Below are 72,089 nucleotides of genomic sequence, written 5' to 3' on the forward strand. Positions count from 1 at the left end.
TGCGTGGGCAAATATGATGGGAGATTCAGTAGGGTCAGTGGGTGTAGGAAGTGAGACAAATGGCTCTCCACACCCAGGGAGGGCTCCTGCTCTCACTTGCCCTCTTACTGATCATTTGTTGAGTGCTTGGTGTGTGTCAGGGGAAAGCAAAGATTATCCCCAATCAGGACCCCCATCCCTTGTCCTTATAGGACTTACCCATCTTGTGCTTGCCTTCAAAGAAATGGATCTGAGAATGCCTGGGAAGAAGAAACTGATCTAGGTTTAAAGGTCATTGGTGAGGAGGTGATCTTTCCAAAATAAATAACATGTTTCCATGCAGAAATCAGAACAGTGCAACCCTTGAGGACCATAAACGTTAAAGGATCCAGAACATCCCAAAAACAGAAGTTCCAGATGGCTGGTGCAAGATTATTGATGTGCAGGAGACGAGAGTGGAGGGAAGAGTTGAGACCTGAATAGAGTTTGTGGTGTCCCTAATCCATCTGGCTTTTATCACATGTGGATGGAATAACATTTACCTCATATAGTCACATGATCCACCTGCCTCTTAGGTAGTTCTGGTCTTGCTGTGAAGGGTTAACTAAGTATCAAGAGTCTCCTGTGTAGAAGGACGGAGAGAGATTAGTTATCACTATGCTAGTGACTATGAGGCTGGACTGTGCTGACTGGATGGATAAATCAGAGGCAGGTTTGCCCTGGTACCACTGATGGTTTATAAAAATCAACACAGGAGCAGTCATGAGTGAGGGACGTTGGTGTCCTATGCTTTCTGTGTATTAAGAATTGTACCCCCTGATTAACCAGACAGACAGTTGTTTTGTATATACTCCTTGAAGGTGACCTGCAAGGTCTTATTAGTGATTGCTGGGGAGCTGCATGCTGGTCTGAGAGACCCTCTTCTCTTGCAGACATTGCCTGAAGATGTATCTGGTTGCTGGATAGAATGTGCCTCTTTCAGAGTCTCTCCTTAATATGATGAAATCCCCAAGCTCTAGGGGGAAAGTGGGCCATTCCGTGCAGAAACGATTATAAAAATTGACTTTTAAGTTGCTTGTAGATTCTATAACGTGCCTCCCAGCCCACAGTGTATGAAAAGAGAAAGTGTGGCAGGTCTCGCCTGGAAGGCAAAGGCTCATCACTTGCTGGCAATCTGGTGCTCTGCCTAAAGATGTCCTCCGGAAACATGGAGCTGAAGGACATCGGGGCTGGCTCTTTCCTCCCTCCTCTGAAACCTGCTATCCAACAGTTCAGTTTTAGCTCCTTTAAGTGGCTCTCTGATTCTATATCATTAAGTGAGAAACTGTTTTTGCAAAGGTCTCTAGATTTTGCAGCTGGGTTTTGGGAGGCCACAGAGAAGGAGTCCCATAAACTCCCTCCTAACCTACAAACACTCATTAAACAGCTCTGCCTGCACCTGGAATGGCAGAAATTGCTTGAAAATCTTCAGTCTGTAGCTGTAATTGCCAGATCAGAGGTAGAAATGTGAAATTTGGGAGTCATTGTGGATGGTTGTGAAAGGGCCCCTTTATTGCCCTTTCTTTTGCTAGAACATTCCTTGGGTAGAGTCATTTTCAACTCATTGGCTATAGCTGTATAGTGTCAAGGTGATCAATTAATGGGGACACATCTCAACATTTTATTGTTTGTGCTGAAAAAATAGAAAGGTAAAATAACAGAAAATGAATCTGGGAGTGTGGTATAAGTTTGGGGAGGGCTGGAGGGGGCTGTCTACATCATCCTGAACATTTCCATGTATCGGAAACTTCTTACTGTTGGTTAGGCAGACAACTCTTTTGAGTGTCTCTTAAATCTATTTTCATGAAAATTCAGCCCTTTCTAGACAGAGTGGGTTTTTTAGCTTTTCCAGCTAGGGCAGAGGGCTGGGGTTCTGATAGTACTGTATTGGCCACAAAATTTATTCATTGATCAATAAGGAAATAAAGACGCTATTTTGAGTTAAATTCCAAAAGGAAGGTCAAATGGATGTTGCCAAGAGTATTAGATACTTTTTCTTGTTGTTATGATCCAACAAGTAGCAACTTAAGGAAATAAGACTTTATTTTGATTTATAGTTCAACTATCTTGTCCATCATAGTCGGTGTCAGAAGTGGGAGGTTGTTTTAAGTTCATATTCAAGAGCAGAGAATAAGCAGGTTATACAAACACAAGGCTACCTTCTCCAGCAAGGTTCTACCTCTTAAAGGTTCCACAGTCTTCCCAAACAGTACAAACAGCTAGTGACCGGGTGTCCAAACACAGAAGCCTTCAGGGGACATCTCCCGCTCAAACCAGAGCAGCAAGTGATATAGGGAAGTGACTTCAGACTGTGCCATTTCTCTACCATGCATACTCAGAAGTGTTCCCTATCCCTCCTTTGTCTATGGCCAGACAGTCTATCTGGAACTAACATCCTACCCAGTCTTTATTGTATACCAGCTACTGTTCTATTTTTATTATCTGACTCAGTCCTCAAGGTAGATAGTGTTAGATCCATTTTTCAGGCAAAAACAAACAGACAAACAAAAAAGACTTCAGAGGATACCACGACAGTCTCAGGAACATACAGCTTTCTGTGTGTTAGCATCACATTATGAAGCAGGTTATACATGCAAGTGTCCCCCATTAAACTGGCCATTGTCTCTTGAAGCCTCTTCGAATGGCCCACCACAACACAGCCTGTTTAGACTCGCTATGTATCCAATGATGACATTAAACTTCTAAGACTCCTGTTCCCCATCCAGGTGTTGAAATTAACAGCATACACCACCACGCCTGGTTTCCTTGGTGCTGGGTATCAAACCAGGGCAATGTGCGTGCTAGGCAAGCATCCTATGAACTGAGCTGCATCCTGAGCCCACATCATAAACTTTTAACAGATTTTCTTTTATTATCTTGAATTCCCATTTAATTCATGTGATTCGTGAATTTTCTTCTCAAATATATTTTAGCCTGGTTAAAGTACAGGCTTTGAACACTTGTGCTATATCTTACTGGAAATTCAGGTGGGGGGGAGAGGAGAGAGAGAGAGAGAGAGAGAGAGAGAGAGAGAGAGAGAGAGAGAGAGAGAGAGGTGACACAGAGGAGGCAGGCCTTTCTGGTCACAGGGAAGCTGAACTCCTTCTGAGTCTCTCTGTCTCTCTGTCTCTGCCCCTCACTTTGTCTCTCTGTGTCTCTCTCTGCATGTCTATTTCTCTGTCTCTCCATCTGTCTCTGTTTCTCTCTCTGCCCTCCCTCTGTGTGTGTGTCTGTCAGTCCCTGTCTCTCTGTCTCTCTGTCTCTCTGTGAGTCTGTGTCTGTCTCTCTGTCTCTCTGTCTCTCTGTCTCTCTCTGTCTCCTTTCTCTCTCTCTCTCTCTCTCTCTCTCTCTCTCTCTCTCTCTCTCTCTCTCTCTCTCTCTCTCTCCAGTAAGCACTGGGGTGAGTCTGTTCTGACACACAGGAGGCTCTGACTGAGAACAGCATCCACCTACCTCTTAGCAGTACCTGGAAAACAGTGGCATTTTCTGTGGCTTGAATTGTGTAAGACCCTTCACTGCTGAATGCAAGGTCTTCAGAAACGGGGAGATGGTGTAGATGAACAGAAGAGTTTTTCCCCCCTTTCCGGAGATTACACAGAAAAATGAAGGCAGAACTTGCAAAGTGGCTTCTGTGTTCCTGGAGTTGTCATTTTTATCACTCTGTTTGGCTGTGAAGCTGATTTTCACACAGGCCTGGTGGTTGTGAAAGTAAACACAAGTATAGCATTAATACCCTGCATATATTTCCGTGGAACTGACACCCAGTTGAAGTCAAGATGTGGTTTGCTTACTCACTGTTCTTGGAAGCTGTACACACTGACTTCATACTTATGCTTCCTCAGAGACTTTCCAACTAACAGTCTCTTCTCCTCAACTTCTACAGGCTTTAAAAAAAAAAAAACAAATGTAAGCACATAAAATATGCTCAAAATATCAAGTGAGTAATTTGCAGTCTCTTTACTTTGAGAATCTGCCAGGCCCACTCACAGCAGCCTTCTAAAATATTTTGTGCTTGCAGATTTGGGGGAATTCATTCAGCCCTTTGGGTTTGTAGGTCATGGACTGAACAAAGCTGCCGGGTATTTCTTCGCACTAGTTGCCCCGTTTTGTGAGAAGCCTCAGCTGAGTGAGTGACTGAGGTGACCTAGGCTCTCTGTCAACCAGTCTCGGATGTTTTAGGAATGGGGCAGGGGTGTCTCAGCCAACGCACGCATCTATGGCTGCTTGGGCTGACAGGTGCTCACGCCAGTGCTGAGCATGCAGATGTCACTCTGTTTTGGTAACACCCAAATTTAACTTCCTCAACACTGAGTAATGACCTAATGATAGCTTTGGAGTCATTGCCTCTGTGGACGGCTAGTGCAGACTTGATATTTGATTGAAAGACACAAAAACCTAATCCTTTACTTTGCAGCCTACTTGGGAGGAAACAATGAAAGATCCAACAAAACACATTAAAAATTCAGATTTGGTTATGGAGAGGGTTACGAGGACAGCTCAGTTGGCAAACTGTTTTCTTTGTAATCACAAGGACATGGATTCGATCTTAAAAACCCATGTTTTTTTTTTAAAGTGTATTAACACATGCTTGGGTTGCCATGCTAGACATTCAGAGTCGGGGGCATCCTAGTTAGCCTGACCTGCTTGGTGAGCTTCAGGCTAGTGAGAGAAAAAAAGGTAGACAACTCCTGGGACTTCTGACCTCTACATGCTAGGGTATACACATACATACATGCAATCATACCAGCACTCACTTATAGACAAACACAGAGAGAAAGGCGCGCGCGCACACACACACACACACACACACACACACACACACACACACACATCAGCTTTTAAAAAAATCCCTCAGATTGCACAGTGATTATAAACTGTGTATAATTATAGACACTAAAGAGGGGGTTATCTGGTGTGAGTGGCCTGCATATGTGGTGTCTTCTCCATGCCAATCTCCAAGCTGGTTATTCTCTCCTAGCTCATGTTTCAACAGAGTTCAAATCTTTACACTGCAAAGGGATTGCTAATGTTTTTATTGTGATCGCATTAAGGTCTATAGGACATATTTCTCAAAGGGCTTTATCAGCCCATCCATCTTTCTGCTCACTTCACTCAGCTTTCCTACCTGCCAAAGCATATTGCTTTCCCCCACGTGTGTCATAGCACTCAAATGGCTGCTTGCAGATATGTTCTATGTTCACAGCTATTAAAGATGAATAAATTTTCCTGAGTGGTGGGTAAAAGCTATTTGTATATCAGTCTTGTATTTGACCCCTATCCTGAACTCTGTTTCTGTTCTTCTGATGACTGTTCGTCTCCACAAAGTTGACGACATATGCATTTGCTTTTTTTTCCCAAGTGTGTTTTCTCTCTCTCTCTCTCTCTCTCTCTCTCTCTCTCTCTCTCTCTCTCTCTCTCTCTCTGTGTGTGTGTGTGTGTGTGTGTGCATGTGAGTGTGTGCAAGCATGCATCCATGCAATCTCACATGCAAATATGTTGACCTACAGAGCCGAGAAGGGAGTATCAATTCTCATGGAGCTGGAGTTACAGATATTTGGGTGCCTCCTGACATGGGTGCTGTTATCTTAACTATGATACTCTGAGATATTTGGGTGCCTCCTGACATGGGTGCTGTTATCTTAACTATGATACTCTGATAGATCAGTAAGTTTTCTACTATGAAGCTATTTCTCGAGCTCCTCAAACACTGTTCTGAATTGTTGAATAATATATTTCCAATCTCAGGGAACTGTGTCTGTATTAGGGTGTTGCCTATTGGCTTACCACTTGCATTCTAAACCAACTAGCTGTGGAATACTACATGAGTAAATTGTTAAAATGCACCCTGATCTGGGTGACTGGGTATTGGTGAACCAGGGTGAAAGTCTAGCATCCTTTCAGTTTCACTCACTTGTATGTTGATACAGAATCAGCAGTTGAGAACGCAGTGTGCCATTTGACACTCGGATGCAGATGTAATCAAAACATTAGTTCCTTCCACCAGTTTAATATAATGAGACTTAAGGGTTTCTGGAAGAAGAGCCAGCTTTCATGTGTTTCAAAAGATGAATAGAAAATTCTAGAAAGATGGGAAATGACTCAGAGGCTCAGAGGTCTGAAACAAGGTGTTCTGAAAGAATTAGAAGTGACTGCAGTGCATGACGAGGACAGTAAGTGTAGAAAATCCTGCAAAAGACGCTGGAGCAGCTGAGACCAACAGACAGCAACCCTTAGCAACTGGATGGATGCTGAGGGCAGCCAGATGCTCTAACGCAGCTATAGCTACCAGCACCACCCAGACTCCAGGAGCTGTCAAATTGCCAAGTCTTCTTAAAATTTTTATATTAGATACCCTTTCAATTCTGATTTTCACGAACTTTGAGTTAGTGGGGAATTATTTGCTGCCTAGCTGGCAATAATTGGTTGGCAAGTTATTTTGGGTTCCCCTAGACACAACCCTAAGACGAGAATTTGAGCACAAGTAGTTTAATTGTGGGGCAATCCCAGGAGAAGGTGAGTAGAGAAAAGAGAGAAGGCAAAGCAGCCAGTGGCATTGCTGTGTGGTAACAGAGTCTTAGACTCAGCTGGAGACTGTGGAACAGGAATGTGGTCCGAAGATTCTTCTACCTGAGGACTGGGGAGGTGACTTATACATCAACACCTGCTGGTCATATGTGACAGAGTGCTGGAATTCAGAAGCTGGTCAGTCCTTTGCATGTGTGACCTGCTCTGTGTATAGGTAGAGGGGACGCTGGAGTTCAGAGTTCTTATAGAAAGAGATAGATGTAGAATCTTGGGAGGTAAGGCAGTCTATAGAGTGCCTGCCATGTAAGTAGGAACACCTGACTTCAAACCCCAGAACTCACCTTAAAAATATTCTTGGTGTGGTAGAGTCCTTGTAATCCCAGTTCTTGGGACATGAAGACAGGTAGACCTCTGGTGTTCTTTAACCAATCAGCCTATTCTGCTTGGTGAGTTCTAAGTCAAGAGAAACCCTCTCTCAAAAAAGCAAAGCAGACAGTGTCTGAGGAATGGCACTCAAGGTTGTCCTCTGGCCTTCACTTGTATGTCTGCATGTGCGCACATGCGCACACACACACGTTTCTGTACACAACTCTCTACACATCTGCAGATGGAAGTCTGGCCAACAGGCACTAAAAAGGACAAGGCTACCAGCAGCCTTTGCTATTGACTGATGTTTGTACCCTGGACAATCTTGTACTTGTAAGGCTTTGCCTGTGTAAGTCTTCATTGTATCCCACAAGTACACAGAACGTTAAGACTATAAAGTATGACTGCCTATCTTGTTCAAAGCTCTTGATTTCATGCTTACAAATGTCACCCCCACCTTCTTTTAACACCTAGCGACTTGCCATTCCCTCCTTTCTTTTAAGGACACCAATCGCTTCTCTGGATGGCTGATTTAAAATGGATCTGTTGAGAGTCTACAGAGATTTGCTTCTGTCCATTGGCTTTGGCTGCCTGCTTACAGCTCCCGGATTCTCATTTCCATGGGTTTCCAATATGTGTGTCAGAATTACCAAAGGGACCTTTAAAGTATAAGTATTATACCAGGGCTTGCTTGGGACAAGAGTCAAGACTGGAAAACCATCTCAGGGTTTTCTTATCTGACTGGTCCAGCTCGGGTCTGTGGGGTAGTTTGGGACCGGTGTTCTGTTTGGCATCCTTTAGCCAAAGCCAAATGTAGGCAGCCCTGACATCCGTTCTGTGAACCCCCTATCCCCAGAGCCCCCCTCTGCATGGGCAAGCTTCCCAGTCCCTGCAAACAGCGCCAAATAGTGGATCTGGGTCCCTTCAGCATTCCCTTCTCTCTTCTAAATATAGGTGCGTCTATTTTCACATGGAAATGTAGCACCAAGAACCAAACTGAATTATGATCTGAAAGTGTGGAGCACAGGAAAGTGATCTGCTCTTACTTTCCAAATGCTGTAATTTAGTTAGTGCAATGTCAGGTCATGTGACCGGGTGTGAGGCCAGTTGGATTCCTAATGAACTAACCAGTGACAGTAGCTTCAAATCTCCCTGTCCTTATTCTGGAAGTTGGATTTTTACTTTGACTCCTCTTTGACGTAAGGATTGACTGCACTACATCGTTTACTGGTTTCCTCATTAGTCTGTACGGTCACTGCAACACCTACCATAGGACAAATGTTTAGAGGGTTGGAGTTGATAAAATTAGATAAATTGCTATGATTAACATGCAAATTAATGTAGCTTGTAAAGCCTTGTGATTCTCATGGTCTATTAGGGGGATAGCTCAGTGGGTAAAGCATGAGCTTGAAGACCAGAGTTCAAATCCCTGCAACCTATGCAAATCTAAGTGTGGGAGTAACCTACCTGGTTTTTGTAGGTGGTAGAAGTGGCTTTTGGTTTACCGTTTCGTGAGAGCATCTTTGCATTATGTAGTTCTGGCTATCCTGGAACTCAAGACCAGGTTGGACCTGAAGCTCACAGAGATCCACCCATTTCCACTGGGGATAAAGGTGTACAATATCACACTCTGGAGACTCCCTGCTTTTAATTACTATTTTCTTTTGTTGAGGTGGATGACAGACACATGGGAGTTCTAGGAAGCTTGAAAGCCTGGCTTATGGTGCAAGATATGACCTTTCCTCAAACAAGGTAGGGTAGGTAAGTACCATTGCCCAAGGTTGTTTGCTAACCTTCACATGAGCTCTGTGGACACATCCACCCCCTTCCATACTCCCCCACACAAACACACACACACACACACACACACACACACACACACACACACACACACAGAAGCACAGAAGGTAAAGAAGTCAGGTGTGCAGTAAGGTGACAGCTTCAGTTTTGCCTCTGGAGACAGTGGGCAGATCTGTTTAGCGGGCAAGCATGGAGCTCAGAAAGCACACTAGAGACACACGTAGGGTTGGAGTCCAGTGGCTTCTAGTTAAAGGCTGTAGAGCTGTTTTTCCTAGGTCAGGTTATTATTCACGGATTGTATCAGTGTGTTGTAGTTACAGGACAGTCATTTGGGGAAACAACAAGCACAATATCAACTGTGCTTGGCTCTGAAGACTGGCCCTGCAGGTTACCCAGAGACTGTTCTGGGTATATACATCCATTCAGAGAGTCCTGACAGATTTCAAGATGAAGTTCAGATATGTTGCTTTTGTCTTGTTTTCCTGATGTCACAGATTAATGATGAGGTAAAAGGCATAAGGTCTAGTATCAGAAACAAGCCATTAGCAAATTATATTTCTGTTTATAATTCTAGTCATCAAATTATTTGGTTGGCCTCGTGCCATTTAGTTCCATCAGAAGTTTTGACTTACTGGCTTCATTTAAGTTTTTATAAATTATTTGAAGATGTGGGTAAATCAACATAGTTTAGGTTAATGATGGAGGCTCTACCTCTGGGTAGAAACTTATAGGGAACACACATGCACACAGAGTTCTTTAATTCAGAAAATAAAAGTAAGGGGCTCACTGGGCTGGAGAGCTGCTCAGTCACTAAGAGCACTTTTTGCTCTTACAGAGGATGAGCGTTTAGTTCCCAGCACCCATGCAGTGGCACACAAAGATCTGAAACTCCAGGTCCAGGGAATGCAATGCCCTCTTCTGACCTCCATGGGAATCAGAGGTGCATATAGTGCCTATAAATGCATGTAGGTTAAGCACTTAGACACATAAAGCAAATACAATTTTGGTTTCAAAAGTGATAAGCTGGGGAGATGGCTTGACAGTTAAGAATGGATACTGCTTCTTTGGAGGAGTGGCATTCACTTTCCAGCACCACACTGGGGAGCCCATAACTACCTGTAACTTCAGCTGCCGGGTTTCTGACTTCTTCCCCTGGATTCCTCAGGCAGGAAATTCCACTTAGGGGCCCATATCTCCCCCAGGTCTCCACATGTATACATACACATAATTAAACATAACAAGGAATATGATGGTGGAGGGTAGGTCCCACTGGAGAAGTCACTCCTGGGATTAAGTTATCCCTTGACACAGCTTTCAAACTGAGCTGAGTAAGTCTGGGGTTCTCCAGGCTTTGGGTATGTATCTGATCTTTAATATGACCCGCTTTTAAATTATTTCTCCCACTCATGTTTCATCTCATTATTCTTTGAGCATAAATCTCATCCTCAAATAACTTATGCATAAAGGAATCTGATGGAGGAACAGCACAGACTCACCAAGTGTCTTCTCATCATTACGAGTAAATAAATAAACAGAGAAACTAAATAATTCTATCTATCGAAAGAATACGGTGGGGTCTTTTTCCCCAGATGACTCAAATAATTACTGAGGGGTTAGGGGAGTCTTGATATTTGAAACATACAAAACTCAGTACAAATATCTAGGCATGGTGTCATTATTTCCTACCATATAAAGCCTCTTCAAGTTCCATCCCAAGGAAGTGGAATTGGGAGTGGATTTGTCCTGCTGGGATAGTGTGGTCACTATTTTATCTTAAGATGTGATTTAGAGTCCTGATATAATTTTTTCCTAAGAGTACTGGTAGTACATGCTCCCCTACAGTTCATGATGAACTGGGGAAAATGACCCTCAGTGGCTAACACTGATGTTCTAGGACAGCTTTTGACCTGATTAGCACAGCACATAGTTGATGACTTTCTTCTATCAAGCATTAAAAATCAAATGCCTGATTTGTTGTCTCATTGGACTCCCACACATAGATTGCTCAGTCAGTGTCTCTCAGATGGTAAGAAGTGATAGATCCTGATTCCCCCTTTGGCATCGGGGGCTCATTCTAGACAGTGTGTTACGGAGGGTGGAGGAGGAAGCTGGATTGCTTCCCAGTGCCGCAGGTGCTGATGAGATGCTAAATATATATGAATCATGTCTGAAGTTGAGAACTGTTTGGCAGTGGTTATACCCCTAGAACCCTCTACAAAAATAAAGGACACCCCTCCTGATGCTGTGAGTGCTCCTAACAGGTGTCCTCAGCTGTCAGCCTTCTGGGGGTTGACGAAAGCTGCTGAAGATCACGCCTCTTTGTACAGGAAGTCTTTGGCAAATGACTGGTTGAGCCAATGATTTGAAGTGCTATGGCCCCTCCTGAACTCAAGACAATACTAGAAGGCCATCCTGAAACCCACACTCTTCTGAGGTCCTAGAAGACTTTTTCTGGGATTCCATCACAGCTCAGCCATCTCCCTCTTTGCAATTTTGATTCTTTCCTCTCCTGTAGCTGTCAGCGCCAAGAACTATCTATGACCCAAACCTGTATGCTAGAATTGGAAAGATGACTCAGTAAGAGAAGTGTGTGCTGTGTAAGTACAAGCACACAAATTCAATTCTCAGAATCCACTGGGATGGGTTGAAGAGAAAGATAGCTCAGTGACTAAGAGCACTTGCTGCTCTCCCCTGAGAGACTGGACTTGGCTTCCAGTACACACATTGGACAGCCATAACCTTCTGTAGCTCCAGATTCAGAGGGTCCAATGCCGCCTTCTAGCCTCTATGGCCACATACAGGTACACACACTAATTAAAGCTGTCTTCTGGCTTCCACATGTGTGTGTATACAAGTATATGAATATCCTATGTGTTAGAGAATTTTATGTCATCTTAACACAAGCTATGACTCAGAGAGGAGAGAGTCTCCATTGAGAAAATGCTTCCACAAGATTGGGCTATATGCAAGCATGTAGGATGTTTTATTAATTGGTGATTTCTATGGAAAGGTCCAGCACATTGTGGGTAATGTCAGACCTGGTCTAGTGTCCTGGGGTCTATAAAAAAAAACAGACTGAGCAAGCCATGAGGAATAAGCATCTCTCCTTTATGGATTCAGCATCAGCTCCTGTCTCCAGGTTCCTGCTCTGTTTGGAAGAATACAGTTCCTGTCCTGTATTCCTCTAATAATGAACAGTGATATGGAATTTATAAGCCAAAGAAACTTTTTTATCCCCAATTTGCTTTGGGGCATGGTGTTTCATCACAGCCATAGTAACCCTAAGTAAGATACTTTACATACATGAAAATACAAAGCCTGTATGCTAACCTCCATCTCAGAGCCAGCTAGTCAACTGCCTGGGGAAGCCACACTTTGGTGCAAGTAGTCATCTTGACTTTATGTTATTGTATTGATTATAGTTCTACTCAGCTTTCTCCACTTTCCCCACAAAATAAGGATGAAGTCAAAATAAACATCTTATTGTCTTCAGATGCCACTCTGAGAACAGGACATTTGACTCATACTTTATGTGGCTTTTTCTATCATATGAATGATAGAGAAAGATTTTCCCATAAATGTACCCATGCTCTCTTCAATGGGATTCTGGAGTCCTAGGACCCCCATTTGTTTGACATCCCCATGTCCCAGTCTTCTGAATGGCAGTTCCACAGGAAATTCACAGCCCTGAACTATCTTGACATACTGACTCACTACAGAGAGCCTGGGGCTTCAACCCTCCCCCAAACTGACTCCCCCGTGGCTGTGACAGGAAATGTGACAATATTAATAAGTTCAAAATGGTCCACTTGTATTTCTTCTTGGCTCCTAGAGAAATGTGTCTCTGGGAATGGTTCCAGGGCGTTGTTAGTTCTGTCCTCTGGCGGATCCACAGGTCCAGCCAATGAGCGTATGTGCTCCAGACCTGAATGTTCTAACAGCCACAACTCTGTTCTGGACATGGAGGACAAGCTGAGTCCTTCAGCCTCCACTGAGGTCACAGAGCTCAAAGCTGTGGGTCCAGCTTTGCCAGAGACTGTGTTCAATGATACAGCATCTGTATATAAACTCTTACACTGAGGTCTTTCCCAACCTCCCTATCAAGATGCACTCGTAAGTCAGCTGGACACAGTACTAGATCTTAATGGCAGTTTCTTCTAATTCAGGCTTATCTTTTTTGGTAATGATCACTAAGATGGTCAGCTGTGTCAAACGTTCACATCTTAGTTCTTCTGGATGTGCTCTTGATGTGATGTCTTTCAGGGCTTATCTATCATCTGGGATAGAACATTCTCAACTGAAGAATACCCTGTCATAGTTACTTTACTTTTGCTGTGATAAAATAGCCTGACAAAGTCAACTTATAGAACAAGGGGTTTATTTCTGCTTATAGTTAAAGGATACAGTGTGTTGTGAAGATGCCATAGCTACGGTTGCTTCTTCAGACAATTGAGTCCAGGAATCAGAGTGAACAGGAAGTAGAGCTGTACTCTAGAACCGTGAAGCCTATCCCCAGTGACCCACATCCTCCAAGGAGCCTCCACTTCTTAAAGGTTCCACAACACCCCCAAACATGCAACCAGATGGGAACCAAGTGTTCAAAACCAGGAACCTTTAAGGGACATTTCTCACCCAAATTATAATTGTTCCACCCTCTATTACCACCCAACACCATCTCTTTACCTCGTGCTCATCTAAAAAAAAAAGTCTTGAATGAATTATTTCCCAGAGTCATCAAATCCATTTGAGGTCAAAATGTTAGTAGTGACATTCCTGTCACTATGACAGGACATGTCTTTGAATAATACACTATGACTTTCCATCTCTTCTGATATCACCAAAAAAGATACTGCCTCCTAAAGTCCAACTCTGAAGCTGCCCCAAAGAGAGCAAGTGAGTATGGAGGGGCTTAAATTGTTCTGGCCACATAATCATCCAGCAAGCAGTCACTACACTGGCAGTTGAGCTAGGACCCAGCTGCATTTCTCTGATATCTTTTGCTGCCTTTGTGTCTAGGATAAGCCTTCCCAGTCAGGCATCCCCGGCCACTGACTGAGTGTGGCAGCAGTGCCAAGACAGGCCCATTCCCAGGAGACACAGGACTCCAGTGACAGCTGACTTGGCTAGAGAATTCTGCGGTGTCCTTGCCTAACCTTTTGTGTCCCGTATGGCAACCTGAGGGTTTCCATCTGACTCCTTCTCTCTCCCTCTTCTGCCCATGGAGATCCAGCTCCCAGGGCAGTATGACTGCTGTCCAACCTCTCTCTGCTCTGCCCCATTTTTGCTCTCACAGGAAGTCCCTTTGATAAATCCTAGAGCAGCAAATCCCTTCTTGGTTTCTGCTTTACAGAACCCAGAATCATAGACTATGCGAGGGTACGGTTTTTAGGATTTGAATGGGAAATGCCCCTAAAAGCTCATTTTTAAAACCATCTTAACGGCCAGCATTTTTTGTTTGCTAATTCCTTGTATCACTGATTCCCATCTCAGATGAGTTAGACACGGTGCTCTCATAACAGGGGAGACGGCTCAGTCTATACAGTCAGTGCTTGCACTGTGAGCATGAGGACCTGAGTTTAATTCTCAGAACCCAAGTAAAAATGTTGGGCATGTTAGAATGCTCTTATAATCCCAGTCCCTGGGTCTCACTGACCAGCTAGCCTAGCTTCATTAGTGGATTCTAAGACAGAGAGAAAAGGGATATCTTAAAAATCAGAGTGGATGGTGCCTGAGAAACAGTGCTCAAGGTTGACCTCTGTCTCTCCCAGGTAAGCACACACACACATTCACATGCATCTGCATAAACAATCACACCCATAAGAACCTCTAAGCCCACACATGCATACACACACAAGAATATTTTTTTAAAAGGCAAATGCCAAATAATAGTAATAAAATGGTAAGTCTAATAGATTAAACACTAGACAGAAGATTCCTCTATCTTCTCAGTTTTCCTGCCTGCTCCATAAGACGGGAGCTAAGAAAAGAACAAAATGGCGCATGAGGAGAGGAACCTAGCACATGTCGTGTGTCTTCTGCAAATAACTTCCACAAGAGCATCAAAACACATAGACAGGTGAGAAACATGAGGTGTGGGAAGGGAATATCATTAATCTAAGGTTACACTGTGCTCTAGAGATGAGTCAGCACACAGAGCTAGGACCTCAAAATCTATACCCTGTGCCCTTGGAAATGAACTGAGAATTGCTCCATCTACCTTTTGACCAAGGGATGAGGATATAGGCATTGGACTATGACCTTGTTGTGACAATCAGCCAGGGGTGAGCCCTTTCTACCCTTGTGAACGGCTCATCACCAGACAACTGCAAAGATTGGTCTCTAAACCAGAGGAGTGGCTTGGTCTACCTGTAGAAGGATTTCCAGGAAGATAGTAATATCATTTACAACAGGAGAGCTTGGCCAGGCAGGGGCTGGTTCATGTATTTATGATAAAAAGACGAAGAAACAGACAGTAAAGCCTTCATCTGGAAGTCATAGCTATGTACTTTCTAGTCACTGGAACACCCTTTCACAATCCCCCAGCTCCTCCCCTTCTGTGGTTTACTTGGTCCCAATGTCATCATCAGACAGACATGAGTGTGGTTGAATAGATTTGGATTTGGGGAACTTGTGGGTAGCATGCCAGAATGAAGTGCAGTTTTCTAGAGAAACAGGCTGTAAGAGATAGGGATGAAGCCGATGTATTGTCAATCAACTGAATCAAATCCAGGTACTGAAGGGACTGTAATACAACCAGCCATTGGATTCAAAAGCTATTCAAAGCCAACAGGAGCAATCAGGACGCAGAGGTTCTTGAAAAGGTTTTATATCTTCTGCTATCACAGAAGAACATTATGTCAATATCTTTCTCCTTTGTTCCTTCCAAGTCTCCACCTCTTATATGAAATCCGTTTTGAAAGTGAAGTTTCACATGCTTTGAAAGAGTATTTCTCAATAAGAAACAAATTGAGAACCCCGGTTTTATTTCTTCTGAGAATACTTATTTATAACTTACATAAATGAGTACTTACCACTTGATAATATTTAAAAGCATATGGGTATTTACATCATGTTTTTCTTTTTCTCCTCTTTGAAATGGGCTCATTCTCATATCCCCCATCTACAGTTTATGGAGTGCTGGGGATTGAACCCAGGGCTTCAGGCACTTAAGGCAAACACCCCACCAACTAACTATATTTCTGTTCCTTGCACCAGATTTTATATAGAAGGTGTGACTCTATGTTGATAGAAATTTTTTAATCTGGTCTTATCAAAAACTTTGCCTAGTCTCAAAGTAGCAGCTTCCCAGCATTTTCTTAATTCCCTTTGTATACATATCACTAGTACACGTCATCTTCGGTGAAACAGTTGCTAAAAGGTCTCTTGTTTGCCTGTCTACTCGGTGGTGAAAGGAGGAGAAAGAGGAAGAGGAAAAGAAAACAGAAGAAACAAAAGGAGAAAAAGGGGGGGAAAAAGAAGAAAGGAAGATGAGGAAGAGAAAGAAGGAGGAGGAGGAAGAGGAGGAGGAAGGGAAGGAGGAAGAAGAAGAGGAGGAGGAGAGAGGAGGAGGAGGAGGAGGAGGAGGAGGAGGAGGAGGAGGAGGAGGAGGAGAGAGCCTCTGACAGTTTCCATTCTACATATTTACTTGAAACTAATTTTTACTTGAAGCACAGAGTCTGGCTTCCTCTAGAACAGAGAACAGTGTCCTTTGCCATTCGATATGATAAAGATGATGTCATCCCCTGGAGCTCCAGTTGGCTGGGCTTTCTCATAGGACCATTATAAAAGATTTGGCTTTCACTCACTCGGGGTTTCTAAGCCACAACACAATCAGTGCAAGGCCAGTCTCCTGTGTTCCTGCAGTGGTTCTGTGATCTCAGGAACAAGGTAGCTGGACACATGAGGTTCTTGCTGCTTGCAGCATGTCATTAGACGTTTTGTCTCTGTCCCAGGGGTCTTTTGTCCTTTGCCAGTGTCTGTGTGTGGTTTGTCAAGTTGTCTTTGTCACAAGGAAACAATATGAGGCCCTGTATGATATTTGAAAGTATCATTTACACATTCTTTTGAAGTGGAGTATAAAGCTCCCCTAGGCATGTGGGTACTTTGTTTAGTTTGGTTTGAACAGCATGACGCTGTCCCCTTCATCCAAGTGTACATACTCACTAATTTGTCTCAACACGCTGACATATAACCTGGGCAAGGACTTGCTGGGCATGGCTTTATTGTCAGGAGCAGAGTCTTGCCCAAAGATGACTTGCTTGGGTCTTGGGTCCCTCAGATAACCTGACATACACCAAGGGATGCCATGACATAATCTAGAGTCCACTTTCTTCTTATTTCTTTTCTTATACAGGGATTCATGTAGCCCAAGCAGGTCTCTTTGAAATCATTATCATTATGTAGCCAAGGATGAGGTTGAACTTCTGATCCCCCTTCTTCTACCTCTCCAATGCCGGGATTACAGGCATCCATCCCTACGCCTAATGCATGTGATGCTGAGGGTTGAGCTCAAGGCTTCTTGTGTGCTAAGCAAATTCTCTTCCAGTGGAGCTATATCCCCACCCGCGATGAAGCTAATTTCTCGTGATGGGTGACCTTGGGATACTTTTGGATCCCCCTGATCTCAGTTCTATATGCTTGCAATATATGTTTGGAGTCTATTGCATGCTTAGAATGACATGTCACCCAACTCCCTTAAAATGATGTCTTTATTGCCTCACACTACGTGTGAGCTTCTTCATTCTGCTTTGCATTGGAGTTAACTGTGTCCTATATGGATTTGGTACATGTTCACATACCCCTGTTATAAAAAAAGTGAGCCTTCCCATCTAAACAGGGTCTCCCTTCCATGACCACTTCTCTGCTGTATAGATGTCAAGACAGAAGTTGGGGTGACAGATGCTCTGTGCCCCTTCTGTTGCTAACTCCTAGGGAAAGTAATACCTTCCTTGATGAGGGAACTTAAACTAAGCCCCTTAGATTTTATTATGACTTCAGGTTTGAAAGTGAAATTGAATTTCTTTTTAATGAATGCTGCCTTGTTTTGAAATAATATTAGTAAAATTTTAAATATAGGTTTTGTGTTTTGACTATGGAATTGAATTTTGAATTCTGGATTTGTGAAGAGAGGAGATGGGTAGTTTTGGGGTCAGGGAGGGACTTTAGAAAACAAAAGGCAAAGAAAGCCAGCCAGATGGCTCTGTCCCACTCAGGGGCATACCCATGTACAGTCAAGTATATAGGGATGTGCAGATTAAACCATCAATCTCACTGTTTCCATGGTTAAGATGTGACACACAGTCTCTGAAGGGCCAGGTAAGTCAGACTGGAGCCCTTAAGTAAGGCCACACTTGGTGCCTGCCAGTCTGGAGAGAAGCTCATTACCGTGACATACTCTGAGATGTCACTGCTATGTTCCCTGTCTGTCTGTCTCAAAGCCAGCAACATTGCACCATAAAAGAACCCAAGTCTGAAGTCTTAGAGGGCAACCATCTACCCTTGCAGAGGTAGAAAGAGGACCCTTGTTTATGTGCATGAGGAAAGGAAATGTGAAGGGGGAGAGAGAGAGAGAGAGAGAGAGAGAGAGAGAGAGAGAGAGAGAGAGAGGGAGGGAGAGAGAGGGAGGGAGGGAGGGAGAGAGAGAGAGAGAGAGAGAGAGAGAGAGAGAGAGAGAGAGAGGAAGATGAGGGGACATGCCCAGCCAGAAGAGGGGGTAGGGCATGATTACAGATAGTAAATCACTCAGGCCCAGTTAGATGCGCCACTTGTGTTCCATGGTCAAGCCCTATATGGACATAGCTCTGAGAACTACTAGATGCATATTTACTGGAGGCTGCAGAGATCCATGATAGGCAGATTCCTGAATACAAAATGCATGGTGTGAGGGACAGAGGGCAGTCAGACAGTGGCTATAGTTTGTGAGTCTTCTATTACTTTTGCAGTGTGAGGAAGTCCGGAGACCTGTTGTTCACTGTTTCTTCTTGTCTTTAAAATTCCAGGAATGACCCTGTCTGTTGGTTATAACTAGTTGATAATGTGTTATAATATATTGCCCACCTACCTTCAGAACTTTGTCCTTCAGGAGACCAGATATGTATTTCCAGAGTGTTTGTGGAGAAGGACACAGATTTCAAGGGAGCATGCTGACGGGATGTAACTCAATGTGTAGAGTGCTTGCCTAGCATACATGAAGCCATGGGTTCCATCCCCAGCACAGCATAATCCAGGCATGGGAATGCAGGCTTGTAATCTCAGCATTAGGAAGGTGGAAGTTGGAGGATCAGAAATTCAAGGTTATCCTTGGCTATAGAGTTCAAAGTCAGTCAGGGCGATATGAGACTTTGTCTAAAATAGAGATAAAAACCAACTGAAATGCATAAATCAACACATTTGTCCTTTGAAACATGGGGACTATGTTTTTTTGAGAATTGACTAGGACATTTTGAGACTAGGGAGCAAGGACTAATAACTAGAAATAATGAAATTCCTTATTAACAGAGCAAGAAGCAATGAAATTGAGTATGTTAGCATCTCTCTGGGTTTAAAATAAAGCCCAGTTTGTCCTGAATTATATATTAAACTTTTCAAGCTACAAATTAGAAACAAGTATAATGAGATCATAGAATTGGCTTCTGGCCCAACCCCTTATTTTCTAGAAGAGGAAAGTCAGTCTTAGAGATATGAAAAGACTCATCTGAGATCACAAAGCACTTTAGAGCCAAAACCAGGTCTAGAACTTGGGATCCAGAGATGTCAGGCATTGGGTTTTTGCTTTTATTTTGTTTGTTTGTTTGTTTGTTTAATGTAGATATTTTCTTGAAGAATCAGAAAGTAGTCCCCAATGTCTCCCTCCACAGATGTTCTTCTCCCTCGGGGAGGGGGAAGGTGGAAGGTGGGATTGTGTGGGTGCTGGGAGACAGAGGACACAGAAAACTGCTTCTACAAACCTGAAAGCACACTTGTTTAATATTATCCAGAATCATGCCCCTGCCCCTCATAAAGTAATGGTCCTTAGCTCTGCCATTCTCATTCCCATGGCTTCCCTACCATTTGTGGAGAAAATCAAAATCCCTAAGTTCAGCATGCCCAGTCTCTCATCTGTGACTGCCCCAGCCTGAATTAGGCACATGCTTTGTACTAAGTACATGAACATATTGGCAATGAACCAACAAGATCCTGCGGCAGAAGGTGGCTCCCAGTAGCAATAGGTCCTAACCACTTTCTCTGGAAGTGACCTCTGAGCTGAGATCTAAAGCTATCTATGAGCCAGACCCAGAAAGCGATAAAAGATTTCTAGACACAGGGAACTGAAGTTCACTGGTGGAGAGCTAGCTGGGTTTTGCTTGCCTGCATGTCTCTGTAAATGTCATTTCCTCCAAGGAGGTACATGTGTCTCATTCCCCAGGCCATTAGCAGCCAGTCCAGCGGGACCACATGGTGGTAACAAGTATAGAGTGAGCAGGCATGAGCTTAGCATCTCTACCACCTGGAATCTAGGCAGTCCTCAGGGACTTATCCCACCTCTCTGAGGCTCTGCTCCCTTTGGGGGTTGCTTTGAAAATTAAGTGAAATGTTTCTTGTAAGACACTTAGTAACATGTAGATAAAAGTCAATGTACATTGGTAATTGTATACTCAAGATCCCCACCCCGCTCCCCGAATAACCTACGCTGTGAATGTCCTGGACAGCTCCAGCCCCAAGCTGACCAGTTTAACTGGACTTTAGGATTCTGGACTTAAATCCTCCTAAGCCAGTCCGTTCTTTGTCGGTCAGTATTTCTTGTGGAACCTTTTGTGTATCCCTCTCTCCCAACAGACTGTAACTCCCTCCCACCGTCACTCAGACTGGCTTTGTGTGTTGCCAGCATGAACCTTGGTGGCCATAAAGAAAGGAAATGGAGGAAGCTAAGGTATGCTTGCTACGGACTCATGACCGCCATCACCTACAGGGCCAGATGCTGAGACACCTCTGGTGGTTGGCTCTCTGAATAACTCATAGCCTGAGCATGTCTCTTGCCTTCAGTACAGGTAGGAAGGGCCTGAGACTTGTCTCACTGGTACAGAGTACAAAGCTTGTGAGGCCATTTTCAGGGTCAGGGTGTGACTGTGACTTTACACACTCCAACCCTGACTAAGGAAGTGGCCATGGATTGGATATGACTGTGGCTGCTGCCCTATCTGGCCTTAGAGAAGGCATGGTCTTGGCTGACACCATCTCTGCAGCCTTGAGAGGACTTTGGGACACAGGGGTGCACGCCCCACCCTGCCCCCTCTTCCCCCTTCTCTTTCCCTCCCTCCATTCCCTTCTCCACTCTTCCCTTCTACTGCCTTCCCCCTTTCCTCATTTCCCCTCCCTCTTCTTCTCCTCTCCCCTCACCTCCCCCTTACCTCTTCTCTCCACTTTGCCTTCCCTTTCTCGTCTTCCTTTCCCCCTCCTCCTATTCCCTTCCTTCTTTCTCCCCTCTCTTCTCCTTTCTTTTACTTTCATCACCCTCCCTTCCTCCATCCATCTCCCCTTCCCTCCCTCCCCTCCCTCTTTATCGACCTACCTTCCTGCCTCCCATTCTTCCTTACACAATAGTCTCATTTGAACCCAGAGCCCTGCACGTGCTAAGCACACATTTTACCATTGGAGTGCAGCTCCAGTTCTATATCTATACATCTGACCCTCAAAAACTGGGGTAATAATCATGATGCTGGGCTGATAGCTGGGATTTGCAATCTGTGGGTAGTAAGTTGTTGTGCCCAAAGTTGGCAAACAGATTCGCTGAGCAACCTCAGGAAGGCAACTTGTCCTCTGAATGACAGTCCCCTGGCTGAGGACCTTCTTCGTGCTGCTCCCTGGGGTAAGTACAATACCCTTAATAGTGAACAAGGGAGACAGATAGGCAGCTTCCTGCCCTCGGGGTGCCTCTTGTCCAGCACCAGTGCGTGTGTGATGTTACCATTACCCTGCTGGCTGTACAGAGAACTTAAGAGAGAGTCTAGGCCTTTCTTTTAAGTGGTCCGTGAAAGCACCAGGGAGAGACAAAACCCAGAGCCTTCCTAGAAGCTTTTAGCAAGGCAAAGCAGACCAGACTGAGGGGGACTTTCAACTCAAGCAGATGCACTTAGCCTTTCGGTTTTACTTTGTAAATGACTCTGCTTTTAAAATCAAGGCAAATGTGGAGCTCCTTCTATGAAATGAATCTCTGACCTGGAAAGGCATCTGCAACCAAGCCACAAGCTGCTGCTGCCTAGCTCTAGCCAGAAGCCCTTCTGTGTTTTCAAGAGAGAAACATTGACAATGTAGCAGTGATGGGGATACCATTAGCTCTGGACCATAAAACAGGTACTGTTATGATTGCCTTCTCCCTTCACAGCAGTCTGGAAGACTGAGACCACTGTCTGGAGTAAGTCCCAGCATCTTACTCTGGGTCCCTTATATACCTTGTAGCTCTTCACTTCCCACCATCTCTAGGCAAACCCCCTTCCCTATGAGCACACCCATAGAAGCACCATCTTTCTCTTGTCTCTTTCATCCATACTCATGGCCATATGGAAGCAGAGAGCGTCTTTAAGAACTGCACGCCAAGGGCTGCAGAGATGGTTCAGCTCTGAAAGGCAAGACTCACAACCAAAAAGGCAGACATTCCAACTCGATACCATCTTCCAGGACCAAGTACAGGCCTTAAGGATACAGGCTCCCCGCCATTCCTGGCAGCAGATATGGCAAGGGTAATGTTGAGTGATGAATATGCCAGGACCCATCCCCTACTCTGGTCATTGAACATTAATGCATGTATTGAAATGGCATACAATGGATTCAGTAAAGATAACTACATGCCAATTTAAACACATGCATAGATTATCTTCTCTCTCTTTCCACATAAACATATGTAGCTTTAAGGAGCATGTGCATGTTTAAACACACACATGTTTACACACACACACACACACACACAGAGAGAGAGAGAGACAGAGAGAGAGAGAGAGAGACAGAGAGACAGAGAGACAGAGAGACAGAGAGACAGAGAAAAGGACAGAGGCACAGAGATTTATACCCATTTATTGCATTTATATTTCTAGCATAGAGACTTAGAGCTGTGTCACTTTGGCTAACCTAGTCTCATTGGCCTTTGTGACAGCACCATGTCACAGAGATGGTGTAAAGGATTGGGTGATGCCTGGGACCCAGCAAACACTTGCCAGTGCTACTACTGTTAATGTCGTAAAGAGAAAAAAAATGTTGCTCCCAATATATATTTAGTTTGAAGAGGATGTGGGAGGAGAAACAAGGCTAGCTTCCTCCCTTCCTCGTGGCTTCAGACAGAAGCATACAGTTTGTCCTTCAGTCTTTCTTTTGCGTCCTGCCTTCACTCCTGTCATGAAAACTCCCATTCCTCTGTTTCCCCTCTTGGCCAAAGACCCTTGTGGCAATGTCTCCCCTGATACCCCTTCCCAATGGCTTGGATTTCACTGTCCCACTTCCCCATCCCATCTCTCCTCTCCCATGTCCTTGTCCCTAAGGCTTTTGCTAGCATCTGATCAGTTAATTTGTGCCAAAATGTTAATCATTCTTGGTTTAAATCAATCATCTTCCATCTTTAATATATCCTCACATCATGTTATGGAATACATGATAATCCCCATTAGCAGCACTGTCCTTCACTACCCTATAGACGAAGCTTCCTGTAGGAAGGGGGTGATCTAACCTGGCAGAGCACCTACTTGACTTCAGGAGGATTCTTACCCCACTACCTCGAGCCACTGAGGCTCTTAGCAGGTATGGTTCCCGGAACCCATAGCTTTACAAATGAAATGTCAGGCAGGCTCTGGATGAGATTGTTCGATGGTGGGCTGGGGGACAGATATATCAGGGGTCACTTACACATGTCATCTGTCTTACACTCATCCGCCTCCAAAAAGCAAACTAGCTACAGCCTCATACTCATTTCTCTCTGGCTCTGAAATATAATCTTGTATTAAGCCAGATTCAAGGCCACTGTCAGCTGAAGTTTTCAGAACTGGCCTTGGGACGAGCATGTGCCTTCGTGTATAAGGAGGAAGGATGTAGCATTTCTGCTGTCGGCTTTTTCCAGGCCATGCGTTGATAGCTAAGGGGAATCTCCTTGGTGGAGAGGCTCTGGCTATAAACCTGGACTAGGAAACTGGCAAAAAAGCCCGGGTGGGCTGTCTGCTTATTTTTACTCATCAGCCAGAGCAAAGTACTCCCCCACCTCCCCACCCCACCCCCAACACTGTTGTTTATCCCCTCTCCTAGGATGTCCTTCTTTGGATGATCCCAATAGGCAAAAACTGTTTATGTTGTTTTATATGCAACCTGCCAGTGTGCACATATAGGTACACACTTGCCAGTGTGCACTAACCTACTCACACTCGAGTGAGTAGCCTTGAGTAGTAGCCTCAGGGGACTTTCCACTGTTTTCTTTAAGATGGGGTTCCCTCCTTGGCTGGAAACTTCACCATGTAAGCCAGCCTGGCTGACCAGAGCTTCCATAGATCCTCTGTCTCTGCCTCCTGTCTCTGATCCTGTCTAGGATCAGAGATGTGTTCCACTAGACAGGCTTTTCATATAGATCCTTGTGATACAAACTCAGGTCCTTTCAAAGCAAGTGCTTTTCCCAACTAAACTATCTATCTCTCCAGTCCTCCGGTGCTTCCAGTCCTTGGAGGGCTTAATTCTGTCTCTGTAAGACTATTTTAGCATAAGAACAAATCTCTTCTGTTCAATATTGGGTGGGTGGCTGCATGAGTGTTGCTTTAAGATAACCTGTTAATAATACAATTAATTGTGTGTACGTGTATATTTAATGGCTTCTACATAGGAGGTTCTCCAGTCAATTAAACTGTGTTTCTGTAAGTGATATTTTTAATTCTATCTGATTGCAGTGTGCTGTCAATTTGAGAATTGCTTTCTAGAAGAGTAAGATTTGTTTGAACAAACCAAAACTAAAAACAAGACAAAGCAGGATTTCGGTCTCAGTGAAGACATATTTCAAAGGTCTGTGAGCTCTAAGGTTCTATGATTAAATAAATATCTGTTTGCTGTACAGGAAGAAAAAGGTACACTGTTCAGACAGCCTCTTGTATCTGGTATGCATATATACATATACATATACATCATATACATATACATATACATATACATATATAATCATATATTCTGAAAATAACTTTGATTCAGAAAATATAACCCCTAGAGTGGTGACCTTGAGGTTTACTACAGACAAATTCTCCTTGGAGCTGGTCCTTGTCTAGGAGCATACAAACATTTTAGAAATAAGTTGCTCTAACATGGGGAAGCAGAGACTCAGAGTTTCCAAATTCAGGTGGAAACTATAAGACTACAGTGGTAGAACCCAGTCTCTGCTAACTCAACACCAGCAGCAGCAGCCCCTCTCCTCCCTGTAGATACTGCCAGGCTCCTATTGTGAGTCTCCAGCTAACAGAATTCCAGTCTCAGGATCCATTGTTCACCTAGGAAGGGAGAAATGGCAAAGTGTTTGTAGGTGGCTAAACATCCTGCTTGCAACCTCCTGTAGACTGGTGCTGGGAAACCACGCCCATCCTCAGAAAGGTATAGAAACCCCATTTCTGCCATATGGACTATTTCTCTTAATGGCACTAATGATTTTTCTAGTAAATTATTTATGTATTCCCCAGTGATCTGTGTCAGTGTCCTCTTGAACCCAGTTCCTCTCATCATCCAAAACCTTTAGAAAACTAAACCTCCCGGCTCTTCACTGAGGCTTGCCCATGGTGCTCTCATGGGTTAGAGCTCCCCAGCATTCAGCCTTGTCTGCCTGAGACTTCATTAATTTTGTTTAAGTGAAATGTCCTTGGAGTGGGTGATGCCATTGACACCCTTTTCAGAAACATGTGCGGTTGCATGTGTGTTTTTTTTCCCAAGGATACAGTTAAAGCAGTTGGGAGGCTTTTCGTCTCAGCTGAGCCCTTATCAAGTCTCCTCACGTCTCCAAGTACCTGTGGTGGCCCTGTTCCCTCTTAATTCATTCTTTGGGCTGTGTTCAAGAGTATTTGGAATCTCCACAAGAACAAATAAACCCCTGACTTCTGATACACATGTAATCGGCAGAGGTCCACTCCTCAACTCCAGACTGTCCCCAAACGCCACTGAGACGACATCAGAGGCCATCAGCCTTTCCTGTAATCCATTTGCCAAAGACTTTGTACCAGACACTGCATTTCCTACCTCAGCAGTAGCTGGAATTACTTTCCTTCCGGTAACCAGTGGTCATAGGTCAAGGGAGACTCTGCGGGCAAGCGACAGATCTGCTCGGTCCCCTCAGCTCCAGGGTCCAGAGCTGATTCTTGCCTTATCCGCCTTTTCTTGTCTCCCCTTCACTTTCTTTGCCTGCACTGAACGGCTAGGAGATGAAAGGCTTATCTGGGGATGGTGGCAAAACCGAATATTCTTTAATCAGCTGTGAGACCTGGAGTCTCAGTACCTCCCTCTGTAAAACAGATACGTCCTCTCTAAATGCCACTATTCTAATCAACATACGAGGGAAAAATAGGTTATTTTTTTTTTATCAACACAGCAGGCACCCTTTTTGCTCAACTCCATTTTGATAGTAGCCCTAATAACCTACAAATAGCTTTCCTAGCTTGAAGGTGGTCTGGGAAGATCAAGAACATTCAAGAAAAGAGCACAAATCACTCTTCCCACTTCCTCTGCAAAGCCCCGGGAGCCAGAAGCGCTGGGGATGCTGATTCCTCCCATAATTACTTGGGAAGCAATGTTATAGCCTCAAGCACAATTAACAGCATTTTAATTCATTCTCTCTTTTGAGGCTGTTCAGATTCTTGCTTTTGCAAGAAGAACGAGTACAGTATTCTGGCCTATTACCTTTGGAAAATGAGGACAAAGATGCTCAACTCTGACCGTCCCCATGTGGAACCTGGAGCTCAGTGGAAGCCCAGGTCCTGGGGAGCACGCTGAGGTTCTGGTGAAGTGCAGCAGGTCCAAGATGAGCCTGTGCTCCCAAAGGACATACGAATAGCATTTAGTTATGTTTACCCAGAGAATTGCCCACTCATTATCTGGCCAGCAGGGAAAGATTCCAACAATAAACCACCCACTGATAAAGATATACAGTTACCCAGGGGACGTGGTGAAGGCAGGAATGTAGGCCTGTCCTCTTCCAGTGCAACCTGCTTTACTGCAGGCGCATCTTAACTCTCATTAACTTCCGTGACATCCATGCTCAGCCTCTCTGGAGCGTTTTATAATTAACTTGTTATTTATATATTTACAACATATATTAATTTGCATGTGTGTACGCCTGCACACATGTCTGTACAACATGTGTTTACGATACCCACAGAGGCCAGAAAAGGGTGTCAGATCCCGTGTAGCTGGAGTTACAGGAGGTTGTGAGCCACAATATGAGTGCTAGGAATCAGACCCTGAACCTCTGGAGGAATAGCTTGTATTCCTAATGGCTTAGCCATGTCTTGAGCAGCTCTGGAGCAGTTTCTAATGATGCAGAAAAGCAATGTTCCCAGAAATGGGGAGATGTGGTTCAGGTGATAATCTGCACACTGTGCAACCATAAGGACCCAAGTTCAAATCTTCAGCACTCACATAAAAAGGCAGATGTGGTTGTAAACTTCCATAATCTCAGTGCTGGGAAGGAAGAATCAGAAGATACAAGAACGCTGCCAAGGGACTAGTTTGTAGCCAAGTCCTTGAGTGTCAGCTTCAGTGAGATGCTGTCTCAAGATCAAAGTGGAGAGTGACTGATGAAGACACTTGATATTGCCTTCTGATTTTCATGCGGGTATATCCTGCACATGCACGTGCAGGGGTAGGGGGTTTCAAATGATACTGCATGTTCACCCATAAACTAGAATGCATCAAACTCTTTCACTGAAATGTTTTCAATCCATTCTGTATCTTTTCTTTACTTATAACCATGTGCACACACACACACACACACACACACACACACGACATTACAGAAGTCACTAGTATTGTCTTTTAATCTCATCCTTGATGCAAACGAGAAATTTGAAAAAGAAGCAGTAAAATATGAAGCTGACAGTGGATGAAATTTAGGGCATCTCACTTCCCTATACATTATTCCTAGCTCCTAAAATATTCATAACCATTTAAAGGTGATCTATAGATATATAGAACTCTGTCCTGATAATGAGTGCTTTATGCATTTGTATTCCTCACAATATGAGATGCTGTTGGAAGCTATAAGTACAGTAAAATCCTTACGACATACATGTTAATTCTGTAAATTAACATACATATACATATTTACCTGTTCTATATACAGACATATATATGTATACCATATGTTGGCCAAAGTCCTACAATGAGAGATACCATGTTACAAAGCAGAAACCTGTCAGGAATCTATGAATATAAATAGTTTTTAGCAACAGCATATTATCAAGGCATTCTTAACTACATTTGGCATTTTTGGAGCAAGAAAAATGCTGGGGTTTCATTAAGCTGCAGCACAAAGGAAATGCAGAATTTGGGCCCTATATGGAAAATGTCCTTGAAATGAATACATTGCCCAGAAGTGCTGAAAGGTATGTTTATGCAAAATTGACCCCTTTCCAAATTATTTTTAATACCTATTTTTAAGTGCCCACAAATTAACAGAAAGAAATGCAGTAAATAATTAAGAGTGTGCTTAAATGTCAAATATAACATTATTCATGATGAAAGTGAAGTTCATAAAAGATTCATTTGTTTTCTTCTTCGTGTAAAATAACAAGATCAAATAGAGTGAGACCAATGTCTTTGTGATTTGTCTCAATTGTGCGCTCTCCTAACTGATTCTTACTGTTTGCTGTGAGGAAAAATATATTTTCTCTCCCGATGTAAAAGTTGCTAAGGATATATGAAAAATTAAAGTTATAAATGTTTTTTTTAACTGTGAAATATCCAGGCTATATTTTCTGCTATCTTTCCAGGTGCTGTGAGAGCCACACCCCAGGTACCTCATGTGAGCCAACTGGTCTTTGCCGGTCTCAGCAGAGAAGGGGGCATTGCTGGGAAACTGGCCATTGGAAATTCCAAAGGTCACTCTCCCCCTTTTAGGCCATGATGCCAGTGGCTAAGGGGTTTTTGACCAGCCAGAGGACACAGCGCATTCTCTGCTTTGCTATGGGATCAAGGATCAACTTTAAGATGCTCATTGTCCTGAAAAGGGAGTGTTTTGCAAGTTTCTCCAGCTTGGCAGACAGAATGAAGAATCCATATTGCTTGGGATTTTTTTCTTTGCCCCAGGGAAGGTACTGGAACAGTAGAGTGAGGGGGCACTCACTCTCAAGATGCGCACACTTGAAAGAATGTGAAATGTGTCTGCTTGTAAGGAAGGTTAGGTGAAGAATTTTTAAAGATATGGGCAAAGAAGCAGCACTGCTGTGGCGTGTGTGTGTGTGTGTGTGTGTGTGTGTGTGTGTGTGTGTGTAGTTTGTATGTGTTAATGTGCGTATGTAGTATGTATGTTAGTGTTTGTATGAGTATGTATGTATGTCTGCGTGAGGGGTGTGTATGGGTGTGTAAATGGTATGTATGTGAGTGAATGTGTCTGTGTGGTTTGTATTAATGTGTGTAGATAGTAAGTATGTTAGTGTGTGTATGAGTATGTATGTCTGTGTGAGGTGTGTGTGTGGGTGTATATATGGTGTATGTGTGAGTGACTGGGTATGTGTGTGAATAATGAGTGTGTACATTTGTATGTATGTGTGCATGTAAGGTGTGTTTATGTGGATGTGTGTACTGTGCGTGTGTGTGTGTGTGCGCGCACGCGTGTGCGTGTGCATGCATGTGCTCACATGTGTGTATGTTTAGCTATGCTGGCCTTGTACCTGCTGTGTAACCAAGCTTGGGTTTCTAGTCCTCCTGCTTACACCTCCCAAATGCTGGGAGTATGGGAGCAGCCACCACACCTGGATTTATGTGGCATTTGGAACTGAACGAGGGCTTTATACAGTCTAGGAAAGCACTCTATAGCTGAGCCACACTCCCAGCCCTTCCGGTGGTGTTTTTAACATGCATCTTCTTTACCTTCCATATGAAGACTTTCCCTGTCATGGGAAGTATCCTGGGCTGTGTCCAGAGTCTCTGAGGACGGGCTCAAAAGTCACTTTTAGGTAGGATCTCCTCAGCTTCAATATTGGCGGTATATTGGATTTAGTGGGGAACAAACTGGCCATTCAGCCCCATGGCACTCCGTGGTAAGCTGCTGGAAATAAGTCTGGACTACTTGAGCCATCTTGAATTCACAAAACCTAGCTGACATTTGTGAACTATTTTCCCAAACCCTTTGGAACATAGCGTATAACACCTTTCCATCTATAACTGAATGGTTCTAGCAAGATAATCACTTAGACAAACTCACGGGCAAACGGCGGAGGAAAGCGCTGGGGACTGGGGTCTGCTACCTGGGTAACAGGTACCCACTTCCTGCTTGCTAACTCTATCTAACCTTCTTGTCCATTGCTGCTAGCACTTTTCCTCCCTGTAATAATTCTCCTTGCCTCCTGTACCCCTCTTTTTTGTCTTTCATGTATACATGGTATATGTGTACATAGGTATGAATGCTTGCATGTATGTGGGTATGCATGTATGGGAGTATATGTGCATATGTGCACTTGTGCTTGAGGAGACCCTGGGTTGATGTTCAGAATCATCCTCTCACACCCTTCTACCTTATTCACGGACACGGGTCTCTCAATGAAACCCAGAGCTCACAGTATTGCTAATCTCACTGGCCAGAGCTCACAGTATTGCTAATATCACTGGCCAGGTTGTCCTGGGCCTCTTCTGTCTTTACCTTCTAACACTGAAATTTCAAGTGGGCTATTATGTCCACTGGCATTTGAGTAAGTTCAAGAAATCTGAACTCCAGTCCTCATGGTTGCTTGGTAAGCACTTTAACCACTGAGCTATTCCTCATGCCTGTCTGGGATCCTTCTTCCTTTATAAAATAACACAATTTTATCATTATAAGTACTTATCTATTATGAGTTTATTATATGCCAGACAACATATATGAACTATCAGTAATACTTACACATGTCATTCAAGGGAGACAAAACTCTCCTCTTTATACTGAGAAGAAGATATATAAAAGGAAGTAAAGTATCCTCCCCAGGACCACAAAAACATATTCCAGCCACAACAGTGGCATATGTGAGACATTCTAGTAGCAGCAAACAAATACCCCCTCCTCACATCCATTCTGAGACCACAGATTTATATCTATCTGATGCCACAGTTATACGATGGCCACTCCAAGTAATAATTACTCAAAAAGTAAGAGTGTACTCAAGAGGTTTAGTCTCCCACAAAGAGACTAAATATAAAAATATAAAATTATATTAACCATGTTTAATTGATTTTTATGTTGAAATGGTAACAGTTTAATTATACTGGACCACATCCATTGTTGGAATGACTATCGCCTTTGCCTTTCTTTGGCCTTTTAACTGAGACTCCTTTCTGCTGAGCTTCAAGTCTTCTGGCATCCTCGGAGAAGGATGGAGAAGGACGGAGAAGGACGTGGTGAAAAACTCTGAGAAACTTACTCTTTCTGGTCCACACTCCCATGCCCTCAAGGGATATGCCACCAGTTAATTGTCTCCCATAAACAAAAACAGAGAGAGCTACAAACATCCTGGAATCCCAAGGCTAACAGGAAGCTTGCAATTGCCTGACTAAAGTCACCCCACTAGCATGTCATGACCCTTTTTATCACATGGTCATTGTGGTAGCATAGGTCACAGGCTTCCTTGCCCCGGAGGTGTGACGTGGGCATACGGTTAATGGCCATTCCCGGGGACAGACTCTGTGTCCTACTTTTTAACTCAGGACAGGCCATGGGTTAGTTTTGGCCCACGGAGTATGTACAGAAATATCACTCTGAGTACTCTATGTGTCTACGCCTGAAGTAGGGGGGATAGCAAGGCAATAAAGCACCTGTCCACTAAGCATAAAGACTTGAGTTTGGTCACCAGAACCCACAGAAGGAATCTGGATGTGGTGGTACACACATAGTTCCGGCACTGGAGATGCAGAAGCAGGTGCCTCACTGATGCTCACTGGCCAACCACCTTAGCATAGATGGAAAGTTCCAGGCCAAGTGAGACTGTTTCAAAACAAACACCAAAAATGTAAAAGACAAGGTGGATATCACCTGAAGAATAACAGTAGAGTTGATTTCTGCCACCTATGTGTATGTGCCCATACATTCCTGTGTACCTGTACTGTATGTGGACCTGTATACACACATAGACCTACAGATATAAATACCCATGAATACACACATGTGCATATGATTCTACCCACTGCTAAGTTTTAAGGCCCCTCCTTTTGCCTGGATGTGAGACTCAAGTGTACTTACGGTCTAGGGCTGCTTCTGTCTACCTGGGCCTCTTGGCAAGACACTGAGGAAGAGGAATGGAGTGTCGACCACATTTGTGTTACCTGGCTAGCAGATAAACAGCAAATGCTGCAAGCCACTGAGTTTCTGGCAGCTTCTGGTGCTGTAGCATTGCTTAGACACAGAACTGTCTCAGCTCTATCATTGCACAATTATATTCGAATCCCTTCAGTGACTATAATTATTTACTATTGCCTGAGGCAAAATATCCCATTGTTCACTGGCCTTACATTGAAGCTCTTCCCAACACTGTGTCAAGGTCTTCTCCTGGATCAAACTCTTATACCCTGAGCCATCTCCCCAGCCCCTTCCCTTGGTATTTTTTATTTATTTATTTTGAGACATTATTTTGTCTTTATAACTATTATTGTTGTTGTTGGGTTTTGTTGATGTTGTCATCTCCCCAGCCACTTCCCTTGGTATTTTTTATTTATTTATTTTAAGGCATTATTTTGTCTTTATAACTATTATTGTTGCTGTTGGGTTTTGTTGATGTTGTTGTTTTGACATGGGCTCTGGGGCTACTCAGGTCCTTGTGCTTATGTACTGTGTACCTTCCTGACTGAGCTGACTTCCGTTTGTCCCTGCTGTTGTAAAGGACAAATGCACCAGTATAGAGTATCTTCCACTGGACCTACCCTTCAACCAATGCTACTTACACATTTTCCTCGGACAAAACCAAAAAGGCAAATAAGAAAGAAAAAGGCACAAACCCCAAGGGCACCTGCTCTGGGTCTCAGGACTCCGTTAGGCTCTTGTATTGTGTTGGGTAAAAACTTTGGTCTTGAAATTTTAGAACAGAATGATCTGTTTCTGAAATTCTGCCACAGGATCACTTTGAAGAATCATCTGTGTGATTCAGAAGAGGGCTCTATTGTGTTTTTCTACCCGTGTCCTGGCTCCTTGTTGTTTTCCTTATTGAATTTCTCTTTAATTTCCTATTGAAGGCAATGCGGAGAATCGCCACTTAGGAGATCATGGCAAGGAAGACGAGAATTCCAGAGCCAATTCCATATAAATATAGAAAAGCATAAAAAGTGAGAAGGGAGGAGATCACCATTGACCTATACAGTCATAAAGCAGCAGACTCTCTGTGACAAAGAGGGCTCAGCTGTGTGGGTGCCTTCCCAACACCCAAGGCTGTCCTTCCCCAAATCACCTTGGATTGCCTCAGACAAGTTGGTGTTCTTTAACATCCTCATAGGTCCACAGCATCGTACAAAGTATAGAGGAAGATTTGGTTACAAGAAGAGATATTGAGGGCCTGGCGCTGGGGCTCAGTTGATAGAGAACTTGCCTCGGGTGCACAAAGTCCCAGGTTCCACCAGCCCTTAACACTGTGTGAACAAAATATGGTGGCACATACCTTTATGTGGTTCTGTTTTTTCCACTTCTTCCCTTGGGGGTGTCCAGGAGCTGCTGTACACCAGGCAGGGAGGGCAGAGCAGAGCTGAGTTCAACTGTCAGCTTCTTCCCTTGAGGTATTGGGACCTGGATGCACACCAGGCAAGAGAGAATGACCCACAGTGTGGAAAGGGTGGGCCAGCAGGGTACTGGTCTGGCAGTGGAGGTCTCCTTGGAAGATTTCCATGTTACAGTTTTTAGAAAACAGCTCTCTTAGATGAATAGTCAGTGAATAGTTCGTGGTCTTTACTCAGGGTGAACATGAACTATAAGAACATTGGAAAGTGGGAAGAGCCTTAGGGTGAAGATTCATTGGCTGAGGTTTAAGGCTGGGGATACTTCATCCGCATGAAGAGGCATTCCAGGAAGTTGAACCTGTAATTCCACTAAAGATTGTGTGACATTCCTCAGGTAGAGTGTGGGGGTTGGGCTTCCCAGAAAAGGTAGAGAAGAGGAAGCCCTGCTGGGAAAAGGTGTCCTCCATTTTGCAGGGAGCTCAGGGGCACTATTCAACCTTAAGTAGCAGGTTTTCCCAACACCTTCAATCCTAGAGTTTGGGAGAAGGACACAGGATGATAAAGAGGTCAAGGTCATCATTGGCCGTATAGTGAGTTCAAGGCTAGCCTGGGCTATGTGAGTCTCTGCCTCAAAAGAATATAAACAAGCAAACTTCTGGGCAGTGTGTGGAAAGGGAGGAGGAAGTGGAGGAGAGACAGTATCTGTTGTAATTCTCGAAGTTACTATGTGAGGGACTGGAGAGACAGCTCTTGCACAGAACCCCAGTTCTGTTCCCAGGACACACATTGGGGGCCTACAGTTCCCTGTAACTCCAGCTCCAGGGGCTCTGACCCCATCTTCTGGCCTCCTCAGGCCCTGTACACACATGGAATATTTATAAAAACTTACCACTATGTATTCTTTAAGCTTAGCCCCCTTTGCATGGGATCTACTCCAGTCCCCCAGTCCCCTGAGCCAGTGCATTGCTGACATTGTCCCTCGGTCACTTCGGGCATCCATTCTAACCTTTGCCAAAGTACCTATGTTTTCCTGAGGACAGTGACCAGCTCTGCCCTGGAGGAAGAGACCCAGGGAGGCTTGAGTTTCTTCCTTGCTGACAGTACCTGGAGCCACACGTCCTTCCGGAGTCTAGTGTATTCCACACTGTATGTACATTATACCTGCATTAGCATGGTATAGATGTAAATAGGGCAAGAGTAGGTCCTGCACTCTGTGACTAAACCGAGGATCTTGTGTTTACACAATTCATTTTGCAGTGCATTTCCGGATTTCTAACCCAATTTCAAGTACCTCGGCTCTCACCATTTGTTAGCAGAAGTTATTCCCCAATTACATTCCGCTTACCTTCAGGGGGTACAATGAAATAAAGGGCCTGCATTTTTGTAAAATTAGGGTTTTTAATTCCCTCGTACCATCTTCAATTAGCCCATTTTCTGTCTGTATTCATTACAGACCTCTCCACTCTGATCCATGGATATCTGAGTGGAAGGAGTTTGAAAACGTGCTTAGGACTCTGTATTCCTGAACCATCATAGTGGTGAATTGGGATGTGCACAGTAAGCCGGCTCTAAGTGTCCCAGTGACAGACTCTCAAAATGCACATGCAGATAGAAACCTGTGACAGAGTCATCAACTAAATTAGCCATGGCTGGAAAATTGACATTAACTGAATCACTGATTGTGGTATTACCTGTCTCCTACCTATACCCCATGCTTGGAATCACAGCTCCACCCATGCTGGGAAGAAAGCTATCTATATTTATGTGCAATGTTCTGGTGTGTAGAGAGCATTGTTTCGCCCAGGAAAATAGGACGATGCATCCCAATTAAACACTGACATCCAAGCCCCATTCAGCCCTACCTATCCCCCCCAGTGATTTTCTTTAAAAAAAAATCATGCATTTGGCCACTGTATTTCAGAACTCTCATTATGCCACAAGCAATAGCTTTATACTTGTCCATGGGAAAAATCTCACAGAGAGGGGGAAAAAAAAACAGATTTATGAACGGCGGGTATTGTTTCGAACTGTGACTGATTCTTCAAGTCGTGTCATAAAGGCAAATATCAGACCAGACTGAGGCTCAACCGAACACCCTTGGATAGAAAAAGGCTGTCAGTGGGGGAGCCGAGCACAGGAACTGCCTATCAAAATGATGTAAGAAGTGGGAGACGCTGGCACCCAGCTGGATGGCCAGAGGTCGAAGGGTGCCCCTGCTTCTTCTGTTGCTGAGACGCTAGCTCTGGGGGAACTTTTTTCTGTCTTTAAGGATGAATAAACAACAGAGAAAGGAAGGAAGAAAGGGAGGGAGTCTGGAAGGCAGTGCATAGATACCATAGCATGAATATGCAAAGAGCTCTATATGTACAAAGCTATGTTTAACAGAGAGAGGGAAACGTGAAACAGGGGTACCTAACCTTTCTGATTTCTCTGGGCCATATTGAATAAAAAAAAGAATTGTCGTGGGCCATGTATTAAAGGACTGCATTGTCTGTAAGCTTAAGGGAAGAAGTTAACCTTAAAGATGGTTTCCTGAAATTGAAATTCAAATCTTACAATGCAGATCTCCCTTGTTTCCACCCCCCCCAAAAGGAACTCAAGACTTCTAGGAATCAAGAGCGGGTTACCATAAAGGAAAACAGGAAGACATAACAAATATATCCACAGGCAGCAAAGGAGAGGGCTCAGTGGGTAAGAGTTCTTGCTGTATCAGAATGAGGATCCAAACTTAAAACCCTAGCGCCCACATAAGGAGCTGGGTGTGGTAGTGCGTGGACCTGTAACCCCAAAGCTAGGGCAGGGCAGGCAGGAGAATCACTGGTGTGTCTACTACTGATCACCAGCCTGGCTCCAGGTTCAAAGAGCCTTCTCAAGGGACAAGGAAGAGAGGAGCAGAACAGAACACACCGCTTTAGAGAGTCTCCTGACTCTGCCTCCTGTCTCGCTGTAGGAGAGCTGGGATGATAGACGTGAGCTCTAGCAGCCAGCTTTACCCAGCTTCTTGATCTAAAGTTGGGTCTTCATGATTTACCCACGGAGACATCGTCCAACCCAACAGTAACATTACTTAAATTTGCCTCTTGGGTCGACAAGAAGGCGAAATTGTGTGCTTTTGGCTATTTTATTTTTTGTCTCTTTTGTAAATTATTCATTCATGGTTTTTGATAACATTTCTATTTAAGCCTATGGCAATGTGTTTCTTAGTACTTGGAAAATTTGCATTACACCTAAGAATCTAAATAGTGATCATCAGAGTTGCAGAAGTGGAGCACACTACATTTACTCTTGCACAGGCTTAAAATGCCTTTCCCTTCCCATTTGTAACTGTATTTTTTAATCATTCTAGATCCTGTGGGCTCATATAAAATTATAAAATTTTTACCTGGCATTCATACATGAAGGAAAGCATACACCCTGTGGAATAGAGAAAAGCAGCACCCATAGGAAAATTACCAAATACCTAAACAAATTCTAAAGTAATTAGAAAAAAATGCTCATCAAGCACACATGGCTTTTTTCCTACCATTCCATATTGAGAAAGCATTGAATCACCAGTCAATCACAGAAGGGGACATTGGAATCCTTGTGAGGCCACGATTGTTACCCGTTGCTTATGCAATTTTGAGAACACTCTCTTCGGGGACTTAGAGGGCAATTGTGATCCTTTCCCATTTGATGTCTCCTTTGTGTTTGTGTTTACCAAAACCCTTCCAGCCAAAGGTCATTTTAAAAATTGATCTCTACTTCCGGTAGCTTCCCAGGGTGAATTTTCACCTTTTAGCCAGGATTCCATCTTTGAAGTGGTTCACTTTCAACCTTTCAATTTTCAGGGAGTTTCCATAGAACCGTAGGGATGATTTATCTTACTGGTTTTTTTTTTAATTTTTATTATTTTTATTTCATTTATAAGAGCATTTTGCCTGCCCATATGTATGTGCAGCATGTGCATGCAGTACACCTGTGGGGGCCATAAGAGTGCGTCAGATTCCTCTAGAACTGAAGTTAAAGATGGTTGTTAGCCGTGGTATGGTTAGTAAGACCTGAACCCTGGTCCTGTGCAAGAGCAACAAATACACTTAAGCACCGAGCCATCTCTCCAACCCCTTGAGGAATTAGACTTGACACAGTATTGAGTCTCCTGAGATTAAACCAGTTAATCTGCAAGATATGAATTTGATTTTTTATATAAATACTTTATTTTGAACACTCTGGGGTTTATTTTGTTGGCGTTTTTTCTTTTTTTCTTTCCTTTTCTTGGATATTTTCTTTATTTACATTTCAAGTGTTATCCCCTTTCCCAGTTTCTCCTCCCCTTGCTTTTATGATAATGCTCCCCTCCCCACCCACCTACTTCCTCCTGCCTTCCTGCCCTGGCATTCCCATACACTGGGGCATTGAGTCTTCACAGGACCAAGGGCCTCTCTTCCCACTGATGCTCAACATGAGACCATCCTCTGCTACATATGCAGCTGGAGCCATGGGTCGCTTCATGTCCACTCTTTGGTTTGTGGTTTAGTCCCTGGGAGCTCTGGGGAGTCTGGTTCATTGATATTGTTGTTCTTCCTATGGAGTTGTAAACCCTTCAGCTCCTTCAGTCCTTTCTGTAACTCCTCCATTGGGGACCCTGTTCTCAGACCAGTAATTGGCTTTGAGCATCTGCCTCTGTATTTGTCAGGCTCTGAAAGAGCTTTTCAGGAGACAGCTATATCAGGCTCCTGTCAGCATGCACTTCCTGGCATCCCCGATAGTGTCTGGGTTTGGTGACTGTATATGGGATGGATCCCCAGGTGGGGCTGTCTCTTGATGGGTTTTCATTCAGTCTCTGCTCCACACTTTGTCTTCATATTTCCTTCTGCGAGTATTTTGTTCCCCCTTCTAAGGACTGAAGCATCACACGTTGGTCATCCTTCTTGAGCTTCACATGGTCTGTGAATTGTATCTTGGGTGTTCTGAGCCTTTGGGCTAATATTTTTAATTATGGCAGCTTCATGCCATTCTAAGAACCAAGTTATGGAATGACATGAGCCAAAGAAACAATTAGGAATCATGTTGGACTTGTCACCTCCCACCCAGCAAGCCAGGGCAGCAAGCTGTGATATGCTCAAAGGACCCAGTGAGGCCACCATTATCGTGTTCAAACTTCAACAGATGCATTACCATGGAATATTCTAATATTTTGCTTCTATTTTCTAGATAGAACTAGTCTTGGCAAAACTAGCTGAGGAATCATTTCCATATGCAGGAGGTACAGAAGGAATGAATCAATCTCAGGTATGAAATGAACATCTTGAATCTTAGCGTTTGTTGCAGCCGATTAAATGAAAATATTTTATTTTGAGCTTTCAGTAATGTACTTGTTTCAAGGTTGGGAACTGTCAGGAAATAGCTCTTGAGTGAAAAGTAGACAGGGCAATATCACATGCTTGCTTCTGTCTTCCTGCCTGGCTCTGTAACGCTGAGGCGTGTATGCTCACAGGTGCCTTTAGCCTAAGATTGATTCAGAATTAAATCTGTTGATTTGTCAATAGAAAGGTTTACAAAGGGACCGAGGAGGGATTTGTGTATATTGTGTACAAAGTGGAATTTAAAGTTCGAGTCAATAAATCCTTATTTGATCTATTGGATTTTCATCAGGCAGATGGAAAGTGATACTTGCGAACAACCTTAATTAAAACTCAGCTCTGACAGTTTTTCCTTCTTCTGTAAAACAGAAGAGAAGTGTGGGGTGGAGAGGTGGCTTACTGGTTAAAATCATTTACTGCTTTCGCAGGGGACCTAAGTTTGGCTTCCAGCACCCATATCAGATGCCCACAGACACCTGTAGCTATAGTGCCAGGGAGTTCAATAATCTCCTCTGGCTTGTGGGGATTAATACCTGCTTTCATAAGCACACATGTTCGAACCTACCCACCTACCTTCCTACCCACCCATCTACCCACCTATCTACCTACCTACCTTTCCACCCACCCACCTACCCACTTACCCAGCTACCTACCTACCTACCCACAGACACACCTACCTACCCACTTACCTACCTACCTACTTGTCCACCCACCTACCTCCTACCTACCCACCCACCTATCTACTTACCCACCTACCTACCTACCCACCCACCCACTTACCTACATACTTATCTAACCACCTACCCACGTACTTACCTACCCACCCACCTACCTACCCACCCACCTACCCATCTACCCACCTAACTACCTACCTACCTACCCACAGACCCACCCACCTACCCACCCACCCACCCACCTACCCACCCACCCACCCACCTACCCACCCACCTACCTACTTACCTACCTAGCTACCTATCTGCCCACATACATACATATACACATACACCATACATAAACACACAAATTTAAAAAAATAATAAAAATTATGGCTGGAGAGCTACAATGATGGCTCAGTGGTTAAGATGTACTGCTCTTCCAGTTCACCTCCTAAGTCAAGCACCTCACAACCACTTATTGCTATAGCACCCAAGGGATCCAACACCCTCTTCTTCTTTCATGAGTGCCTGCATTCACATGCTTATACCCAAACTCAGGTACATATATTTATCCAGTTAATAGTTTTCCAGTTAATATTTATACAGTTAATATTTAAATAAATATTAAAGATCAAAAATAATAAAATAATCTTAATAGAAGAAGAGGAATAGTTAAACAGGGAGATTCTGTTATATAGACTTTATATACATTTATTTAACCAACTTTCTACGTTTTCAGTAGCTCCTTTGTAATAATACTGTTATTAACATAATAACAGACTTCTTACCCTTACTATGACCTTTTTTTTTTACTGACAGAGATAAATTGAAAATTGTCTTAAACACTATTTTTTAGACACTTCCCCATGCGTATCACACATTTTTCTATGATCTGGCTAAGCTTAACTATACTAGTAAGATGTAAATTGAACACCCCTGGAAAGCATTATAAATTTCTATGCTCGGTCTGCACATCATTAACTTGTTTATCAAATGCATAGTGAACTCTTAGATAAGTCTGATGTTCTACAAGACATTTGGAATACAAAAATGCATACAACTGGCCTCCGAAGCTTACAGACTGACGAGGGACCTTGGTGAATGAGCTATGATGTGGTAAATGCTATCTATCCCAGGCTACTGTAAAGAATAGACCAGAGAGAGGCCAGTCTGCCTGTGGGAGTTGGGGAGCTGTTCCCGGAGAAGATTATCTTTCTGTCTGTCGAGTCTTAAAGAAGGAAAGAGAAAAGACTAGTTTTAGCATTATAATATGGTGTTCAAGGAAGAGAACAGTGTTTAAAATCAATTCATCTCTCTCTGTGTCTCTCTGTGTCACTTTGTCGGTCTCTGTCACTCTCTGCTCATGGAGGCTTAACATTGATATCAGGTATCTAATTATCTTTCTCAATCACTCTCCAACTTATTTTTTTCAGAACCAAGCTCCGTCTGAGCTTGGAGCTTCCTAATTTGGCTAGACTGGCTGGCTAGCAATTCCCATGATTTTCTTGTCTCGGCCTTCAGAGCAATGGGCTTATAGGTATGCACCATCACACCCAGCATTTACATGGTTGCTGGGGCTCAAACATAGCTCCTCATGCTCCCCACGGAAGGCGTTCCTTGTGTCTCTGTTGTGACTTCCTGCTGGCTCGAACACCTGAATTCTCTTGCGCTAAGCTCTATTGAGGGGTCTTGAACTCAAGAAGTCTCTGTCTTCTGAAGGTCACCTGGTGACAGTGAGCATCCCAGGGGTTTAGGCACATGCTCTACCCTAGCTCGTCTTGACTCCTTTGAAAGTACGTATGGCCGCGTACAAAAAGATTTTGAAGAGCCATATATTTAAAAAAATTAGAAGCTAAGAGGAATACATTTTGTTTCACCCAAAATGGTGCATTATGGCCAAGTAATTTCATATTTGCAAGACAGTGAGACTGAGCAAGACAGCTACTCTCTCAACCAAGTTCAGAAGAGTTTTCTTTCTTTGTGTGTTTAATTATGATAACTTTTAAAAACTGGAAACATCCTTAAGTCACCATTAAGCCAGGATGTTTGGCTTAAGACATTTAAAATGAAATTTATTTGATTAAAGTTAGATTCCAGGGCCTGGGAGGATAACTAAGGCATAAAGTGTTCACCGTGAGAGGAGGAGGATCTGAGTCTGATCCCTGGAGTCCATGGGAAAAGACAGGTATGGTGGTGCACACTTTTTTTTTTAATTTATTTAATACTTAATAATAATTCTTTGGTTTCCGGGCAAACATCCTCCTCCCCCCTCCCCTTCCTTATGGGTGTTCCCCTCCCAACCCTCCCCCCATTGTTGCCCTCCCCCCAACAGTCTAATTCACTGGGGGTTCAGTCTTGGCAGGACCCAGGGCTTCCCCTTCCACTGGTGCTCTTACTAGGATATTCATTGCTACCTATGAGGTCAGAATCCAGGGTCAGTCCATGCATAGTCTTTAGGTAGTGGCTTAGTCCCTGGAAGTTCTGGTTGCTTGGCATTGTTGTACTTTTGGGGTCTCGAGCCCCTTCAAGCTCTTCCAGTTCTTTCTCTGATTCCTTCAACGGGGGTCCTATTCTCAGTTCAGTGGTTTGCTGCTGGCATTCGCCTCTGTATTTGCTGTATTCTGGCTGTGTCTCTCAGGAGCGATCTACATCCGGCTCCTGTCGGTCTGCACTTCTTTGCTTCATCCATCTTGTTTAATTGGGTGGCTGTATATGTATGGGTCACATGTGGGGCAGGCTCTGAATGGGTGTTGCTTCAGTCTCTGTTTTAATCTTTGCCTCTCTCTTCCCTGCCAAGGGTATTCTTATTCCCCTTTTAGAGAAGGAGTGAAGCATTCACATTTTGATCATCCGTCTTGAGTTTCATTTGTTCTAGGGATCTAGGGTAATTCAAGCATTTGGGCTAATAGCCACTTATCAGTGAGTGCATACCATGTATGTCTTTCTGTGATTGGGTTAGCTCACTCAGGATGATATTTTCCAGTTCCAACCATTTGCCTACGAATTTCATAAAGCCGTTGTTTTTGATAGCTGAGTAATATTCCATTGTGTAGATGTACCACATTTTCTGTATCCATTCCTCTGTTGAAGGGCATCTGGGTTCTTTCTAGCTTCTGGCTATTATAAATAAGGCTGCGATGAACATAGTGGAGCACGTGTCTTTTTTATATGTTGGGGCATCATTTGGGTATATGCCCAAGAGAGGTATAGCTGGATCCTCAGGCAGTTCAATGTCCAATTTTCTGAGGAACCTCCAGACTGATTTCCAGAATGGTTGTACCAGTTTGCAATCCCACCAACAATGGAGGAGTGTTCCTCTTTCTCCGCATCCTCGCCAGCATCTGCTGTCACCTGAGTTTTTGATCTTAGCCATTCTCACTGGTGTGAGGTGAAATCTCAAGGTTGTTTTGATTTGCATTTCCCTTATGACTAAAGATGTTGAACATTTCTTTAGGTGTTTCTCAGCCATTCGGCATTCCTCAGCTGTGAATTCTTTGTTTAGCTCTGAACCCCATTTTTAATAGGGTTATTTGTCTCCCTGCGGTCTAACTTCTTGAGTTCTTTGTATATTTTGGATATAAGGCCTCTATCTGCTGTAGGATCGGTAAAGATCTTTTCCCAATCTGTTGGTTGCCGATTTGTCCTAACCACAGTGTCCTTTGCCTTACAGAAGCTTTGCAGTTTTATGAGATTCCATTTGTCGATTCTTGATCTTAGAGCATAAGCCATTGGTGTTTTGTTCAGGAAATTTTTTCCAGTGCCCATGTGTTCCAGAGGCTTCCCTAGTTTTTCTTCTATTAGTTTGAGTGTATCAGGTTTGATGTGGAGGTCCTTGATCCACTTGGACTTAAGCTTTGTACAGGGTGATAAGCATGGATCAATCTGCATTCTTCTACATGTTGACCTCCAGTTGAACCAGCACCATTTGCTGAAAATGCTATCTTTTTTCCATTGAATGGTTTCGGCACCTTTGTCAAAAATCAGGTGCCCATAGGTGTGTGGGTTCATTTTCTGGGTCTTCAATTCTATTCCATTGGTCTATCTGTCTGTCTCTGTACCAATACCATGCAGTTTTTATCACTATTGCTCTGTAATACTGCTTGAGTTCAGGGATAGTGATTCCCCCTGAAGTCCTTTTATTGTTGAGGATAGTTTTAGCTATCCTGGTTTTTTTGTTATTCCAGATGAATTTGCAAATTGTTCTGTCTAACTCTTTGAAGAATTGGATTGGTATTTTGATGGGGATTGCATTGAATCTGTAGATTGCTTTTGGTAAAATGGCCATTTTTACTATATTAATCCTGCCAATCCATGAGCATGGGAGATCTTTCCATCTTCTGAGGTCTTCTTCAATTTCTTTCTTCAGTGTCTTGAAGTTCTTATTGTACAGATCTTTTACTTGCTTGGTTAAAGTCACACCGAGGTACTTTATATTATTTGGGTCTATTATGAAGGGTGTCGTTTCCCTAATTTCTTTCTCGGCTTGTTTCTCTTTTGTGTAGAGGAAGGCTACTGATTTATTTGAGTTAATTTTATACCCAGCCACTTTGCTGAAGTTGTTTATCAGCTTTAGTAGTTCTCTGGGATCACTTAAATAAACTATCATATCATCTGCAAATAGTGATATTTTGACTCCTTCTTTTCCGATCTGTATCCGCTTGACCTCCTTTTGTTGTCTGATTGCTCTGGCTAGAACTTCAAGAACTATATTGAATAAGTAGGGAGAGAGTGGGCAGCCTTGTCTAGTCCCTGATTTTAGTGGGATTGCTTCAAGTTTCTCTCCATTTAGTTTAATGTTAGCAACTGGTTTGCTGTATATGGCTTTTACTATGTTTAGGTATGGACCTTGAATTCCTATTCTTTCCAGGACTTTTATCATGAAGGGGTGTTGAATTTTGTCAAATGCTTTCTCAGCATCTAATGAAATGATCATGTGGTTTTGTTCTTTCTGTTTGTTTATATAATGGATCACGTTGATGGTTTTCCATATATTAAACCATCCCTGCATGCCTGGGATGAAGCCTACTTGATGATGGTGGATGATTGTTTTGATGTGCTCTTGGATTCGGTTTGCCAGAATTTTATTGAGTATTTTTGCGTCGATATTCATAAGGGAAATTGGTCTGAAGTTCTCTTTCTTTGTTGTGTCTTTGTGTGGTTTAGGTATAAGAGTAATTGTGGCTTCATAGAAGGAATTCGGGAGTGATCCATCTGTTTCAATTTTGTGGAATAGTTTGGATAATATTGGTATGAGGTCTTCTATGAAGGTTTGATAGAATTCTGCACTAAACCCGTCTGGACCTGGGCTCTTTTTGGTTGGGAGACCTTTCATGACTGCTTCTATTTCCTTAGGAGTTATGGGGTTGTTTAACTGGTTTATCTGTTCCTGATTTAACTTCGGTACCTGGTATTTGTCTAGGAAATTGCCCATTTCCTGTAGATTTTCAAGTTTTGTTGAATATAGGCTTTTATAGTAAGATATGATGATTTTTTGAATTTCCTCTGAATCTGTAATTATGTCTCCCTTTTCATTTCTGATTTTGTTAATTTGGACACACTCTCTGGGTCCTCTTGTTAGTCTGGCTAAGGGTTTATTTATCTTGTTGATTTTCTCAAAGAACCAACTTTTGGTTCTGTTGATTCTTTCTATGGTCCTTTTTGTTTCTACTTGGTTGATTTCAGCTCTGAGTTTGATTATTTCCTGCCTTCTACTCCTCCTGGGTGTATTTGCTTCTTTTTGTTCTAGAGCTTTTAGGTGTGCTGTCAAGCTGCTGACATATGCTCTTTCCTGTTTCTTTCTGCAGGCACACAGCGCTATGAGTTTTCCTCTTAGCACAGCTTTCATTGTGTCCCATAAGTTTGGGTATGTTGTACCTTCATTTTCATTAAATTCTAAAAAGTTTTTAATTTCTTTCTTTATTTCTTCCTTGACTAGGTTATCATTGAGTAGAGCATTGTTCAATTTCCACGTATATGTGGGCATTCTTCCCTTATTGTTATTGAAGACCAGTTTTAGGCCGTGGTGGTCTGATAGCACGCATGGGATTATTTCTATCTTTTTGTACCTGTTGAGGCCCATTTTTTGACCAACTATATGGTCAATTTTGGAGAAAGTACCATGAGGAGCTGCGAAGAAGGTATATCCTTTTGCTTTAGGATAGAAAGTTCTATAAATCTCCGTAAGTCCATTTGGCTCATGACTTCTCTTAGTCTGTCTACGTCTCTGTTTAATTTCTGTTTCGATGATCTGTCCATTGATGAGAGTGGGGTGTTGAAATCTCCCACTATTATTGTGTGAGGTGCAATGTGTGTTTTGAGCTTTAGTAAGGTTTGTTTTACGTATGTAGGTGCCCTTGTATTTGGGGCATAGATATTTAGGATTGAGAGTTTATCTTGGTGGATTTTTCCTTTGATGAATATGAAGTGTCCTTCCTGATCTTTTTTGATGACTTTTAATTGAAAATTGATTTTATTTGATATTAGAATGGCTACTCCAGCTTGCTTCTTCTGACCATTTGCTTGGAAAGTTGTTTTCCAGCCTTTCACTCTGAGGTAGTGTCTGTCTTTGTCTCTGAGATGTGTTTCCTGTAGGCCGCAGAATGCAGGGTCCTCGTTGCGTATCCAGTTTGTTAATCTATGTTTTTTTATTGGGGAGTTGAGGCCATTGATGTTGAGAGATATTAAGGAATAGTGATTATTGCTTCCTGTTATATTCATATTTGGATGTGAGGTTATGTTTGTGTGCTTTTCTTCTCTTTGTTTTGTTGCCAAGACGATTAGTTTCTTGCTTCCTCTGGGGTATAGCTTGCCTCCTTATGTTGGGCTTTACCCTTTATTATCCTTTGTAGTGCTGGATTTGTAGAAAGATATTGTGTAAATTTGGTTTTGTCATGCAATATCTTGGTTTCTCCATCTATGATAATTGAGAGTTTTGCAGGATACAGTAACCTGGGCTGGCATTTGTGTTCTCTTAGGCATTTGTATGACATCTGTCCAGGATCTTCTGGCCTTCATAGTTTCTGGCGAAAAGTCTGGTGTGATTCAGATGGGTCTGCCTTTATATGTTACTTGACCTTTTTCCCTTACTGCTTTCAATATTCTTTCTTTATTTTGTGCGTTTGGTGTTTTGACTATTATGTGACGGGAGGTGTTTCTTTTCTGGTCCAATCTATTTGGAGTTCTGTAGGCTTCTTGTATGCCTATGGGTATCTCTTTTTTTAGGTTAGGGAAGTTTTCTTCTATGATTTTGTTGAAGATTTTTACTGGTCCTTTGAGCTGGGAGTCTTCACTCTCTTCTATACCTATTATCCTTAGGTTTGATCTTCTCATTGAGTCCTGGATTTCCTGTATGTTTTGGACCCGTAGCTTTTTCCGCTTTACATTATCTTTGACAGTTGAGTCAATGATTTCTATGGAATCTTCTGCTCCCGAGATTCTCTCTTCCATCTCTTGTATTCTGTTGGTGAAGCTTGTATCTACAGCTCCTTGTCTCTTCTTTTGATTTTCTATATCCAGGGTTGTTTCCATGTGTTCTTTCTTGATTGCTTCTATTTCCATTTTTAATTCCTTCAACTGTTTGATTGTGTTTTCCTGGAATTCTTTCAGGGATTTTTGTGTCTCCTCTCTATGGGTTTCTACTTGTTTATTTATGTTTTCCTGGAATTCTTTCAGGCATTTTTGTGATTCCTCTCTGTAGGCTTCTACTTGTTCTCTAAGGGAGTTCTTCATGTCTTTCTTGAAGTCCTCTAGCATCATGATCAAATATGATTTTGAAACTAGATCTTGCTTTTCTAGTGTGTTTGGATATTCCATGTTTATTTTGGTGGGAGAATTGGGCTCCGATGATGCCATGTAGTCTTGGTTTCTGTTGCTTGGGTTCCTGTGCTTGCCTCTCGCCATCAGATTATCTCTAGTGTTACTTTGTTCTGCTATTTCTGACAGTGGCTAGACTGTCCTATAAGCCTGTGTGCCAGGAGTGCTGTAGACCTGTTTTCCTGTTTTCTTTCAGCCAGTTATGGTGACAGAGTGTTCTGCTTTTGGGCGTGTAGTTTTTCCTCTCTACAGGTCTTCAGCTGTTCCTGTGGGCCTGTGTCTTGAGTTCACCAGGCAGGTCACTTGCAGCAGAAAAGTTGGTCTTACCTGTGGTCCTGAGGCTCAAGTTTGCTCACGGGGTGCTGCCCACAAGCTCTCTGTCGGGGCAGCAACCAGGAAGATATGCGCCACCTCTTCCGGGAGCTTCTGGGTGCACACTTTTTGTTTGAGAAACAGACTCCTGGGACTCACTGACCAGCCTGGTCAGTGAGCCTTAGGTCTCAAAGAAAGACCTTGTCTTAAAAGACAAAATGGGTAGCGCTCTCAGAATGACATCTGAGGTTGACTTCTGGCCTCCACACCCACCCACCCACACACACACACACACACACACACACACACACACAAACACACTCATACCCGTGTACACTCAATAACACACACATACAGTACCAGCATAAATATGTTCCTATACCTATGTAAACATGCACATATACCTATACACACATCAATTCATTTCAAAAATTAGGATGCCAAATTATTGTGCAGTATTTTTATTTCTATGAATATGGGCATTCCCACAAGATGATGCTAGGCAGCAAGAATAGCCAATGACTCCTCTTGGGTTTATGGGTGATTACGTTATTGCTTTCCCTGTCCTTCACTGGTTATATTTTTGGGCAAACTTAAATTTGGAGAGTCATCAGGTCTGCTGGGAAAGGCTAGCATTACATAAGTTGTGTGGTTAAGAGCCTTTGGGTCATCTGGACTCGTATCGGTCCATCAATCAGTCATCGGTATACGTGTAAGAATGAATGGAATACCCATCAGAGGGCTAAGAGGCATCACCTACCTGAGACAAAATTAATTCCTTAACACTCCACTTTATTTTTTATTATTTTATTTTTTTTCATGTGTGAATATGCTCTCTCTCTCTCTCTCTCTCTCTCTCTCTCTCTCTCTCTCTGTGTGTGTGTGTGTGTGTGTGTGTGTGTGTGTGCTGCATACATTTGAATGTGCAGGAGTGTGTGCTAGTTCGCAGAGGCCCGAGGAGGAGGTCTCTTCATTGCTCTCCCCATGATTGACTTGAGACAGTGTCTCTTGCTGAACGGGAAGCTTGCTGGGTTTTAGAATGTGGATAGAGGTCATCAGTGAGCTCCTGTCATCTCCCTGTCTCTGCCCCAAAGGCCAAGATTAGAGGCATGTGCAGCACATTCCCATCTTTGGGGAAGAGGGGCACTTGGGGGCTCAAACTCAGGACCTCGTGTTTACTCAGCAAGTACTCTTCCCAACTAAACCGTCTTCATAGCCCCTTCATTAGCCATTTTATGAATTGGAAATGAACAGTTTTGTGTGTATCCTACATCCCACCACGCATCATGACAACTTGCAAAACTCTTTGGCTGGGAGCCTTCCATCTTCAGGAGTACGTTTTGGTGCTGGTGTCACGGTGTGATGAAATGAGGAAGCAGCTTTCTGCCGACTGTCTGCTATTTGTTGTCAGTCTCTGGGTGTTGTCTGCTGTCTGTCTGCTGCCTTTCTCTTTCCTGCCTGCTGTCTGTTGCTGCAGTGGGGCAGGCGCTCCTCTGTCACATTGGCAAGCCTTTATTTCCCTTTTGGGGTCCAGAACTGTAAGAATGGACACAAGACTGGCTTGGGCTGGTCACCTCCCTTTTTTTCTTTCTTTTCTCTCATTTGAAAATAAGAGGAAATAGGATCATGAGTCAGCCATTAGTCAGAGTTCTCTAAAGGAAAAGAATTAATAAAAATGTGTGCATTACACATATGTATATAATATATGTAAGTATATTATATATATACAGATTTCATATATACATATATATGATATCTACATTAATATATACATAATATATTATATATGCATATATATATATATAATCAAGAGAGAATTTATTAGGCTAGCTTTGCATGATTTGGGCTGGTGGCAGAGGCAGCAGGGGATAAAGCATTGGATGTACACACAAGCAAAGAGTGAAAACAGACATGAAATCAGCATGTTTCCCCCTAAGTTGACTCATCCCGAAAACTCCTGATAGACCTCCCCAGAGACATCTCTAGTGGATTCCAGATCCAATCAAATTGATGATCAAGTTCAGCCATCACAGGGATGAAGAGATAAATGGCTCAGTGCTTAAAATTCTTGTTATGCAACCAGGAGGATGTTTGTTTAGATTTCTCAAACCAGCCTAAAAGTTAGGTGTATCCGTGCCTATAACCCCATTGTGGCCCTGGGAGAACTGGGTATGAGTGGCTTAGGGGTAGAGACAGGCAAATTCCTGAAGCACATTGGTCAGTCAGCCTAGCCAAACTGGTGAGCTTTAAATTGATGAGAGATTCTGTCTCAAACACTAAAGGTAGAAGAAGAGACCCATTGTCAATGTTGGACGTACCACTTGCCCATGCTCTCATATTCACACTCCTCAAAAACCCACACACTAACAAGTACATAGAACACACACACACACACACACACACACACACACACACACACACACCACCACCACCACCACCACCACCACCATCACCACTACCACCACCACCATCACCACTACCATCGTGACAAATCTATTCAAGTCTTGAGGTTCAAAGGTTTTGTATAACATAGTCCTACAGAATTAGAGAATTTAACAGCTAGAAGACAGCTTAGATATCAGATTGTCGGATAATGTCCCAGAAGATGGTTGGGCATAGACAAACTGAGGAAAGCTTGCTGGCCCAGGGGAACATCATTATGCTTCTGCACACCCATCTTTCTTTCAGTAGATTCTACCTATTGAATCAAAGCAAATGATGACAGTGCGATTGGAAGTGGCTTCTCTGTCACATTGTAATGATAGTAAATTTTCTTAGAATAGTCTAGCCTGGAGGTATTAGAGGTATTTTGTTGTATAGTCTGTTGATGGAGTCAGTTGAGACTCTCAAGGCTGGGAGATGACCAGAAGAGGTTAGAGAAGGGACCTAGACAGAGATATGGAACAGAGAGAACTGAAGTATGACCCAAGTTGACCTAAGAGCCCTGGAACCTCACTGCCACTCTACAGCAGCAATGGGTGGCCTTCATCCTCTCTTGCTTCAGCAGCTCCAGTGGTCCTTCTGCCTGTTCTCCAATTCCCAATAGTCTATCCCATCAGTAAATATATTTTCCCTGGAATTTTAATATTTTTATAAGGAACTCATGGTATTTTCTTTTGGTTCCTTTTTTTTCCTTAGGCAATCAATTTGCTATTTGAAGTTTTTGTTTGCTTATTTGTATTTTAAGATAGATAAAAGATCATATAGCTCAGACTGGTTGGGTTTATTTGTTTTATTTTTTAAAAAGTTCTTCCTGTGTAGTCCAGGCTGGCCTGGAACTCAAAGAGATCTACCTGCCTCTGCCTCCTGAGTGCTGGAATTAAAGGAGTGAACCACCCCACCCCAGACTGCTCCTAAATTCAAAATGTGGCCAAGGATGACCTTGAACTTGTGGTTCTCCTGCCTCTTTTCAAATGATACGTTTAGAGGACTCCAATACATGTGGTCCTAGACTGAACATGGGGCCTTATGTATGCTAAATGAATACTCTACCAACTGAACAATGCCCCCAGATTATCCCTCATTTTCAATGAGCTTGACTTTTATCATGTACATATCCTGAACTTTCTAAATACCCTTTCTATATCTGTTAAGATCTGCCTCCTGAGAGGCTTCATCCAGCAGTGGATGGAAACAGAGGCAGAGACCCATAGTCAAACATCAGGCAGAGCTCGTGGGGTCTTGTAGAAGAGTGGGAGATAGGATTGAGTAAGCTGGAGGAGTCAAGGACATCACAAGAAGACCTCCAGAGTCAATTAATGTGGGGCCATGGGAGCTCACGGAGACTGAACCAACAACAAAAGAGCAGGCAGGGGCTGGACCTAGGTCAGTTACACATCTGCAGCAGATGTGCAGCTTGGCTTTCATACAGGTCCCCTAACAATTGGAGCAGGGGCAATCTCTGAGTCTGTTGCCTGCCATTGGATCCCCTTCCCCTAGCTGGACTGTCTGCTCAGGCTTCGGTTAGAAGAGAATGAGTTGAGCCTTGCTGTGCTTGATATCCCAGGGTAGGATGGTCCCCAAGGGGATGGGGTAACGGGGGAGGGATTTGGGAGGATGTGACTGGAAGGAAAGAAAGGAGGGGAGGCTATGACTGGTATGTAAGATAAATAAATAAATAAATAAATAAATAAATAAATAAATAAATAATGAAAAATATGTCCTTTTTGCTCTTTAAAATGCCAGTGGAAATTAACAGCTCTTCCATTAATAGATCATCGCATTTCAAAGATGCTGCATACCTTTAAAGCATTGTGCATTATGTATGTGTGCCCATACTGTTGTAATTAGGGTCTTTACATTTTGTTTGATATGCATATATCTTTTTTCCTAAGTGAATTTAGCCTACTTTGGAGTCAAAATTCTATTAGGGTCATAAAATGGCTGGCTAGCTTTCTCCATCTTTGCCCTTACCTAGAAATTTTAAAAATAGTATTGAGATCACCCATGTATTTGTTTCCTAGAAGTGTTGCTATGAATTCTAAAAAGCTTCCTGGGGTAAGGCACTATGTACCTGGAGCTGGAATTACAAGTAGCTGTGAACACCACATGGGTTCTAGGACCTGAACTTAGGTTCTGTACTTGAGCAGTTAAGAGATCTTAACCCTGGGGCCATCTCTATAGATGGTCTCAAGAGTCTTACCACCATCAGACCTTCCAAGATTCTTGATCCAGGCAGGGCAGCACCCATAGCTGAAGGCATGTTCAACTCAGCAACTTCTTTCATGTTTAGTGGAATTTGTTTGCTCCTGGAGGTAGGTTGGAAGTTAAATCTTGAACACAGACTCAATTAAAAATGTGGTATTCTGTGGGCGTTTAACACTGTGCCAATTTGAAGTTGTGGTTTGATTTTTGTTTTTTTGTTTTTTGTTTTTTTCGGAGCTGGGGACCGAACCCAGGGCCTTGCGCTTGCTAGGCAAGCGCTCTACCACTGAGCCAAATCCCCAACCCCAAAGTTGTGGTTTGAATTCTGATCACAACTAGTTGTGGAAATACACATGTGATCTAGAACACTCTTAACATTGTTCATCTGTGTGATGATGATATACATGTCTGTATGTCATGGTTCTAGCTTGCATACTGTTGCTATGATAGGCATCACGACCAAGAGCATCTTAGGGAAGGAAAGGGTATATTTCAGCTTATACTTCCAGATCGCAGTCCATTACAGAGAAAAGTCAGGGTGGAAACTGAGGCAGAAACCATGGAGGAATGCTGCTTACTGGCTGAATCTCTAGGGTTTTTCAATCAAAAGATGGAGTGGTGGAGCCCATTCTCAGGGGATACATCTACGAAACAATTCCAGCCCTTAGGGCTTGGTGCACTGTGGAAGAGGGGGCAAACGTATTGTAAGACCCAGAGGAACAGGGAGATGGTTATGATATTGTGTCTCCTAGGAATATTAGATGCTACAACTGTAAAGTCACATCAGTATAACAGCCTAAACCTTTTTAAAAGAGCAGAAAGCCACCTTGTGAGCCCACCACTTGCCATTGGCTCCTCTGAGATTATACTTCCTTATGCCTGTGAAATTTTTGTATCCAAAATTCCTGGATTAGTATTTTATGATAATAGATCACCATACAGCACACTGTGTATTTATTTACTTGTTACTCTTGTTTATTATTTGTCTCCCGGGTGGCATAAAATTCCCCTAAGAGCAGAGCTTTTTATCCAACAGGATCCCTGTTGACTCCCGGGAGCCCTGGCATTCAGTAGTGTTTGTTGAAAGAGTGCACGCTGAGAGCGGCAGCCACTACCATAGCTGTTCCCTGTCTCTTAACTTCTGCCCTGCTTGCCTATTTGTTGTTTTAATTCCAGTTTCTTGAGTAAAATCCTCAAATCATGAATTAAAAAAACTAAACTATATTTTTTTGATATAAGTATTGAGGAAAGGAATGTTGGGGTGCTCCTCTGGTATGAGCCTGGGAGTTTGTATTTGGGGGTGTGGGCTGTTACTTCTCACTTTGATGTTATTTGATTTAGTTTCTTCCTGAGTTTTGTTGTTGTTGTTGTTGTTATTGTTTATGAATAAGTTAGCAATATATGGGTTATTTGTAAAATTCTCAAAGAACAGAAATCATTTTGTGATTGGTTTATAATTTGATTGTACTTTGTTGCAAAGATAGGGTCCTTGTATTAATTAATTCACTGAGATGTGCTGAGATGCACCTTGTGGTCTGGTGGGATGTAGTTGGGTTTGTTTTTTAAGTAAATACACTGTGTTAGCTGAGCTGGACTTTAATTCCAGCACTCGGGAGGCAGATGAATTTCGGTGAATTTGGGGCCAACCTAGTCTACAGAGTGAATTCCAGTTCAGCCTGGGCTACACAGAGAAACCCTGTCTTGAAAAGCAAAACAAAATAGCGACAAAACCCCAAGCAAACACACACACCATGTCTGCTGTGGTTTTATAAGACTGGCAGTTTATGACTGTGCTGTCACTGAACTGTGACATAGTTTCTCCTTGTACATCACACCATATTCAGATCCTCAGAGCATTCTTTCCTATCTCTTAGCCTCTCATCCTCATCTTCATCCTCTTCATCACTCCTCTTAACACTATGCCTTATCCTTTAATAAAAGCATGCAACTTGAATGAGTACCAAATAATAACTGGATATCGGTTATCAGGCTGTTGATATCAATGGTCTAATGCACCCCTTCAAAGATTGACAGTCTTTGAAGTCCAGTGAGATGACTCAATACATACAGACACTTGCCAAGACTGAGTCCAGCGCTCTAAGCACTGAGGCAGTCAAGAACAGGGGAATAGTTTAGTTATGCTGGACACTATTTGGATTTGGTTATGCACATCCCTGGTAGTAATGCCCCTTGCAGCATAGATCCTCCACTTGCATATAAATGGTTGCTATTAATGGTCTAACACACCCCTTGCCTCTCCTCTTCGAACAATGCAGCTAGCTGTAGAGAGAGATTTTATTATCAAAATATCTCTTGCTGGACTTCACAGCCTAAATAATAACACACCTTGAGGTTACCTAGCTTGATGATCTGCTGTGTGCTCAAGCCTGTTTGTTTGACATAGCTGCTTTTAATAGAACAGTATAGCAACCAGCCTTCCTGCCTTGACTTCCTGTGCAATCACCTTTTATAACCCAAACTAATGCACAGCTTTAATCTCAAGCTATATCACCTTCCATACCCTGACACAGGGAGCAGTGTGTGTGTGTGTGTGTGTGTGTGTGTGTGTGTGTGTGTGTGTGTGTGTGGTGTGTGTGTGTGTGTGTGTGTGTGTGTGTGTGTGATAGTAACCATTTGTTGAAGTGAAGAGTGAAGAAACAGGTCCAAAGAAACTTTATGCAAAAAGCATCCACCATAAGTATTGAATATAGCATATATTGCTTGACTAATAGTATGGTTTATAGCACCATGTATTTTGGGCCGGTTGGAAAAAATAACTAAATCCCTTGTAAATCTCTGTTAAAGATTTCTATAAATAATCCATCATTTCTTTCCCACATGATGATTGTTTTGTGATGCTCAAGAAAAAAGGAGCAAATCGCCTTATTAGGGACATGACTGACACACATGGGCAGGAGGAACAGACTACACATTCATAAAACCACGAACTATAGAAATATGGGAGACACACAGAGAGAAGAGAATTCAAACCTGGGCTCTCTCTTAGTTAAATGAATTCCAGAAGTGCTGAGGGTTTCAGTCTTTAAATGTGACTGACACATTTTGGTGCCTCTGAGTTTATCTTTAACGCGTTTAACCCATGTACCTAGCAACTCCGAGCCTTTCACTTCTCACCTACCTCTGGCTAATGTAGTATTACCATCTTTAAACAATAGTATGACTTCTTCTGCCCCTGCTAACAATCAAATTTACATGGTTTCCATGTACGTATAGACCCAAATATATCCAGGTATGAAAGTTAGAAGAGCCGATCTGGCCTCAACTAGCTTTGGATGCATGCATAGTAAAGAAAAACTCCCTTCTAGTAATGTTTAGGGAGAATTCTCTATTTGCCATCTTGTGCCTATGCATAATTAGTCATGCTTATAATTAAAATCAGATGCATTATGATAAGGGGCATGTACAGCCAAGAGATGATTCCATAATCTATTAAAGCAGAGAACCAACCAAACTGTACCACATGGAAACCTTTCAATCCCATAAAATGAGACTTCAAGGTACAGCCTAGGCTGCTAGTGTATACTCACTCATGTGGCCAGCTGTTGTTATTTATAGTGCATCCCTCTCTAATTTGTACTATCATTTAGTCCCAAATAAAATGATCTAGTTTCTTCGAAAACTCTATGAGCCTTTATTTCTAATCCTTTAGAGAAAAGGCTCAGAGCATGTAAACACCTGACCCAAACCCTGACCACAGGGAATGTAACTGACTCTTGCAATTGTCCTCTGACTTTGAACATGTAGGCCATACTTTCACACACATGATACACACACACACACACACACACACACACACACACACACACACACACCAAACATAAGTCAAACAAAATAAATCCCTTAATAGTTTTGCATAGTGCATTCTGAATACCTGAGATGATTTTGGCTACTGCTCAGAATATTTCTCATAAATATCATTTCTTCTACTTTATAAAACTGGGGAGTTAAAAATGAAAAGCTTTGGCCATCTCCATTTAGACAAAGTTTTCAGACTTTTAAAGTAGTCTTCTGCATGAAAAATATACATATTTCTGGGTGATAGTTTCATGGTGAAATGAGAATTTTTAACCCCAAAATATATTGCCTTCAATTAAAAAAATATTTTTTATTCCTCCAGTGAGTCAAAATGAGATGTCCAAAGCATTAAATGTCAAGACATGTCACAGTACCAAGTGACCCAAAATATGTTCACTTAAATATGCAAGTTCTTTATTACGATGTGCAGATGTTGCAGGCAAACCTTAGTTCCCCAGACACAAAAATAGGCTTCCGTGGCCTGTAGCACAGGAGGCCACTGAAGTTAGCAGTGGGGTCTTGCCTACTCCAAAGGCCTAAGAGAGGATTTTAAGTGTTCTCATAAAAATTGATGAATGTTGAGAATGGCTGCCATTCTAACTGTCCTGATTTTATCACTGCACGATGTATACATTTACTGAAATCCTGTAAATATGACCCATTTTCTGCCCATCATCTCTTTCTTCATTTCACTTATCTACCTCTCAGTGTTGGGGGACAGAACTCAGGGCCATGGATATGATAGGCAAATGCTCTACTGCTAGGCTACATCTCAACCTCCCTCAAACTTTTGTATAGACATCTCTTAAATATTAATACATTTTAAAGTTGGTTTTTCAAGCATGGAGTCCCTTGTGTGGTATTTAAGAAAGACTGAGATATTAGGCCACACACACGCACACACACAAGGGTCTCCTGTATCCCAGGCTAGCTTTGAACTTGCGATGTAGCTGAGGGTGACCTTGAACTTCTGGCCCTCCTACCTTCACTTCTCGAATGCTAAGATTATCAACAGGGACAGCACTTGCTTTCTTCAGTGCTGAGGCTCAAACCCAGGGCTTTATGCATGCTCACTGAAGCACAGCCCACCCTAACATCACTGATTTTTATATATCCTGGGGAATAAGCCCTGATACACAGTGGTAGTTCTAACAGCCCATTACTCCATGCTTCTTGTAATGGAAACTAGACTATAATTGCTATCACAAATATGGGTATTTTTTTTCTGTTGAACAGTCCAGAGTTAGGCATCTGTCTGCCTGCCCTGCCCCTGGGAGATCAGGATTTTTTTCTCCCTATAGCATGTTAGCTTTTTGTCTTCACGATTCTGTCTATCATAATTCCTGGCATCACAAAGCCCACTGCTAGTTCAATTCCACCTTTATACCCCTGCTGATACCCTGCAGAGCTGTTCTAGGGGACATTATTATTATTCTGGGGACATGTCTGTGCAGCATCTGTGCATACACATGGAGGTCAAAGTTCAGCCTTGCTCCTCAGGACCACGGTCCACCTTGCTTTGTGGAGGCGGCATCTCTCATTGGCCTGGAGCTCTTCAATTTGGTGTGTCAGGCTGATCAGCGTATCCCAGGGCTCTACCTGTTTCTGCTCCTCTGGCAGTTGGATTACAAGTGTGTACCAGCATGACTGATTTCATTACGTAAGGATAGAAATCAGGTCCTTACGCTTGTGTGGGACTTAAACTGATCTACACCTAGCCCTCTAATTCCTTGACACCACCATTGTAATCCACCTTCCATATAATCAAAGTAATCTTTTTCAGAATACAAAGCCAGATATTCTGTTTCTGTTACTTAAAATTCTTCAGTGGCCCTCTATAGGAGTGAGGAGAAGATCTAGACTGTCTTCACCTGCTTCAAGTGTCCACAGGAGCTGTCACTGCCTCCCCATCATCTACTCTCTCTAGTACTCACTGTCTCTCCTTATGTTCTACTACACAGCCCTCCCCAAGCCCCCAACACCAAGCTTATCCTTACTCTAGGCCCATCAGGCCTGCTTCATCCTCTGAGGAAACCATCCTTGTCCAGCAGGGCCTCCGGCCCTCTGCTTCCCTCCTTCCTAACCGTTCCTGTTTCCCACAGCTCTGCGGTAACTCAATCTCACTTTGCACCATTCCAAGTTGAGTGATCTAGGAAGCTTTCCCAAAATACCAGCTCCAGTCCTTGTTTTGTGGAGTCAGACCTGATTGGCCTGTGACAGTCCCCAAGTACTGACATTATATTATAAGCATTCTACTATGCAGCTTAGACTGAGAGCTCCTAGGCTTCAGGGTTGAAGGCAAGGAGCTGTGAACAATAATTTGAGATAATCCCTTAATGCTGACATTTTCATTGTCTGTGTACAGCTTAACTTGATAGGGAGGGATTAGCATGGTGCTCATTCCTGCCTTATAGCCCCTATACCATAAAGAGAGAATTTATGATGAGTCACAGCTTACAATAAAGAATGACCGAAAATGTTGCAAACTAGAAAGTACATTTCTCCACCCCTCCCCCACTGTGTGTGTGTGTGTGTGTGTGTGTGTGTTCTTTCCTGCTTATGTTCCCAGGGAAAATATGGTTTCTCAGCTCATCTTGCCCTCTGTATCCCTCTTCTAGCTGCCTGGAAGTTGTCAGTCAGGTTGGGGAGATGGACTGTGGAGGCCGAAACCTCAGAGGCTCTCAGCAAGCATGGAGTTGGCCCAAGTGGTCTGTGAGATGAGCAGGCATGGGTCAGAGGCTGACAGATGGTCTTTCTGCCACACGGACTGCAGGCAGATGGCTCTGACAGTTTGGACAAGGCTACAACTTTGGGCCGCTGAGGCAGAGCCTTGAAAAGATGCTTCAAGAAGCTGCTAGATAACTCTCCCCTCTCTCCCAGGGAGTAGACATGGATTCTGAAGACTCACAGAAGGCAGGGAGGAGAAAGAGCAGCATGGAAGGGCAGAGGGAGGAGACTGACGCTCATTCTCTTCAGGAAGGCCTGTAACTTTCTTGCTGAAGAGTTTACAGAGTCTCAAACTGACAGGCTGGAAGGCAAATGGGGTGATGGGTAAGCACACAGGAAATCCTGTGCAAAGCTGCCTCAAATTCCTGTCCTGCTTCTAATTGGGGCACAACTTCTTGTGTGCACAAATGTAGATGTGTGTGCACATGCATGTGTGTGTGTGCACGCATTTGTATGGAGGACAGAGGTCAGCCTCCAATGATGACTCTGTTCATCTTGATTTGATTGTTGAGAGAGAGAGAGAGAGAGAGGGAGAGAGAGAGAGAGAGAGAGAGAGAGAGAGAGAAAGAGAAAGAGAGAGAGAGAGATCTCAGTTTTACCTCAAGATTGTCGTCAGGTGCCCTGGAGAGCTGCCTGATCTGTCTCCTCTGTGCTGGGTCAGAAGGATGCTCACCGCACCCAAATCTTTTACACTGGTGCTGGGTGAACTCAGATCCTGACGTTGCAAAGCTAGCACTACCCCACTTGAGCTAACCTCCACCTAGAGAGCATCATTTCCAGGAGTCATCTAACATCTTCCCTCTCCTATTTCCTTTTGACAGTGGACTCTTCCTCCATGGACAGCTTTGTGGAGCCATATGCAGCCTCAGCCTAGGTCTGGCCCACAGGAAATGCTTCTAACATGCGAGATGTGACTGTGCAACCCGAGGCTATAAAACAAGCAAAGCAGTCTATGCCTCCATGATCCAAACTCTTGGGAGCCTTGCCTCTGCTGTGTACACTAGTCTCTTCTTCCTTCTATGTGCCCCAATTTCAATGTACAGCAAAGGCAGTTTCTACTGGAAGCAAGGAGGTGAGGGATAAGGTACAAGGCACAGGAGCAGGGATGAGGTAGCTGTTGGATCCTGTTGTTATCTATTTAAGCAGAAGCCCTCGACAGTCCTCAGCCCCCTCTGTCGCTATCGTCTCCTTCCAATGAGCTCTGTAGAGGGCCCAGTCTAGGGCTATTCTCCCTCTCACACTTTGGTCTGTGGGCATCTGGGGACGGCTGCTGCAGTAAGTACAATTGTCCCCTTGTCCCCACGCAACAGATTTTGCAGGGCCTCTTGGCACATGCCTACAGTCGACATTTAATTAACATAAAACACTATAAAACACTATTAAGACAGGAGCTAGATTGGGAAGCTGGCAATTCCCCAGCCCCATGCAGCCAAATCCCCAGACACAGGTATGTCCTTCAACTTGTCTGGATGTTTCGAGACGTGCATGTCCTTTCCCGTTCCAGAGCTGTCACCTCTGAAGCCAACCCCCACCAACATCCTCTGGCAGGCCCTTTGGGTAGAGCTTGAGGACAGGACTTGAACATCTTATCCTTGTGTTTATGGCAAGGGCCCATTCTTTCCTTGGCTGACACAAGGTCATTATGGCGGTGTGCCAAACAACCCCTTCAATATGTAGTCCCAACCCAGAGCCATGAATATCCATCTAATCATCTTTCCTTGCTTGTATCTGCCTGCTGTCTTCTTCCAACCTAGAGTCCCTTTCTCAGCTTCCACTCTCCTTGTTGATCTGAAGCCTCCTTGAGAGGACTTCCTGTCAGGTCTCATGTGCCTGCCAGTTGTCTGAGTTATCCCAGTGTTGGCCAATCCTCCCCAGAAACAGACGTATGTTTATTTAAGTATGTTTATTTAACTGCTCTGCAGACTAAACCCATGCAGTACCTGTAGCAGCTAAGGACACATTGGATTACCTAAGACGTGGCTGTCAATTGACCGGGAAGTCTTAGGTTCTAATGAGAGTCTCATACACTGGCTTCACTTTAGTGTGATGTGGGGACACATTCAAAGTCCTCTGGAAGCAGAGACAGGACTGGCTGTCCTTCCAGGCAGGAATGATGTGGGACATCAAGAGACCCAAGGACCCTGAGAACAGTACTTCCAGCCAAGGGCTTCTGATGGTCATATTTTCTTGGCTCTAGCTGCAAAACATGGAGCTGAGTGATAAAGGGGCTCAGAAAGGACCTTCTGAGGCATTCCCTCTATAGCCTAACCTGGTCTAGGATGTCAACACAGGATTTTTACTACCTTGTTATCCCTTAGAAGACCAAGATTCCCTAAAGAAGAAGTTCACGGACTCCATGAGTGCTATCTTTTGGACTAGTTTAGCCCATTTGCCTTTGTCTCTTTCTCTCTGATTGTTCCTAACTCCTAGAAGAAACTCCTACCCAAGTTGACTGGAATCCAGAGATGGGCATCTAGGTTTACCTAGGGTTAAGGTTCCTCATGGGCACATTTGCTTTTCTCTTTAATTGAGCCAAGAAAATTATATAATTTTCCACAAGTTACTTTGTTGGAAAACCAGTGACTGGGTGGGGGTGGGAGTGGTGGGTAAGAGAGGAAACAGAGCAGATGGAAGCCCAAATCAACACCAGAAATAGCCTTCACAGAGATACGGCACAGCGGGAACATGGTGATTTTAAGCATTGGCTGTCCTGGGCTGAGGTCTTATCTGGCTACTTCCTAGTTGGCATCTGGGTCTGAGTGTTCATCTCTTCAGTGCTGTCTACCCTTCTTTCATGTTTGTTTTACAAAGCAGATTTTAACCCCTGCTCTGTGAGTGTTCACAGTCTGATTAGACACACACTTCATGGTTCATGTGGATTTTGGTCTATGGACATGATCTGGGCTTTACATGGGAGCTCACAAAGTTGCCCCTCCCCAGGAATGAATGAATTTGTATTCTAATCAGGTCACAAGTAATTTTCTTGCACATTAAAATTTATAACACTTCTATTCACTACTTGCTTCATGGTGACTGCATAGTAATATCATGTAGGGAATCTAAAAATACAAAAGACTCTCTCATGTAGGTACTCTCATGTCATTGATATGGAGTCAGTCAGGTCATCTGTGTTTCTCAAAACTTTAATGTGAAACAAATCCTGAAAATTCTAGTCCTCCTCAGTGGTACCTGGCTATTCTGCTTCTCCATCTCCCATCCAACTGGTTACAATATAGGAAAGGGTCAGTGCCCTGGATGTAGTAACAATGTCAAATTGGTACAAACACTGGTCAATGCTTACTCAACATTTTTTAACTTGTCACAAATTCTTTACAGAGAGTCTGAAGACCAATAGTAGTCATTGGCATATACTCTAAATTTGGTATAGACAACCCTTCACCCCAGTTAAAACACCAATGATACTTAACCCCATGCACACAGGCAACCTGCAGGTTAAAGGTTCTGGAGACTATGGGTTCCCTGATATCACTATTATGATACATTTTCATGAACCCCTTTTATGGGAACTCAATCAGCTATACTGAATGGCTAAGTAATGTGCCCAAAGTTATAGTTTAGGCCAGTAGAGGCAGAAGGCTTTATCCCCCAGGTCATCCAGCTCTTGGGCCTAATTCTGCTACCTAATTTTACTACAAGTACTTGCTAATTCACAAGTACTTGTAGTAAAAGCAGGAGACACCCCCACACACCAGTTCTTCTGTCTTGTCCCTCGGGTTCCTAAATATACTCAATCACACTGGTCCCTCCCCGTCTCTTTGGCCTCTTCCACTTCTCTGCCTCCACAGAGGCTCTTGCCATTTCTCCCCTGTCCCATAGCAAACCCCTCACTTCTCCATTCTCATGCAACTCCCTCTTTCATCTAGATGATCCTTCTAACCCTCAGAGCTGAGAAGTTTCCCATCTTTTAGTGGCTCGAACTCCATTACCTCCCAGTGAAAGCTCACACCCTGAGTACCATACACTAGTTACTCTGCAAGAGAGCTCTGATCAGCCAGGGCCAATCTACTCTCCTTCCGTGCTGGGCAACCACGCAGAACCAACTATTGCTGACTTCGAGCCATCCCTTTTATGCCTCAGGACTTTCATGCATACAGTTTCCAGGGTAGAGGGCATCTGTATAAAGCTAGGTCTTTCTCCCTACTCAGATCTAGCATCAACTCTATCTAGAAATCTTTCTAGATATGCCCATCCTTCCTGTGGCTTCTATAATAGCATCCCAGAGGCTGCACCAGAGCTCCCCACTTCTGTACTAGCATCTCCTGTAATGGAAGGAGGTAGCAGCTAAGCTTTACTAAACTTCCTCAAATAACACAGATTCAGGACCGTGGGGAGTGGAGAAGTGTTTCACTGTTCAGGACGACGGGAAGTGAAGTGTTTAGCTATTGTGGGGTGGGCGAATGCTCGGCAGTAGCAATGTCTTTCCACCTCCCTGCTTCTTCCCTCCCCTGTGTCTTCACATGTGTCTTTCCCCCTCTAAATCTGATCAAGAATGGTTCCATGTCCTTCTCTGGCCACACTGGATCCAGTTAGGCTTTGTTTGGGACTCTGCCCTTTACGCCTGAGATCAGCTGTTGGGGGGCAGGCACTGAACTATGGTCTAGCTTTCTCTTCCTGCTTCTTTGCTCTGTGTGCCCTGGAGAGAATATTAAATGTGTACACAAAATACATGCTAAAATATTCATGGATATATTTGAAAGTGGTTTTTATCCTTTTTTAAAAAAAGTTATTTAAGCTTTCTTTGTCTGAAAATAGATCAGAAGAAACAAACAGACAAATTCCAGACACAGAAGCATGCAGAACAAAGGACAGTAAGTGATTAGTTGTAATTGATCACTTTGCAAAAGGTTGTTTAAAGTCCAGTGTTAAACATACAAAGGGGATGGTGGCCTAACTGGTAGAGGAATATTCTTTTATTAAAAACTGTATTTATGTGAGTGTATGATGTGTTTGTGTGAGCATGCATGTGGGCTGTGCATGAATGTAGAGACAAGAGGTTGATATTAGATCTCGATATCAATTTCTCCTTACCATATTTTTTGAGAGGAGAGTCTCTCACTGTATCTGGACCTCAGCAAAACCAAGGGATCCTTCAGTTTCCACCTGCCCAGTGCTGGGATTATAAGTGAATGCTACCAGTCAGAGGTTTTCTTTGTTATTGTTGTTGTTATTTTGTTTTGTTTTAATGTGGATGCAGGGATTGAACTCAAGTCCTCATACCCTTTCCAACTGAGCCATCTCCCTAGCCTAGGAATACTCCTTCTCCCCTTAATAGCTATCTCTCGTCTTTAGGGTGGAAGGTCACGGCTTTCTCTGTTCTTTCTCCTCACTTTACTAGTGCGTGTTCCATTATTTCTTGAGGCAGCCAGGCTTTAAGGAGCATGGAGGATTGGGTCAGAGTAGATAGATGGCTATGCTTAGCTTGCTTGGTGTTCTGCATTTAGAAGTCAGGCATGGGGAGTCCTTCAGGCAAGCATCAAAGAGGAGAAGGTGGCTAATCCCATCAGGTGTACTTGGTGGAAGCAGGAAAGGCCAGCCTGTCTGGATGGGGTGTGGGTTTTCTTTTTATGGACTGCCCATGTGTACTCTCGATCTTCTGTCACCCAGGCATGCTACAGGATTTATCAGTCAGCCTTATCCACAGGCACTCTGCCTCTCCTCTCTTCTCCTCTCCTCTCCTCTCCTCTCCTCTCCTCTCCTCTCCTCTCCTCTCCTCTCCTCTCTTCTCACTTTCTGTCCTCTCCCCTCGCCTCCTCTCCTGTCTTCTTCCCTTTTCTACCTACCCTTCTTGTTTTCTCCTTCCCTTATCTCCTCTTTCCTACTCCTCCTTCCTTCCCCTACATTTCCCCCTCCCATCCTTCTCTTACACAGACTGTCTTGTCCTATATTATAGAAGTAAGTTGGCATAGCAGGATATAGGGAAGAAAGAACAGAGCACGTATGCATGTGCCAGGAACCACCAAAACATTCTCTTTAACAATGTTAAAGAGAAATGTGAAGTTATAAAGGAATTGGTTTTTTTAAGACCATATTTTATGTTAGATACTAATTTCAACCATAAGCAATGGGCAGGCACCAAAGGATGATAGCTGGGGACAGCATGATCAGAATGCATTTTAATAGAACCTGGGGCTGGAGAGAATAGAGAGCAGGAGGAAAATGAGTTTGAGGAAGCTATGCTGTGAATGCTGTTGGCAGGGGGGCTGACCTAACAGCTTAGGGGATCAAACCAGAGAATAACAGACTGACAAGGGACTGATCTTAAGTGTTGAAATGTCTGAAGGGGGCTCTTTTCTGAGAAAGTACAAAAAAGCCTTCCTTTAGACCCTATCACCAGCAACCCCAGAGCTCAGCATACCTAAGGGAATAAGAGTGGCCTTCTCCATGTGGATACCTGGAAACCCAAGGGTAAGTTCTTGCTACAAATGACAAAGGAAAAGAAAAATGGCTCTGTGGCCAGTCACCTCTCAATGTATTGGTTAAAGAACCATAATCCTGTTCACAGACTCATTAGTCACTGTTCTCATTCCTATGAGCAAATATCTTACAAGAAGCAACTTAAGGAAGAAAGGGTTGATTCTGGCCTATAGTTTCAGAGTACAGTCTGTCATGGTGGGGACAACATGGCAGCAGAAATGTGAGGCAGCTTGTCACTTTGCATCTGGAAGCAGGAAGCAGGAAAAGATAAAAGCTGCTGCTTGATTCCTGTTTATTGCTCATTCTAGGACATGACCCATAGAATGGGGGCACCTACAGTCAGGGTGGGCCCCCTCTTCACTTAAATGTTTCTAGAAATCCCCTCATAGACACACCCATGAACACATTTCTATAATGATTTTTAAATTCAGTCAAGTTGACAGTGCGATTAAAAATCATTAAAAACTTGAGAGGACTGGGAAGTGAGTGTGCTCTGGGTTCAAAATTCCTAAATAATCAAGAAAAATATCATGAAGAAATCACGAGGGGTGGTTTGGTCTTGCTGTTACTTTCATCAGAACTCAAGCCTCTTTGAATCTGTAAACGCAGTACCTCATAGCAGAGGAAAGAAGGAAAAGATGAACCCAAGTGATTTATAAGGTAAGGATATCCCCATTTCCAACTAGTGGTCTTAATCCTTCCCTTTGCCTCCACTGAGATCCTGTTTAGATCCAAGGAGATAGGCATAAGCATGGAAATAGAATAGTTGTCTGCCTTAGTCCTTAGCTGAAGTCACAGGTCACAGTAAGGCTTTTAAAAAAATCAACATTTGGTCAGGAGTTTGATTCTTACGTGGCTATTCCATTGCCTCTTGCAGTCACACTTGGGTGCATAATGCACCCAGGGTAGGAGAGGGAGAATGGAGAATAGGGAAAAGGGATGCTGTGGTTGGAATATAAAATGTCTTCCTTGGGGTCATGTGTTTGAACACTTGGTCTCCAGCTGATGGTGCTCTTTGGGAAGGCTGTGGAGCCTGTAAGAGGTGGGACCTTTCTGCAATAAGTAGGTCACTGGGGGGAGAATGGAGACTTGAAGATTTATAGCCCAGCCCTTCTCTGCCTCTGGACTACAGTGAAGGTGACTAGATGGCCTCCCATTCTTGCCACCATGACTTCCCCAGCATGATGGATTGTGTCTCATTGAACTGTAAGCCAGAATTACCATTTCTTTCCTTATTTTGCTATTTGTCAGATGTTGTCACAGCAACATTAAAAGTAACAGATTCAGTTATTCCTGGGAAGATTACAATGATTTCTGAGTCTCTAGTGACACTAACATAAAACTTACCTAATCCCTACATCAGTCTGTAATAACTATAGATAGAAATTATGAGTTCCACTGTAGGCACTTGACCAGAGCTGACTGGTCAAGGCTCTCTGAATTCCCTTACTGATTAGAGGCTAGGGCCCTTTCTGATGCACACAATTATTCATTGTGCTTTCTTTGACCTTGAAGCTCAGGGTACTATATACTACACGGTCTTGTGTTCTGGCATTTGGATCAAAGGAACTGTGGTGGGGGCCCCAATGTGCTGGCCAGTCATGATGCCATCAGGCCCTGTTGTTAAAGTTTTATGACTTGCTTTAGGGTTAGGAAGCAATCTGCAGATAAAGGGTGTAGAAGTAAGTTGCCATAGTGCGTGCCTACTGTGTGCTTGGCATGGCGTTTTTATCTTTCTCCATAGTAATAGAGTATCTTTTTCAGATCACAAGGCACCATGACAATGTCAAAGGCTCCAGTTACCCTAGAGGAGAAAGCAGAGTTTGGAGGAAAGATTCCATGTGCCTATCTCAGCTCTGGCCTTGGTGGCATGTGAACCTGTACCGTTTCTTTACCTTTTTGGAAACGGAACGGGTCTAACTATGTAGCATGAGAGATGATCTATAACATCTTTTTCAAAAATAGGAACATGAGGATAGAAACAATAGGACAAAGGCTTTCTTCACTAAGGTCTTCAGTACATAGGCAGTCAGGGTTTGAGTTCTCTTTCCTTGTGCAATGATTGGCTTCTATCTGGTGAAAGGACGGATAGGGAAAGACCCTTCAAAGTCACTGTATTCATGGGGTCCCCAGAGGAGTCTTACTCATTTCCAGCTACAGGAGAGTGGCCTCCTGAGATCCAAATTTTGCTAAGTCATTTAGGAGTTACATGCCTGCCAAGGAGGTGCCAGAGGCGCAGAACTCGCTACACGCTCTTGTGAGTGTGAACTACACTTCTCAGGTACGGCGGGGCTGGCAGGACTATTATAATATTTGGTGTGATGTTGCCTCCTGCTATCACCACCTTGCCCTCTCCTCTTTCCCAAGCTGTGAGAACAGGAGAGGTGTTATATGGTTCATATGACTGGGCTGTATTTGGGGGTCTGCAGAAAAGATAGAGACATGCCTCGTATCTTCATCAACCTTCCTTACTGTGGGAAAGGCCTCTGAAGAATTTGGTGCTGCTGGGACCACCACCCACCATTAACCAAGAAGTGGAATTTGTATTTGTTTGTGGAGATTTTTTTTCATCTAAAGACTATTATTTTTGTCTTCCATAGAGAGTCAATAATGCTGGATCACTTTTTCCAGGATTGTATTGGATGGTATTTGTCACCCACCAAAGAGCCATTTAGCAATCTTGGAATCGCATCCCTGTTATAGGACAACTCCAGCAGGCATGAATGATGTGGCTGGTGTCAGGTAGAAATGCCTGAAGCCAGAGGTTCCCAGGCCTGACAGCTTGTTCTCTGGATAGCCTGGAGCACCGAAGACTGTGCAGGTTCCTCCCTCACATGTTCAGGTTTAATCGCCTAGAGAGGACCGGGGCAATGAGCGTGTCACAATCCCCTGATGCTGCAGGCAGGATTCTGAAAGGACACTTCACCACCTGCCATTTTACAGTTACATGGACTATCTTACACTCTTCCAGTGCTCCAAGTCTCAACCCCAAGGCTTCTGATCCATTGACAGTGTGGCTTGGGGAGGGAGATCTTTCATTTTATTTTGCAATAATCATACAAAGCAATTTCACAATGCAATCTCCAAATAAAACATGTTTTTATTGATTGCCCCTCCTTTCTTCTCTCCCAATACTCCATCCCATATTTTACTCTTCTACCCCCAGTAACCTCCTCTTCTTATGCCTAATTGTTCTATCTGCCCCATCATGTACACACACACACACACACACACACACACACACACACACACACACACACACACGGCTGTCTTCCTTACCATTCCTTTCTCTCTCTTGAGCTTCCTGATCTACACACACACACACACACACACACACACACACACACATACACACACAGTGTGTGTGTATGTGTGTGTGTGCATGTATACTGGTATCCACACATTGAGAGAGAATATGTGGTATTTGTCTTTCAGAGTCTGGTGTCCTTGATTAATATAGTAAGTTCCAGATCCAACAACTTTTCTGCAGATTTTATAATTTTGTCTCTCTGTACAGTTGAATAAAGTAGTACTGTGTGTCCACACCAGGTTTTCACAATCCAGCCACTGACTGGTGGGTGTCTAGGCTGGTAGGTGCAGTGAACATAGAACATTAGCCTATTTTAATCTTTTTATTAATTAATTTAATTATTCAGTTTAAATTCTGATAGAAGCACCCCTCCCTCCTCTCCTCCCACTCCCTTTCTCCCACATCCTGTTCTCCTTCTCTAAGAAGTCCCCCCACTCCACCCCAGTACTAGCCTACCCAGGCATATCAAGTCTCATCAAGACTAAATGTATCCTCTCCCAAGTTAGCGGAAAGAGATCCAAAGGCATAGAACAGAATCCAGTCATAGATCGCCCCTGATCCAATTGTTGGGGGACCCACATGAAGATCCAGCTGCATATCTACTACATAAGCATGGGGGCCCTAAATGCTCCTTGGTTGGTGGTTCAGTCACCAATGGCCCTAGTTTAATTGACTCTGTAGGACTTCTTGTGATGTCCTTGACCCCTCTGGTATCCTCAATCCTTCCCCTGACTCTTCCACAAGACTCCCTGAGCTTCACCTAATGTTTGGCTTTGATATTTTACTTCTGTCTCTGTCAGCTGCTAGATTAAGTCTCTCAGATGACTGTTGTGCTAGGCTCCTGTCTGCAAGTATAGCATATTATCATTAATAATGTCAGGGGTTGGCTCTCCCCATGGAATGAATGGGTCTCAAGTTGGGCCAGTCATTGGTTGGCCATACCCTCAATCTCTACCGTTTTTATCTCTGTACATCTTACGGTCAGGGCAAATTTTGGGTCAAGGGCTTTGTGAGTGGGTTGATGTTCCCTTCTCTCCACTGGAAGGCCTATCTGGCTACAGGAAGTAGCCACTTCAAGTTCTGCATCCCACCTTCTAAGAGTCTCAGCTAGGATCATCCTCCATCCCCTTCCAGGAACCTCCCCTGCCCCAAGTCTCCAGCTTGTCTCAGAGATACCTTTATAAGAAATTATTCATACAGTACAGGATAACCATGCTACAATTCACAGACCCAAAGAAGCTATGTAACAAAGAGGACCTAAGTGAGGATGCTTGAATCTCACTGAGAAGGGGAAATAAACAGACATCACTGGAAGCAGAAGTAGAAAGGGAACTGAGTGGGAGAGGGAGTGGAGTGGGGAATGGAGGTGGGGACCAGGTATGGGAGGGCTGAGAAAGAGAAGAGAATTAGTGTTGAGTGGCCTCTCTGGGACAAGCATCTTTAATTTTACTGTGTTTTCAATGTCTGTCAAAGTTGAGAACCAGTGACTTAGCACCTGAATTATCCCTTACAAAAGCCCAATCCCTAGTTAATAGTCAAGTTCAAATGGAAAGATATCAAACGTTCCTCCCATAGTGTTCATTGCCCATAATTATTCTATTTGAGAATAATAAAAGCTGCCTCTGAGAACTCAGACACCCTGACCTATCATTGACATGCCAGTCCCACCTATAACCTTAGACTACGTAAAATGATTCTTTCGTATTTACCTTAAATCATCATTTAGACTCCATCATGAGACTGCCATGACTCAGGAGTCTGTATAGTTTTTTGGGAACAGTCTCTGGAAAGTTATTCTCAACTCCTTTCTCTATGCCACCCCCATTTTTCCTTAGCCTACTGCCTTGATTCCATATGGTTTAGGGAGCTGTTCAGAGTGGTTGTAGAGCTGATTCCAGAGCTATTAACTGACTTCTAGGTCAACATCAACTGAGAATATCAGCTAATCTGATTCCTCAGGGACCTCTTCTTCAGGTAACCAGGCCAGTTCCCAGCTACATACATGTTGATACTCACCTGTTGCTATGTAGACAGGAAGATAGACCCTGTGTTTCCTCTGATGCCACCTACCTTAATCAATCAATCAATCAATCAATCAATCAATCAATCAAACAAACAAACAAACATATTCTCTCACTGACCTGTATGTAGCTCATCAAGTAGATTAGCCAGTGAGCCCCAGGATTCCTTCTATTTCCATCTCCTCAGCATTAAAATCATGTGTGCCCACCACACATGGATTTGATGACCAAACTCAGGACCTCATGCTTGCAAGACAAGTGCTTTACCAACTGGGATATAGCTGTGGCTCCTTAAGTTTCAAGTTTCACCCCAACTCCTGTTTGATTTTGTTTGGAGTCCATGGATTATATAGAAAAATTGGGGAGAAATGATATGACATACAAAGAATCCCATATACTCTTTTATCTCAGTCTTTAATTATTCAATAAAGTTTTAGACTTTTCTCTGAAAGGTCTTTACTGTTTCTCAAAGTATACATTCAATGTATCTCTCAAGAACTTATTTGTTCCCAATTCACAGACTCTTAATATATGACTTTGGTATATTGATTTTGTCAGTAAACTTAATATAATTTCCTATTTATTTGAATAAGATTTCTGTTTATTCTTTGGGTCTTTCCAATATGGAATCCTATAACCTTTATTTCTTCTTTACTCATTGTTATGCTTTTGTTTCTGTTTTCTTACAGGATTAATTAAGATCTCTGATGTCCAATAAAAATTAAACAAAAATGCTAATAATGAGGTTATAGGATATATGTGGTATGAAATTGAAAGGCAAGATTATGTGTAGCGAGAACAAAGACTAACAAGAAATAGAGAAAAGAGACAGGGGAGGGGAGTAAAGAGGGAGAGGAGAGAGGGGAGGGGAGTAGAGAAGTAGAGGAGGCAGGAGAGGAGAGGAGAGAGGTAAAGGAGGGAGGAAAGGAGAAGGGAGGGAAAGGGAGAAGAGAGGGGAGGAAAAGAGAGGAGTGTAGAGAGGTAATAAACAAAGAAATGTCACAATGCTTTGTATTCTAAGAAATTTAATGAATTAAAACCCCCAATTTGGGAATGGTCTATTTTTAGACATTTAAATGTACATTTCAAATAAGTTAATTTAAAACCCAAGGATGGCACTGGGACCACCCTTGTTTTCTCCTGAACCACAAGCATAAGCCATTCTAGTATAAGGTCAAAGATTTCATGTCATTTGCTGTAGCTCTGTATCTATGCCTTTTGTCCCATAACATTTCAATTCTTCCCTCTTGACATGCTAAGCTTCCCCGACCTCAGCAACATCAAATTTGGTTGGAGACTACACTTTATAACATGATGCCCGTGGAACAATTACATGGTGGGTCCAAGCATTGACTTTGGGCAATATTCCATGTTTTTACTATCCTTTCTGTTGCTTCTGGTGCCTCCAAGGGTATATGTTCAGAAATGCCTAGAAATCCCAGTATGG

This window comes from Rattus norvegicus, chromosome 8 (genome assembly GCF_021556685.1).
Source record: "Rattus norvegicus strain SHRSP/BbbUtx chromosome 8, alternate assembly SHRSP_T2T, whole genome shotgun sequence".
NCBI lineage: Eukaryota > Metazoa > Chordata > Mammalia > Rodentia > Muridae > Rattus > Rattus norvegicus.